General features: G+C 43.3%; 1 long non-coding RNA gene across 1 annotated transcript; it reads right to left on the reverse strand.

Moving 5' to 3' along the window:
* Positions 1–40145: 40145 nt before the first annotated feature.
* On the reverse strand, positions 40146–54438 carry LOC128694587 (uncharacterized). The gene is made up of 3 exons (XR_011391055.1): positions 54306–54438; positions 53974–54097; positions 40146–40220 (listed from the first exon to the last, which is right to left on the reverse strand). It is a non-coding gene; the product is annotated as an uncharacterized lncRNA (long non-coding RNA).
* Between the last annotated feature and the right edge of the window lie 8826 nt (positions 54439–63264).

Genomic DNA, 63264 nt, shown 5'->3' on the forward strand with positions numbered 1-63264 from the left:
GAGTACTTACGAAGGTGTTCTGGGAGTATTCAATGGTGATTTGGCTGTGTTCGAATGATGTTTTTGGAGTAATCAAAGGTAATTGATGGTGTTTTTGGTGTTGTTCAAAGTAAAGTGTTTGAGTTAGTTTTTGTGATACTGTTGTAAAAATCTGGAGACTGAGGGAGGAGTTTGGGGGATGAGTTGTAATTTAATGAAATAATATAAGTGTAGATAAATTAGAGATGTCAAATCTTATTTGGGAGTATTCAAAATGATATTTTGGAAGTGTTTTGGTGTTGTTTGGAAATGTTCAAAGGTAATTTTTTGTGAGTATTCAGTGATTTATGAGAGTGTTTTGAAGGTGTTCAAAGTAAAGTGAAGTGTGTGTGTGTGTGTGTGTGTGTGTGTGTGTACTCACCTATTTGTGGTTGCAGGGGTCGAGTCTTAGCTCCTGGCCCCGCCTCTTCACCGGTTGCTACTGGGCCCTCTCTCTCCCCGCTCCATGAGCTTTATCAAACCTCGTCTTAAAACTGTGTATGGTTCCTGCCTCCACTACGTCATGTTCTAGGCTATTCCACTGCCTTACAACTCTATGACTGAAGAAATACTTCCTAATATCTCTCTGACTCATTTGTGTCTTCAACTTCCAATTGTGGCCTCTTGTTTCTGTGTCCCCTCCCTGGAACATCCTGTCTTTGTCCACCTTGTCTATTCCACGCAGAATTTTATATGTCGTTATCATGTCTCCCCTGACCCTCCTGTCCTCCAGTGTCGTCAGGCCGATTTCCCTTGTGTGTGTGTGTGTGTGTGTGTGTGTGTGTGTGTGTGTGTGTGTGTGTTAACTTCGTAATATGTAAAATTGTGCCTAGTGAATTTATCGAAAAGTGGTTATAAGTTGTAAGTGTTGTGGTGACTTTTTCTGATGAAATAGTTAAAACAAGAAAAATTGTGGGTTATGAGTGAAAATTGTGAGATGTTGGTGGGAGAAGGGGTAAGGAGAGAGAGAAGGTTACTTCGTGGGGGAGTGACCTGAGATGTTATCTGGGATCAGTCAGATAAGACTCTCCAGACTTTTTCTGATGAAATAGTTAAAACGAGAAAAATGTCTAGACTTGAGGAGAGTGAATCTTTTGTGAAGAAATTGTGGATTGTTGTGGGTATTAACGAAAAAATGTGGAATTAATTGGATTATCCTGGGTTAAGAGTGAAAATGTGTAATGTTTTCCGTATGTTGTATATGAAATGTGTAATACTGAGATGGTGACGACGAAGAAGATCCAGAACAAAATGCACAGAATTTCTTCAAGAGAAAAAGAATTACTCTATGTTGATTTTAGTCAATGAATTGTATCTTTTTTTCAATGAATTTGTATTTTTTTTGTTGTATTACCAGAAATGTAAATGAAATGCATTGGTTGTATAATAAATAAATAAATGAAAATATTGTGTATTAGTGTTATCCTGCATTTTTAAGTTATTGTCTGCTCGACAAGATTCAGCCTGTGTGTGTGAGGTCATCACGTGACGTCACTGACATAAGGGAAGTCGACAAGATTCAGCCTGTGTGTGTGAGGTCATCACGTGACGTCACTGACATAAGGGAAGTCGACAAGATTCAGCCTGTGTGTGTGAGGTCATCACGTGACGTCACTGACATAAGGGAAGTCGACAAGATTCAGCCTGTGTGTGTGTGAGGTCATTACGTGACATTACTGACGGCCGAGTAAACACAGGTGGGTTGACGTCACACTTGTTTAGACCTGTTGTAAGAGAAAGTACCATGCCCCATGGGGGGAGTTCATTTGAATGCTTACCCCCAGAGGGGGGAATCCAAAAACTTGATCCAAGGAGATGGAGCAGGAATTTTGGGATGGGGTGAAAGTGGGAAGGAGAACCTCAAAAAGTTGATATCGAGAAAAACTTGATCCAAGGAGATGGAGCAGGAATATTTGGGGTGGAAGTAGGTGGCGGGAGGTGTGGGGGGGAGGGTGTTGATCCGAGGAGATCATAAGAATTACGAAACCCCATAGGGGGGAATCTAAAAAACTTGGTCCAAGGAAGTGGAGTCTTTGTATTATTGATATCGAGAAAACTTGATCCAAGGAAGTAGAAGTGGGTGGTGGTAGGTGTGGGGGGAGGGTGTTGATCCGAGGAGATCATAAGAATTTCGAAACCCCATAGGGGGAATACAAAAAACTTGATCCGAGGAAGTGGAGTCATTGTATTATTGTCATGCAGGGGGGTAATGATTGAATAGGATATAAGGGGAATTTGGGAGTAAGCGGAGGGAGTCAGTAGGTAGGGGACAGGCGAGGTGGTAGGAGTGAGGTATGCGGAGGTAGGTAGGTAATGTGAGGTCACTGGTGACTACAACTTCACCTCTCATTACTCTACCCACCACTCCACACTGCTCACCCTCTCACTACTTTAACTAACATAAATAAATGGAGAAAATAACGGGGACAGTGAATATTACTATTCTACTCAAACACAGTTTATTATTACTTCTTTGTACCATAATATATTTGGGAACAGAACATTATTGTGGTTTAGATAAATGGGGTGGTACACATAAGCAGTGAGACAGGGAACACAATCAACTTGACCAAAATGAATGTAACTTACAATATAGCACAGAGGACAGTTCACTACAGGAACTAAGCCACAGGTCCCAAGACCTACACAGCACGAGTACTGCGCCAAGCCAGTACTCTGCCCAATGCCTCCAACAGTCTCCTCCAGAGACTTCAGCAGCCTTCTCCCGAGCCCTGCACCCCAGCAGCAGCTCCTCTCGAAATGTCTCTGCTCAGGAGCTCTGCATCCCAGCAGCAGCTCTGCTCGAATCTCCTGATCAGGAGCTCTGCGCCCCAGCAGCAGCTCCACTCCAATCTCATGATCATGCTCTTCCTTGGGCTTTTATGGTGGTCCAAGCACCCTCCACAACCACGTGTACGACCTGACGCCTAGGTCTGAGGCGTCAAGAACAAAAGACCTCAGACGTGGGCGTGGCTACAGACGTTTGCCAAGGCAAGGTGTGACCATATAATTGGTTAAATTAGGTCTCCCCAGAGACCTCACAAGCCCAGCTGGACTACATCACATCCCCCTTTCTCCCCCAATTTAAAATATCTGAGAACTAGGACAATTTGTCCTAGTTATTAGACTATTTTAATCCTAATCCCTTAAATCTATTACAATACAAAGACAAAATTATACATAATACAATTATATTTCCCTCAACCTCCTCAACTACCACAAGGCAGCATAATCAGTACCTCTGGCAGTTGGCCAGCATAATAGTCGCTCTCTGGTGCAAAGCCTCCTTACCCGTTATTTCTCCTTAAACCTAAATATCGGGCTCCAGTGCCTTCCCTACTTCTACTAGAAATGCACTAGCCAATGCTAGTCACCCTCGCTCGTTAACCATTGGGCCAAACCTCTCTAGGCTTCTATGGCGTGGAAAACTGCTCCAACGGGTTGCATTCTTTCAAGTAACTGCAACTGGACCACTTCACGACCACCAAGGTCGCATTTTCGGCACACTTCACATGCACACTACAACATCTGAAAATCGAGACAGGGCAGGCATCGCAGCTAAGACCCTCCATTATCCTATGCCACTACTAGGATTCACTGGCCTCATAAAAAAAAGGCGGCCATAATCACTGGACCGTTTTCAAGGTCACCTTATTCCACACAGGTAACACTAACACTTCTGGCAAGTCAAAGTAGGCTGGGGACATCTCACACTCTTAATTGTCTCTCATGGCTGGCAGGGCATCCCCGCATACCTGTCGCACAGGTCGACCAGCAAGGCAGGACACACCTCCATGCCGCCCTTGAAAGCAGGCTGGTCCCAGCAGCTGGAGTCCATCTCCGCGGCTCACGTCCTTCCACATCTCCGAGGATGGCAACTCCTTCATAGTAGATTCTCCTGTCCTGGCACACCAGCCAGAATCCCTCACACACCACTGCAGCATCACCGCCATCTCTTGAGCTAGGCAGCATCGCAGCATCACAGCACGGCCACAGCATATCCATCATCACAGCACGGCCGTATCACAGCAGCACATAGCACGGCCGTATCACAGCAGCACACAGCACGGCCACAGCATCGCAGCACGGCTACAGCATCGCAGCACGGTCCCAGCATCACAGCACGGCTACAGCATCTCAGCAGCATCACAGCAGCCGACATCAGCAGTAGCAGGCTATGGTCAGTTGCTCGAGGTGAGGTGAGGTCACTTCAGGTCATCAACAGCAGGTGCGGTCACCCATCCCTGGCAACTGCGAGTAACTGGCGGTCCGTGGGTGATGGTCACAGAGGCTGGGTGATGCAGACAGACACCCACTACACTGGATGACAGACCAGGGCAGCAATACATCTACTGGGGCACATCAGCTGGGTGACTGGGCATATCAGCTGGGTGACTGGGCACATCAGGTGGACAGCAATTATAGGCAACTCTTCAATGGGTGACAGTTGTGGGTGAGTCTTCCAAGGTGGGCTGGGTGACTTCTCATTCCTCTGTAAATATTCAATTTCGGCCAGTAATTGCTTCCCCGAAAAGTCTCACCCAAATACTGATATTCTCCACCATTTATCTCAAACCAACAACCAACTCCACCAAATATATTATTACACCCAAACAATTATTCAGACCCACCGTCAAAAAAGGACAGTTAAGGTTACTAGGATTATAATATCATACAGATATTCACTTTAGATTTTACACACAAGAAAAAAAAAAAGTGGTAGCAAATGGTAGCATAACAAGTATAACCAAGCAGTCAAAAATAAGGCACATGGGACTGGTTCCTACTATAAAAATAATAAGAACCACCACCGCTTAGACACCATGTCATGTAGGGGGGTAATGATTGAATAGGATATAAGTGGAATATGGGAGTAAGGGATTATGTAGGGAGGGGAGAGGCAGGCGAGGTGGTAGGAGTGAGGTATGCGGAGGTAGGTAGGTAATGTGAGGTCACTGGTGACTACAACTTCACCTCTCATTACTCTACCCACCACTCCACACTGCTCACCCTCTCACTACTTTAACTAAACATAAATAAATGGAGAAAATAACGGGGACAGTGAATATTACTATTCTACTCAAACACAGTTTATTATTACTTCTTTGTACCATAATATATTTGGGAACAGAACATTATTGTGGTTTAGATAAATGGGGTGGTACACATAAGCAGTGAGACAGGGAACACAATCAACTTGACCAAAATGAATGTAACTTACAATATAGCACAGAGGACAGTTCACTACAGGAACTAAGCCACAGGTCCCAAGACCTACACAGCACGAGTACTGCGCCAAGCCAGTACTCTGCCCAATGCCTCCAACAGTCTCCTCCAGAGACTTCAGCAGCCTTCTCCCGAGCCCCGCACCCCAGCAGCAGCTCCTCTCGAAATGTCTCTGCTCAGGAGCTCTGCATCCCAGCAGCAGCTCTGCTCGAATCTCCTGATCAGGAGCTCTGCGCCCCAGCAGCAGCTCCGCTCCAATCTCATGATCATGCTCTTCCTTGGGCTTTTATGGTGGTCCAAGCACCCTCCACAACCACGTGTACGACCTGACGCCTAGGTCTGAGGCGTCAAGAACAAAAGACCTCAGACGTGGGCGTGGCTACAGACGTTTACCAAGGCAAGGTGTGACCATATAATTGGTTAAATTAGGTCTCCCCAGAGACCTCACAAGCCCAGCTGGACTACATCACATTATTGATATCAAGAAAAACTTGATCCGAGGAGATGGAGAGCACAAGAAAATGAAATTCAATAAAAAATTCGAAAAAATTTTGGATGGGGGTGAAAGTGGGAGGGGGAACCTCAAAAACTTGATACGAGGAGATGGAGAGCACAAGAAAATGAAATTAAAAAAAAAATCGAAAAAATCGGAAAAAATTTCAGGGGGGGGGCGGGGGCGATCCGGACGACGCTGCAGAAGGTGCGGGTGGGTGCGAGGGCGGGCACGGGTCGGCGCGGGCACGGCGCGGAAGGAGACCGTACCGTGGGAGACTGCTCTGTAGAAATCAGTACTACTTATATTCATATATATTGCTGCACACACATATATGCAAACTGTAAACAAGTAAACTCTGAGAAACATTGTAAACCAATAATCCAGATACAAACATACATAGCAGCACTGGAAACTTATTTATCAGTAAACTTATTTAATTTATTTACTGCATCATTATCGACCTGACTCTCCATCCTATAAACACTGATGTAATATTCACTGAGGTAGATGTGTTCGTGACTTGACAAAGTTCACTGTGTGGGCGAAACATTATGGATGTTTATTTTTCCATAGTGATCTACTTCAGTCATATTATTCTGTAAACATATCTGCCTATGGTATACATATTGACCTATTGTAAGCATATAGGCCAGTTATAAACATTTAGATTTATTGTATACAAAGAGATCTGGAGTAATAATGTAGGTATTATGTAAACATCTTGTTAATAAACATATACGAATATCTTATACATACTGAGTTTCTGTAAAACTGTAAGTTTACTGTAAACACACAAACCAGTTGTAGTATGTATGTATGTATGTATGTATGTATGTATGTATGTATGTATGTATGTATGTATGTATGTATGTATGTAGGTATGTATGTATGTATGTATATCAGTTTCAGTTAGGAGAGGTTTTTAAGTTTGGTCCAAAAATACTTTTTTCATCATTGCCAATAAAAAATTTATTTGTTTCAAAAAGAATTTTTTTTGGATTATTCAGCCCAGTTGCAGGGCTCGAGTCATAGCTCCTGGCCCCCTGTGTGTGAACCACGATTAATTGGTAGAGCTGAAAGCGGGTGGTTAATGATACGTCTTCGGAGGCTTCTTACTTTATTGTTAAGTTGTGGTGGGTACACAGGCTTGAGTGTTGTGCCCATGGCCCGGGAGGGCCATCCCACGAGAGAGAGCTACTAGGCCTTCTGTCTTGCTGCCTGGTCGCTGAGAGAGTGAGTGTGTGGGACCAGCTTCCCACAGACCTAGACAGGCCCAGAGGGCAGCACCTGAGTGGTGCGAAATATGGACAAAGCTGGCAGACAGCATAGGCTGTCTGTGCAGACAGTACAGGCTGTCTACATACGCTTGGCCACCTACCTCGTGTCGTCCCGACGCGACAATACTGGTGGTAAAAAGAACTCGGCCTCTCTCTCTCATAGGCACAGGGCACAGAACACAAAATAAACACATGTATATACATATGGACATGGAAAGAAAAAACTTCCTACAGGGAGGGAAGAAAAAAACATGTGGGGTGTGCTAAACATCGTGGTCATAGGCAGTAAGCGCCGAAGGGCATCACTGCACGCCTTCCTGCGTCTGTACAGATACTGCAACACAAGAGACATCGCTGCAGCTGAGCTGTGACGTAACGGGGCACGGTCTCCTCTGGAATGGTGAAACAGTCATCGTAGGAGTCACTGCAGGTTTTCACTCAACCTGGGGCACGACATGCTGGTGCCCTCGAGTGAGGTGTCGACAAAACTCGGCAACTGGGCAGGACTTCTGGCAAGTGACTCAGGAGGACACTTCTCGACTGGTACTGTCGCTGGGCTGTCACTGCCGGCGAGCGTGGAGCGAGTTGTGGAGCGAGTCGTGGCAGAGACGACTGGGCAAAACATCTGGGAGTCGTTACATCATACACCAGACTGCAGTTAGCGAGCTAGCAGTCAAAGTGACATCTTCTTTGTGCAGGCTACTCACTGAAGCTTGTGACACGAGGCTGACACAGCGCCTGCCAACAGGGCTAACTGCAGCTTGATGAGTGTCATTCTCTCGGCAGTTGGAGTTATAGCAGAGGTTAGTCTAAGTGTCCCCAGACTTGTTTCTCTACATATAACTGCACTCTGAAGGTCTGGAGGCGAAGTGAAACAAATCTCGATGGGAATCGTAGCAGGTACGATTCTGCAGAACATCACGAGCAACGAGCATAAAAGCTTTCTGTACAAGGAGGCTCGGGCTCAGGGCTGTCTGATATCAGCTGTCAAACACACTAGTCACACGTGTGACTTAGCAGAGTGGTACTACTCAGGGGTCTGACCGCAGACCTCACTGGACACACGGAAACTACACACACCCGCGGTACATGCGGTACAACATGGCTTAAACTAGCAAATTATGCTTTTCTGTGCACAAAACTGACACTAAGCTATATACTAACATGTGAGAACACTGACTGGGAAGAATTATTTAACAAAATCTTCTCAACAATACTGAAATAATTACTAGAAACACTCGATGTGACATCATGTGATGTCATGCATGACGTCACGAGGTGACGTCAGCAGCACTGTGACGTCAGCAGACATCTCAAGTTGACATCAGGCAGACATCGTGACGTCATGAAGTCGGACAGCATTGTCGGTGACGTCAATGTGATGCGGGCAGCAGACCACAGCATGCGGCCAGGGACATCTGGTAACTCATGTGGCTTGTAGATCCACGTGACATCGTCCACACCCCACGTGGCGTCGGGATCCATGTGGCATTGTGATCTATGTGGCATGCTGCTCCGTGTAGCTTCAAGTGGCCTCGGGTGCTCGGATACACAGCTCTGGCAATGAGTTCACATGGAAAACAGCAGAAAACACAGCAGAGGGAGTGAGTAGTGGTGAGTGTATGGTAGTGTGGTGGTGAGGAGCGTGGGTGAGGCAAGGAAATGGACACTTCCTCTCCTTCCTCTCCCACAAACACAGGGAAACACACTGGGCGCAGAAATCACCACAAAACTCACCTCTGGCTTGCTGAAACAGCTGTGCTGAGCTGAACAACAACACCAACATACAAGTGATGCTGAACACGTGACTTGAGAAACAGCGTGGGACGCTATAGCATGGGGTCACTGGGACGCCACTTACAATTCTCGAAGAAATTCGGTAAATTTCGGCTGGATCCTGCTTGTACCTGTGTCTGGATGCTGAAATGTGCAGACACGACATCAGGATAACTCGTTGAGAGATGGATGCTTCTTGTATAGGGTGAAGAAGTGAAGATGACTTCATCCTTCTTCCTTCCTCTCTCCAGGCAAACACAACTGCTGCGACCACTGCTTCCCACCAATGTGAACCACGATTAATTGGTAGAGCTGAAAGCGGGTGGTTAATGATACGTCTTCGGAGGCTTACTTTATTGTTAAGTTGCGGTGTGTACACAGGCTTCTGTGTTGTGCCCATGGTCCGGGAGGGCCATCCCACGACAGAGAGCTACTAGGCCTTCTGTCTTGCTGCCTGGTCGCTGAGAGAGTGAGAGTGTGTGTGGGATCAGCTTCCCACAGACCAGGACAGGCCCAGAGTGCAGCACCTGAGTGGCGCAAAATATGGACAAAGCTGTGTGTGTGTGTGTGTGTGTGTGTACTCACCTATTTGTACTCACCTATTTGTGGTTGCAGGGGTCGAGTCATAGCTTCTGGCCCCTCCTCTTCGCTGATTGCTACTAGGTCCTCTCTCTCCCTTCCCCATGAGCTTTATCATACCTCGCCTTAAAACTATGTATGGTTCCCGCCTCCACTACGTCACTTTCTAGGCTATTCCACGTTCTGACTACTCTATGAATGAAGAAATACTTCCTAACATCCCTTTGATTCATCTGAGTCTTCAACTTCCAATTGTGACCTCTTGTGTCTGTGTCCCTTCTCTGGAACATCCCGTCTTTGTCCACCTTGTCTATTCCACACAGTATTTTATATGTCATTATCATGTCTCCCCTGACCCTCCTGTCCTCCAGTGTCGTCAGGCCGGTTTCCCTCAAACTTTCTTCGTAGGACAGTCCCCGAAGCTCTGGGACTAGTCTTGTTGCAAACCTTTGCACTTTCTCTAATTTCTTGACGTGCTTGACTAGGTGTGGATTCCAAACTGGTGCTGCATACTCCAGTATGGGCCTGACATAAATGGTATACAGAGTCTTGAACGAATCCTTACTGAGGTATCGGAATGCTATCCATAGGTTTGCCAGGCGCCCATATGCTGCAGCAGTTATCTGATTGATGTGCATCTCAGGAGATATGCTTGGTGTTATACTCACCCCTAGATCTTTTTTCTTGAGTGAGGTTTGCAGTCTTTGGCCTTCTAAACTATATTGTGTCTGCGGTCTTCTTTGCCCTTCCCCAATCTTCATGACTCTGCACTTGGCAGGGTTAAACTCAAGGAGCCAGTTGCTGGACCAGGCTTGTAGCCTGTCCAGGTCACTTTGCAGTCCTGCCTGATCCTCATCCGATTTGATTCTTCTCATTAACTTCACATCATCTGCAAACAAGGACACTTCTGAATCTATCCCTTCTGTTATGTCGTTCACATAAACCAAGAACAGCACAGGTCCTAGGACTTACCCCTGTGGAACCCCGCTTGTCACAGGCGCCCACTCTGACACCTTGTCACGTACCATGACTCGTTGTTGCCACCCTGTCAGGTATTCTCTGATCCATTGCAGTGCCTTTCCTCTTATGTGTGCCTGATCCTCTAGCTTTTGCAGTAACCTCTTGTGAGGAACTGTGTCAAAGGCCTTCTTGCAGTCCTAAAAAATGCAGTCGATCCACCCCTCTCTCTCTTGTCTTACTTCTGTCACCTTGTCATAAAACTCTAGTAGGTTTGTGACACAGGATTTTCCTTCCCTGAAATCGTGCTGGTTGTCCATTATACACTTGTTTCTTTCCAGGTGCTCCACCACTCTCCTCCTGATGATCTTCTCCATGACCTTGCATACTATACACGTTAGTGATACAGGTCTGTAGTTTAGTGCCTCATGTCTGTCTCCCTTTTTAAAAATTGGGACTACATTTGCCATCTTCCATACCTCAGGGAGTTGCCGAGTTTCAAATGATGTGTTGAAGATTTTTGTTAATGGCACACACAATATCTCTGCTCCCTCTTTAAGGACCCATTGAGAGATGTTGTCTGGTCCCACCGCCTTTGAGGTGTCAAGTTCACATAGCAGCTTCTTCACCTCCTCCTTGGTTCTATGTACCTCATCCAGCACTTGTTGGTGTACCCCCCTGTTCTGATTTCCTGGAGTCCTACTGGTTTCCACTGTAAATACTTCTTTAAATCTTGTGTTGAGCTCCTGACAAACCTCTCGGTTGTTTCTTGTGAATTCCTCATCACCCTTCCTCAGTCTGATTACATGGTCCTTGACCGTTGTTTTCCTCCTGATGTGGCTGTACAACAGCTTCGGGTCAGTCTTGACTTTCGATGCTATGTCATTTTCATATTGTCGCTGAGCCTCCCTTCTTATCTGTGCATATTCGTTTCTGGCTCTCCAGCTAATCTCTTTATTTTCCTGAGTTCTCTGTCTTCTGTACCTTTTCCATTTTCTAGTACACCTAGTTTTTGCCTCCCTACACCTTTGGGTGAACCAAGGACTCGTTCTGCTATTCCCATTATTTCTGTTTCCCATGGGAACAAACCTCTCCTCTGCCTCCTTGCATTTTGTTGGCACATAGTCCATCATTTCTTGTACTGGTTTTCCTGTCAGTTCCCTCTCCCACTGAATGTCTTGAAGGAAGTTCCTCATGCCTGAGTAGTTCCCCCTTTTGTAGTTTGGTTTTTCCCACCTTATTCCTGCTACTCTCTCCACTTGGAGCTCAACTATGTAGTCGAAGCACAGAACCACATGATCACTAGCTCCCAGGGGCCTTTCATACATGATATCCTCAATGTCCGAACTACTTAAGGTGAATACAAGGTCCAGTTTTGCTGGTTCATCCTCTCCTCTCTCTCTGGTAGTGTCTCTAACATGTTGGTGCATGAGGTTTTCCAGTACCACATCCATCATCTTGGCTCTCCATGTTTCGGGACCCCCATGGGGCTCCAGGTTTTCCCAGTCAATCTCCTTGTGATTGAAATCACCCATAACTAGTAACTTTGCTCCCCCCATGTGCGCTCTCCTGGCCACCTCGGCTAGTGTGTCGACCATTGCTCTGTTGCTCTCATCGTATTCTTCTCTTAGCCTCCTGCAGTTCTGTGGTGGGTTGTACATTACTGCAATTATCATCTTATGTCCTTCAGACTGGATTGTTCCTACTAAGTAGTCCCTTTCGCCCGTGCCATCCATTCCTTCCATTTTCTCAAAACCCCACTGGTTTTTAATGAGCAGTGCAACTCCTCCTCCCCCTCTCCTCCCTCTGTCTTTCCTGAGGATTTGATATCCGGATGGAATGATTGAATCTGTTATTATTCTTGTGAGTTTTATTTCTGTGAGTGCTATTATGTCTGGGGATGTCTCCTTGATTCTTTCGTGCCTCTCCTCATACTTATTTGTTATTCCATCTGCATTTGTATACCACGCCTTCAACTTCTTCTCTAAGACTGTTGTCTGGGAGGTGTATTGGGGTTGGGGAAGTGGGAGACCTGATAAGAAACTATGGGTGGTTGCTGTGGGGGTGGAGTTTGTAATGCAGTGGGTGGGGGAATTGGATGTGGCATGGGTGTTTTGGTTTAGAGTGCTTGGTTGCACTGGGGTTGACCTGGTTGGGAGGCTTCTATAGGAAGTTGTGAGGGAGGCTGAATTTGATCTTCTTCCTGTGTCTGGGATCTCCTGTCTGTCTTGAGAGACAGGAGATGTGTGTGTGTGTGTGTGTGTGTGTGTGTGTGTGTGTGTGTGTGTGTGTGTGTGTGTGTGTGTGTGTGTGTGTGTGTGTGTATGTGCGTGTGTGTTTGTGTGTGTGTGTGTTCTCATCTAAATGTGTTTGCAGGGGTCGAGTCACAGTTCCTGGCCCCGCATCTTCACTGGTCACTACTAGGTCACTCTTCCTGCTCCATGAGCTTTATCATACCTCTTCTTAAAGCTATGAATGGATCCTGCCTCCACTGCATCACTTCCCAGACTATTCCACTTCCTGGCATCTCTGTGACTCATCTGAGTCTTCAACTTTAAATTATGACCCCTTGATGGTGTGTCCCATCTCTTAAACACCTTGTCCCTGTCCACCCTGTCGATTCCTCTTAGTATTTTTTATGTTGTTATCATGTCTGCCCCCTATCTGTTTCTCCTGTCCTCTTGTGTCGTTAGGTCGATTTCCCTTAACCTCTTCTCATAGGACATGCCCTTTAACTTCGCGACTAGTTTTGTCGCAAACCTTTGCACTTTCTCTAATTTCCTGACTTGCTTGGCCAGGTGTGGGTTCCAAACTGGTGCTGCATACTCCAATATGGGGCTGATGTACAAGGTGTACATGGTCCTGAACGACTCCTTACTGAGATGCCGGAATGCTTTCCTTAGGTTTGCTAGTCGCCCTTATGCTGCAGCAGTTATTTGGTTGTTGAGCGCCCTCAGGAGATGTGTTCGGTGTTATACCCATCCCAAGATCTTTTTCCTTGAGTGAGGTTTGTAGTCTTTGGCCCTCTAGACAGTATTCTGCCTGTGGTCTTCTTTTCCCGTCCCCGATCTTCATGACTTTGCACTAAGCGGGGTTGAATTTCAGGGAGCCATTTGACGGACCAAACCTGTAGCCTGTACAGATCCCTTTGTGGTCCTGTCTGATCTTCCTGCGATTGAATTCTCCTCCTTAACATGACATCGTCTTAAAACACAGGCATCTCTGTATTTATTCCTTGTCTTCCTCCTGATGTGGCTATAAAACAGTTTCGGGACAGACTTGACTATTGATGCTATGTTGTTTTCGTATTGTCACTGGGCCACCCTCCTCATCTGTGCTTACTCGTTTCTGGCTCTTCGACTAATCTTTTTATTTTCCTGTGTCTTTTGCCTTCTGTACTTTTTCCATTCTCTAGTGCACTTTTTACCTCCCTACACCTTCGGGTAAATCAGGGGCTCGATCTGATCTTCCATTATTTCTGTTGCCCTTGGGAACTAACCTTTCCTCTGCCTCCTTGCATTTTGTTGTTATGTAGTTCATTATTTCGTTTACTGACTTTCCTGCCAATTCTCTTTCCCAGTGAACCTCCTGCAGCAAATTCCTCATATCTGTGTAGTCCCCCCTTTTATAGTTTGGTTTCTCATTCTACTCCTGTTACCCTCTCCACTTGTAACTCTACCATATATTCAATGCTCAGAATCACGTGATCACTAGCTCCAAGGGGCCTTTCATATGTGATGTCCTCAGTGTCAGAGCCACTCAGGGTGATCACAAGGTCCAGTCTTGCTGGTTCTTCCTCCCTCTCTCTCTGGTAGTGTCCCTAACATGTTGGTGCATGAGGTGTGTGTATGTGTGTGTGTGTGTGTGTGTGTGTGTGTGTGTGTGTGTGTGTGTGTGTGTGTGTGTGTGTGAATGAGTGTGTGTGTGTGTGCGCACGTGTGGAGTCATTGTAAAAATAGTCTGATAGTTAGCATGAAGTTCTGTAAAGATATTAATCTTCTGCAAGCAATCTGATCTGTTGTAAACATATAAGCTTACTGTATATAGACCTGTAAACATATAATAATGATAACATAGCTTTCCTTTGGTGACCGATTCTTACGGGTTTGGCTCTTCATTCAGACATGATTGATGAAAATCTTTGAAGGGAGTGAAGAATGGAGGTGGTGAGAGCAGCGAGTAAGACTGACGATGTTGCAGTAGCAACATCACCATTGTTGCAGAGTGTTGTATTGCAGTAAGTAATTGTTGAGTCCGTGGCATTAACCACCGTGGCATTGATGGCTGCTGTTGAACATCCCCTCCTCGTCTTTCCCGCTGTTGACAGAAAAAACAATGTAATTTTTGTAGTGGTATAGTAATGACATCAACACACGTAAGCAAACACTATAACATATTTATTAGAAAACGTTTCGGTCCTGGGACCTTGATCACTTCTAACATACAGTGGTGTAGGCGGAGAGTTTACGTACAGAGTACATTGCTTTGGCCCTGGGTCCCTATCAGTTAGACAATGAAAAAGCCCAGATAGATGGCAGAAACGATTTGTCAGCTGCCGTGAAATTGCAGTATTTACGATCACAACTCAAAGGGAAAGCGCTAGATTTGATCCGGCACTACCAGATTACTGACACTAGTTACCAACATGCCAAAGACCAGTTAAAGGACATGTTTGCAACACTGAAGAGATAAAGGTGGCTATACTTTATCGAGTGTTGGATCTAGAGGCTTGCCGACATGACCGTCAAAGCCTAGGGAAGTTCCGCATAGAAATTATGAGCATGACAATTAGTTTCAGAGATTTACATGATGAGGATGATTCAGAATGGGTCATTAGTCAGGTGATTCAGAGGAAACTGGCTAGCACTACAGTACATGAGTTGCATTTGAAATATCGGACAAACCGGTTCACGATACAACAAATTGTTGAGGGGTTGGGAGATCTCGTTTCTCATTAGAGTATAGGTGTGAGAGAAGAGTCACCACCATCACCACAAAAAAACACAGACAGTCACTCAAAGATCTCAGGAGAGCAATCTAAACCTCATACGACTAACCTTGGAGTGTATTATGGTAAAGAAGTGTCTAAGGCAAAAAGCTCCAAGCAGAACCTCAGAGGCACTCATGCCAGAATATGCGTGTTCTGTGAAGGCGAACACACTAGCACGAGTTGCTCTGAGTACAGAACACTGAGCAGTAGGCAACAGAGACTAAAGGAGTTGAGACTCTGCTTCAAGTGTTGTGGGGAACACTTTGCCAGAGTCTGTGACATCCAGCTCAGTGAGTGTCGAGTCTGTTGCAGAGGTAAGCACCATACTGCACTATGTCCCAATAATTTAAAGGAACCCCAGGCTAGTAGGGATAGAAAGTGAGTCCGAGTCTGAAATGGTAGCCAGCATGATTAGTGGGAGTGAAGTCTCTAATCCGAGTGAAAATCACGGAGGTGCTGCCTTACCTACAGTCATGGCAGAGGTTGTAAATGGGCACAGGTCCGAAACAACCCGATTATTCTTTGACTCGGGAGCACAAGTATCCTTGATAACAAAGAAGTTGGTGGCTAAATTAAAGTTGAAGGTCACCAGGAAAGTCAATATGACATTGGGAGGGGCTATAAGTCAGGACCCACCCAAATCTTATGACATGGTGGATGTCACAGCTAAATTAGGTGGTAGAGACGTTACCCACGGCAATTATAGCGAGAGGTCTTGCTGCAACAGCCAAGCGATAGAAAGACCTTGGCGTGAAGCTGGCAGACCAGGGAATTACCACTGACACAGTCAGAAATGTAGGCAACCTGGTGGGAGCCAATCAGATAGATAACTTCCTGTCTACACGACGGACGTTTAGGGAAGAAATTGGTTTATACAGATCCCCAGTAGGATACATCATAGGTGGCAGGATTCCACCTGAATTCCCTGCCACACCAGAAAGGGAAGAAGGTGTCCCCATGATAGCTGGGAGAGTAGTGATAATGAGTACCAGTATACATGATGAACCGCCAGGGAAGCTGAAACAGGTAGGGAGTGACGAACACTCAGCCACCTTAGGAAAACACTTTTATGGGATACGTAAAGAGGGAGATAGATTGCCATTAAATCCAGGGAACCTCGTATCAGTGGGAGGGAAGGGTACCAGGGCATGTGGGCCACTGGGTGGGAAAGTACGGAGCTGCTCAGTCAAGGCGAGACATACGAAAGATCTTAAAGTTAAAGGAAAGGGTGCTAAGACCACCGGAACCAACAAGTTTACACCCTCAGAGGTCCACGCAGCAAAAACTGGATGGTTGAAGTTAGACCAGGGTCTGCTCGACGAGACTGGCTGGACGGCACTCGTGTCCAGGGTCTGCTGTGGGGGCTTGCGGAAGGTGAACTTGATGTAGACTTAGTGTCTACCTTCGCCGGCAGGTGGATGTGGAAACTTATTCTGTCCTAAAAAGTTTCACAGGGCAGATATGTCGTACGAAGATTCCAACATGTCACAGATGGAATGGCTGGGTTGGGTGGCCCTTACACCCACCCAAAACACACACATACACCCGGGTTGGCGAAGGTGGTTGGAAGGTACATCTTAATTGATAGATTTACCCTTCAAGGAAGAAGTAAGTAGTTTATACTGTTAGTGAACTAATATTAGGACTATTGAGGCAACTGTGGATAATAATAATGTTGACCTAAGACCTTAACGTAGGTAGTAATAGGCCGGTAATATAGGCAGACCCTAGGTTATGTTAGCTAGGGAGAACTGGCAGCCCAAGTTTGAACATCCAGACATGGGGTTTTGAGACCTCAGTGCCTTCTCCTTTGTCGAAACTCCGAACGAGGCACACCGCCGTAACATCAGGGCAGTGCCCCATGTGTCTACACATACTAGACACTGGGGAAATCTGGTGGAGGCACCTCGAAGTACCGTAGATGACCTCCTCCATCAGGCCCATACAGTAAGACAAGACCTCCCTTTCTTTCTCAATATTCTGGCCAGTTTCTGGGGGGAATTTGCAAGTGAGTTGAACTGTGGGTCTTTGTGCAGCTGGACGGCCAATGATCGATATGTTCTGGCGTCTCCTCGTTGTTAAGCTTAGAAGCTAGTGTCACTTCCTGCATAGTTATACTAGGGGATACTCACCCCCTTGGAAACAGGAATTTCTGATGTGCAGGCAGGTCACTAATACCGACTGAATATTGCAGGAATTAAGGCCCCCGATTGCACGTGGTTCTGAGGGTAAGTCCAGTGGGGCTAAAGCTTAGATAGGTTAAAGACCGGGGTATATTCTCCAACACCAAGTAAGTTAGCCCTTTATTCATGCATGCAGGCGAGATTTCTTGCAACATCAGTCATTTATGGAAATCTGTCCTATAAGCCACTTGTGAGGCTGAGGTAACAGCCTCAGAGCTCGGTGTCAACAGAGCTTGCTAAGGTAGACAACTCATATGGAGGCAGTCCAGACAAATTTTCACATACAGCATTTGCTTTATATATATATATATATATATATATATATATATATATATATATATATATATATATATATATATATATATATATATATATATATATATATATATGCAATAAGATCACAGTAAACAGGGGATTTTAAAATATGCAAAACAACCACTGTGAAAGAGTAGTGAAATTCCAATCGCTTTCGTGACTGCTCAGTTGCTTGACAATGTGAGTAGTCACGAAAACGCTTGGAATTTCACTACTCTTTCACAGTGATTGTTTTGCATATATATATATATATATATATATATATATATATATATATATATATATATATATATATATATATATATATATATATATATATATATATATATATATATGTATATATATATATATATATATATATATATATATATATATATATATATATATATATATATATATATATATATATATATATATATACATATATATATATACGTAGTAGGTTGGTAGACAGCAACCACCCAGGGAAGTACTACCGTCCTGCCAGATGACTGTGAAACAGAAACCTGTAACTGTTTTGCATGATGGTAGGATTGCTGGTTTCTTTTTCTGTCTCATAAACACGCTAGATAACAGGGATATCTTGCTACTCCTACTTACACTTTGGTCACACTTCACAGACACGCACATGCATATATATATACATACATCTAGGTTTTTCTCCTTTTTCTAAATAGCTCTTGTTCTTCTTTATTTCTTCTATTGTCCATGGGGAAGTGGAAAAGAATCTTTCCTCCGCAAGCCATGCGTGTCGTATGAGGCGACTAAAATGCCGGGAGCAATGGGCTAGTAACCCCTTCTCCTGTAGACATTTACTAAAAAAGAGAAGAAGAAAAACTTTATAAAACTGGGATGCTTAAATGTGCGTGGATGTAGTGCGGATGACAAGAAACAGATGATTGCTGATGTTATGAATGAAAAGAAGTTGGATGTCCTGGCCCTAAGCGAAACAAAGCTGAAGGGGGTAGAGGAGTTTCAGTGGGGGGAAATAAATGGGATTAAATCTGGAGTATCTGAGAGAGTTAGAGCAAAGGAAGGGGTAGCAGTAATGTTGAATGATCAGTTATGGAAGGAGAAAAGAGAATATGAATGTGTAAATTCAAGAATTATGTGGATTAAAGTAAAGGTTGGATGCGAGAAGTGGGTCATAATAAGCGTGTATGCACCTGGAGAAGAGAGGAATGCAGAGGAGAGAGAGAGATTTTGGGAGATGTTAAGTGAATGTATAGGAGCCTTTGAACCAAGTGAGAGAGTAATTGTGGTAGGGGACCTGAATGCTAAAGTAGGAGAAACTTTTAGAGAGGGTGTGGTAGGTAAGTTTGGGGTGCCATTTGTAAATGATAATGGGAGCCCTTTGATTGAACTTTGTATAGAAAGGGGTTTAGTTATAGGTAATACATATTTTAAGAAAAAGAGGATAAATAAGTATACAAGATATGATGTAGGGCGAAATGTCAGTAGTTTGTTGGATTATGTATTGGTAGATAAAAGACTGTTGAGTAGACTTCAGGATGTACATGTTTATAGAGGGGCCACAGATATATCAGATCACTTTCTAGTTGTAGCTACACTGAGAGTAAAAGGTAGATGGGATACAAGGAGAATAGAAGCATCAGGGAAGAGAGAGGTGAAGGTTTATAAACTAAAAGAGGAGGCAGTTAGGGTAAGATATAAACAGCTATTGGAGGATAGATGGGCTAATGAGAGCATAGGCAATGGGGTCGAAGAGGTATGGGGTAGGTTTAAAAATGTAGTGTTAGAGTGTTCAGCAGAAGTTTGTGGTTACAGGAAAGTGGGTGCAGGAGGGAAGAGGAGCGATTGGTGGAATGATGATGTAAAGAGAGTAGTAAGGGAGAAAAAGTTAGCATATGAGAAGTTTTTACAAAGTAGAAGTGATGCAAGGAGGGAAGAGTATATGGAGAAAAAGAGAGAGGTTAAGAGAGTGGTGAAGCAATGTAAAAAGAGAGCAAATGAGAGAGTGGGTGAGATGTTATCAACAAATTTTGTTGAAAATAAGAAAAAGTTTTGGAGTGAGATAAACAAGTTAAGAAAGCCTAGAGAACAAATGGATTTGTCAGTTAAAAATAGGAGAGGAGAGTTATTAAATGGAGAGTAGAGGTATTGGGAAAATGGAGGGAATATTTTGAGGAATTGTTAAATGTTGATGAAGATAGGGAAGCTGTGATTTCGTGTATAGGACAAGGAGAAATAGCATCTTGTAGGAGTGAGGAAGAGCCAGTTGTGAGTGTGGGGGAAGTTCGTGAGGCAGTAGGTAAAATGAAAGGGGGTAAGGCAGCCGGGATTGATGGGATAAAGATAGAAATGTTAAAAGCAGGTGGGGATATAGTTTTGGAGTGGTTGGTGCAATTTTTTAATAAATGTATGGAAGAGGGTAAGGTACCTAGGGATTGGCAGAGAGCATGCATAGTTCCTTTGTATAAAGGCAAAGGGGATAAAAGAGAGTGCAAAAATTATAGGGGGATAAGTCTGCTGAGTATACCTGGTAATGTGTATGGTAGAGTTATTATTGAAAGAATTAAGAGTAAGACGGAGAATAGGATAGCAGATGAACAAGGAGGCTTTAGGAAAGGTAGGGGGTGTGTGGACCAGGTGTTTACAGTGAAACATATAAGTGAACAGTATTTAGATAAGGCTAAAGAGGTCTTTGTGGCATTTATGGATTTGGAAAAGGCGTATGACAGGGTGGATAGGGGGGCAATGTGGCAGATGTTGCAAGTGTATGGTGTAGGAGGTAGGTTACTGAAAGCAGTGAAGAGTTTTTACGAGGATAGTGAGGCTCAAGTTAGAGTATGTAGGAAAGAGGGAAATTATTTCCCAGTCAAAATAGGCCTTAGACAAGGATGTGTGATGTCACCGTGGTTGTTTAATATATTTATAGATGGGGTTGTAAGAGAAGTAAATGCGAAGGTCTTGGCAAGAGGCGTGGAGTTAAAGATAAAGAATCACACACAAAGTGGGAGTTGTCACAGCTGCTCTTTGCTGATGACACTGTGCTCTTGGGAGATTCTGAAGAGAAGTTGCAGAGATTGGTGGATGAATTTGGTAGGGTGTGCAAAAGAAGAAAATTAAAGGTGAATACAGGAAAGAGTAAGGTTATGAGGATAACAAAAAGATTAGGTGATGAAAGATTGAATATCAGATTGGAGGGAGAGAGTATGGAGGAGGTGAATATTCAGATATTTGGGAGTGGACGTGTCAGCGGATGGGTCTATGAAAGATGAGGTGAATCATAGAATTGATGAGGGGAAAAGAGTGAGTGGTGCACTTAGGAGTCTGTGGAGACAAAGAACTTTGTCCTTGGAGGCAAAGAGGGGAATGTATGAGAGTATAGTTTTACCAGCACTCTTATATGGGTGTGAAGCATGGGTGATGAATGTTGCAGCGAGGAGAAGGCTGGAGGCAGTGGAGATCTCATGTCTGAGGGCAATGTGTGGTGTGAATAAAATGCAGAGAATTCGTAGTTTGGAAGTTAGGAGGACGTGCGGGATTACCAAAACTGTTGTCCAGAGGGCTGAGGAAGGGTTGTTGAGGTGGTTCGGACATGTAAAGAGAATGGAGCGAAACAGAATGACTTCAAGAGTGTATCAGTCTGTAATGGAAGGAAGGCGGTGTAGGGGTCGGCCTAGGAAAGGTTGGAGAGAGGGGGTAAAGGAGGTTTTGTGTGCGAGGGGCTTGGACTTCCAGCAGGTATGCGAGAGCGTGTTTGATAGGAGTGAATGGAGACAAATGGTTTTTAATACTTGACGTGCTGTTGGAGTGTGAGCAAAGTAACATTTATGAAGGGGTTCAGGGAAACCGGCAGGCCGGACTTGAGTCCTGGAGATGGGAATTACAGTGCCTGCACTCTGAAGGAGGGGTGTTAATGTTGCAGTTTAAAAACTGTAGTGTAAAGCACCCTTCTGGCAAGACAGTGATGGAGTGAATGATGGTGAAAGTTTTTCTTTTTCGGGCCACCCTGCCTTGGTGGGAATCGGCCAGTGTGATAAAAAGATATATATATATATATATATATATATATATATATATATATATATATATATATATATATATATATATATATATATATATATATATATATATATATATATTATTGTAACCACGAACGAGTGGTATTGATCGATAACAACACTGCACTAGCCAAGGATTCAAACCCATTTTGTACTGGCCTGCCTCATGGCAAGCGAAAACCACATGACGCTTTAAACCACAGGACCATCCAACCCTACAAGAATGGCGCAGCCAGCACACAGCTAGCTGTTGGGCCGCCACCCAAGAGCATACGGAGGTGTGGGAACTTCTAAACTAATTTCATTCTCATCCCTGTTTGGTGTACTAGCCTCACGAGCAGCATTTATATATTATTGTAACCACGAACGAGTGGTATTGATCAATAACAACACTGCACTAGCCAAGGATTCGAACCCATGTTGTACTGGCCTGCCTCATGGTAAGCGAGAACCACATGACGCTTTAAACCACAGGACCATCCAACCCTACAAGAATGGCGCAGCCAGCACACAGCTAGCTGTTGGGCTGCCATCCGAAGGTGTGGGAGCTTCTAGGATAATTTCATTCTCATCCCTGATGAAATTAAGACACATGTGCAACATCTGGGTATCTTTATTCTCATCCCTGTTTGGTGTACTAGCCTCACGAAAAAGAAAAACTTTCATCATCATTCACTCCATTTGGACAAATTAATGTCTTGGTCTGAAAAATGGCAGATGAAGTTTAATGTGGATAAGTGTAAGGTACTTGCCCTTGGTAATGAAAATAATCCTCGAAGCTATAATCTAGGTGAAGTAGAGCTTGATCATACAGAATGTGAAAAAGACTTGGGAGTTCTAGTTCTAGTTCTGATGACCAGAGCTTGGTAAGATTTTTTTTTTTTTTTTTTTTTTTTTTTTTTTTTTTTTTTTTTTCGCGATTGCACAACGGATATTTATACGACAAGAAAGGCAATAATTTTCTGGTCAGTTTATAAGCTCGTGACAATAGCTTCTTAATGGTGGTGTCCAACAATAGTGAATAGCATAATTTTACATTAGAAAGTTATTTAAGATGTCTCCCTAATTGGGGGCGATGATTTTCTCAGTATACATAGAAGGGTTCTGGTGGTATCCAATCTTCTTCGTCAGGTAAGTTGCTCAAAATCATGGGTCGAGGGTAATCATCTTTATGAATAAAACGACGAACCCTCTGTGGGAGAGTCATTCTTTGAGTCCTGTGAGGTGGAGTATTGATGGTGTAATCGGTGGTATTTATCACTTGTAGGATGTTCTCTATCTGGCATGTATAGTTCTTGCATTGTATAAAGTTGTTTCTTTTTTAGGGTGTCAAGGCGTACATTTATGGCAGTAATATCTTGTTGTGTGTGTAAATCTGCCATTTTAACTCTGTCTCTCCTCCTGGTATCGGTAATAAAGCGAAGTGCTCTATTCTGGACCCTTTGTAACCGTAGCATGTTGGTCTTTGTTGTTAATGACATTGGGACACAAGGGTATTCAAGTATTGGTTTTATTATCATTTTATACAGATGTTTTTTGACATGTTGAGGGGCTTGATTGAATCGAAAGAGTCTGCTAAGACCGGCTTTGGCTATGTTGATCTTTATAGTTACATGAGATGTTGAGTGGAGCAGCCTGTCTATTTCATATCCCAAGATCTTGTTAGGGTTTCTAATGGCTACAGGTGTACCTCTGATGGAGATACCCCCTTTATCTTCGATGGTTGATGCAAAACATCCTATCGTGCTAACAAGGACCTTGTCAGGATTAGTCGTAATTCTCCATTTCTTCTCCCAATTAGATGTTCGACGAAGTTCAATATTCATATTTTCTATGACTCTCTCATACTTGTATTTTCCTGTTACTGGAGTTGATGAGACGACATGAATAACATCATCTGCAAACTGTGTCACAATTGTGTCATTAAACTCTGGTTGAGGAAGGTCATTCACATAAATGTTAAACAGAAGTGGACTGAGACAAGAACCTTGCGGGACACCAGCCGTCGGTATAAAAGGTTCTGTCGACTTGCCATGAAAGGTGGGAATGATTTTTCTTTGAGTTAAGAAATTATAAATTACTCTGAGAAAAGTCCAGTTATGGTCTGGTAGGTCAATGAGTTTGTACATAAGGCCATCATGCCATAAGCTATCAAAAGCTTTATGAACATCTCTGGTGGCAATTAAGGCAAGATTGCCCTGATGTTTTAGACTTGCTACAGTGCCAAAAATAACATTTATTGCATGATTGGTACCTCTATGTGTTCTAAAGCCAAATTGTTTTTCAGTAAAAAAGTGATTAAACTCCATATAGTAGTTCAATCTGTTGGAAATGACTTTCTCAAGAACTTTTCCAGTGACTTCAAGTAAAGATATAGGTCTATAGTTCCCAGGTTGGGAGTCATGGTGAGCAGAAATCTAAAGCCAAGACAGCAGTGCCTTAGTGTGCGCAACAAGGCCAACAGATTACTTGGATTTATCTCAAGAAGTATAAGTAACAGAAGTCCAAAAGTTATTTTACAGCTCTATACTTCACTAGTGAGGCCTCATTTAGATTATGCTGCTCAGTTTTGATCCCCTTACTACAGGATGGATGTTAAATTAGACACATGTGCAACTCTTGGGTATCTTTATTGAGGAAACGTTTCGCCACACAGTGGCTTCATCAGTCCATACAAAGGATAAACTTGAAGAACAGGAGGAGAATGAGGTAATCAGTCTCAAGGTTGAGGGACTGATTACCTCACTCTCCTCCTGTTCTTCAAGTTTATCCTTTGTATGGACTGATGAAGCCACTGTGTGGCGAAACGTTTCCTCAATAAAGATACCCAAGAGTTGCACATGTGTCTAATTTAACAACATGTCGGTTCTCTGAACCATTCATCTACAAACCTGTCAGACACTGCAACTTCTTGGGATCTTAATACTTGGGAATTCTTCACTTGCCTAACCCTTGGGCACGACCTACTTCCACATTGGACAAATGCGACACCACCTACGTCTGCTGCACCTCTCCTGCCTACGGTTTATAAGCTGCTTCTCCGCTCATATGTCGTATTCTATTCAAGATTGATGGACTGACCACATCGACTCAAGGTTGAGGGACTGATTACCTCATTCTCCTCCTGTTCTTCAAGTTTATTCTTTGTATGGACTGATGAAGCCACTGTGTGGCGAAACGTTTCCTCAATAAAAATACCCAAGAGTTGCACATGTGTCTAATTTAACAACATGTCGGTTCTTTGAACCATTCATCTACTACAGGATGGATATAGACTCATTAGAGAACATACATAGAAGAATGACTAAAATGATTTACTGTGTAAGGAACCTCCCGTATGAAGATAGACTTAAAGCCTTAAATCTCCACTCTCTGGAGAGGCGTAGAATGAGGGGAGATATCATTGAAGTGTATAAGTGGATGACGGGCATAAACAAGGGAGATATTAATAAAGTACTGAGGGTGTCGAACCAGGTAAGTACCAGAAATAATGGATATAAGTTGGATAAATTTAGATTTAGAAAGGACATAGGTAAGTACTGGTTTTCTAACAGAGTTGTAGATGCGTGGAACAGTCTTCCCAGTGGGGTGATAGAGGCTAGGACCTTGTGTAGCTTTAAGAAGAGACTGGACAAATATATGAGTGGGAGGGGCTGGGTTTGATTGGTGTCATTGGGTATGGGAGTTATTTCTTGGGTAGCTTTAGGTAGAGGTCGTTTCGATAAGAACCTGCCTCGTATGGGCCAGTAGGCCTTCTGCAGTGTTCCTACATTCTTATGTTCTTATGTTTATCACTGTCTTGCCAGAGGTTGGCTTACTCTACAGTTATAAAACTGCCACATTAGCACCCCTCTGTCAGAATGCAGACACTGTTCTTCCCATCTCCAGGACTCAAGTCCGGTCTGCTGGCTTCCGTGAATCTCTTCATAAATGTTACCTTGCTCACACTCCAACAGCAAATCAAGTCCTAAAATGGTTTATCACCATTCATTCCTATCATGCACACTCACACATGGTTGCTGGAAGTCCAAGCCCCTCGCACACAAAACCTCCTTTACCCCTTCCCCCCAACCTTTCCTAGGCCGACCCCTACCTCGCCTTCCCACCTCTTCAGATTTATGCACTCTCGAAGTCATTCTATGTCTGAACCACCTCAACAACCCCTCCTCAGCCCTCTTGATAATAGTTTTGTTAATCCAACACCTCATCCTAATTTCCGAACTACGAATTCTCTGCCGTATATTTACACCATGCATTGCCCTCAAACATGACATCTCCACTGCCTCCAGCCTTCTCCTTGTTGCAACATTCACCACCCATGACTCACACACATGTAAGAGCATTGGTATAACTACTCTCTGATACATTCCCCTCTTTGCTTCCCTGGACAAAGTTCTTTGTCTTCACAGACTCCTAAGTGCACCACTCACCTTTTTCCTCTCATCAGTTCTATGATTCACCTCTTCCTTCATGGATCCATTTGCTGACACGTCCACTCCTAAACATCTGAACACATTCACCTCCTCCATACTCTCCCTCCAATCTGATATCCATATTTCGTCACCTAATTTTTTTGTTATTTTCATCACCTTCCTATATTCCTATATTCACTTTTGATTTACTTCTTTTACACACCCTATAAAACTTATCCACCAATCTCTGCAGCTTCTCTTCAGAATCTCCCAAAAGCACAGTGTCATCAGCAAAGAGCAACTGTGACAACTCCCACTTTGTGTTAGATTCATCTTTTAACTCCACAACTCTTGCCTTCACCCTAGCATTCACTTCTCTTACAACTCCATCTATAAATGTATTAAACAACCACGGTGACATCACACATCCTTGTCTAAGGCCTACTTTTACTGGGAAATAATATCCCTCTCTCCTACATACTCTAACCTAAGCCTCATTATCCTCACATAAACTCTTTACTGCTTTCAGTAACCTACTCCCTATTTCATGCATTTGCAACAACTGCCATATTGCCCCCTTATCCACCATGTCATACGCCTTTTCCATTAATAATGCCACAAAATCCTCTATACACTTATCTAAATACTGTTCACCTATATGTTTCACTGGAATAACGTTTGTGGAATTACCGACAATATGAAAGGTAAAAGGACACAAGTGCAACTAATATGACATTTTATTGTGGCAACATTTCGCTCTAAAGGAGCTTTATCAAGCTTGACAAAGCTCCTGGAGAGCGAAACGTTGCCACAATAAAATGTCACATTAGTTGCAATTGTGCCCTTTTTCTTTATATGTTTCAGTGTAAACACCTGGTCCACACACCCCCTACCTTTCCTAAAGCCTCCTTGTTCATCTGTTATCCTACTCTCCGTCTTACTCTTAATACTTTCAATAACAACTCTTGAGCAGTTATACTCTCTTTTGTCCCCTTTGTCTCTGTACAATGGAACTATGCATTCTCTCTGCCAATCCCTAGGTACCTTACCCTCTTCCATTTATTTATTAAATAAAATCCCCAACCACTCCAAAACTATATTCCCGCATGCTTTTAACATTTCTATCTTTATCTCGTCAATCCCAGATGACTTACTACCTTTCATTCTAACAACTGCCTCACGAATTTCCCCCACACTCACAACTGGCTCTTCCTCACTCCTACAAGATATTATTCCTACTTGTCCTATACACGAAATCACAGCTTCCCTATCTTCATCAACATTTAACAATTCCTCAGAATAATCCCTCCATCTTCCCAATACCTCTAACTCTCCATTTAATACCTTTCCTCTCCTATTTTTAACTGACAAATCCATTTGTTCTCTAGGCTTCCTTAACTTATTAATCTCTCTCCAAAACTTTTTCTTATTTTCAACAAAATTTGTTGATGACATCTCACCCACTCTCTTCTTTGCTTTCTTTTTACATTACTTCACCACTCTCTTAACCTCTCTCTTTTTCTCCATATACTCTTCCCTCCTTGCATCACTTCTACTTTGTAAAAGCCTCTCATATGCTAACTTTTTCTCCCTTACTACTCTCTTTACATTATCATTCCACCAATCGCTCTCCTTCCCTCCTGCACCCACTTTCCTGTAACCACAAACTTCTGCTGAACACTCTAACATTGCGTTCTTAAACCTACCCCATACAACTTCGACCCCATTGCCTATACTCTCTCTAGCCCATCTATCCTCCAATAGTTGTTTATATCTTTCCCTAACTGCTTCCTCCTTTAGTTTATAAACCTTCAACTCTCTCTTATTTGCTGTTTCTATTTTCCTTGTATCCCATCTACCTTTTACTCTCACTGTAGCTACAACTAGAAAGTGATCTAATATATCTGTTGCCCCTCTGTAAAGCTGTACATCCTGAAGACTATTCAACAGTCTTTTATCTACCAGTGCATAGTCCAACAAACTACTATCATTACGCTCTACATCATATCTTGTATACTTATTTATCCTCTTTTTCTTAAAATACATATTACCTATACAGGTGGATGGATAATGAGAACCTTCAAAACTAGGGATGCCAAGCCCATGATGACACTCTTCAGGTCACTTGTTCTATCTAGGCTGGAATATTGCTGCACACTAACAGCACCTTTCAAGGCAGGTGAAATTGCTGACCTAGAAAATGTACAGAGAACCTTCACGGCGCGCATAACGGAGATAAAACACCTCAATTACTGGGAGCACTTGAAGTTCCTGAACCTGTACTCCCTGAAACGCAGGCGGGAGAGATACATGATTATATACACCTGGAAAATCCTAGAGGGACTAGTACCGAACTTGCACACGAAAATCACTCACAACGAAAGCAAAAGACTTGGCAGACGATGCACCATCCCCCCAATGAAAAGCAGGGATGTCACTAGCACGTTAAGAGACCATACAATAAGTGTCAGGGGCCCGAGACTGTTCAACTGCCTCCCAGCATACATAAGGGGGATTACCAATAGACCCCTGGCAGTCTTCAAGCTGGCACTGGACAAACACCTGAACAGCCCGACTGTGGCTCGTACGTTGGTTTGTGAGCAGCCAGTAGTAACAGCCTGGTTGATCAGGCTCTGATCCACCAGGAGGCCTGGTCACAAACCGGGCCCCGGGGGCGTTGACCCCCGGAACTCTCTCCAGGTAAACTCCAGGTATAACTAAACCCCTTGCTATACAAAGCTCAATCAAAGGGTCACCATTATCATTTACACCTGGCAACCCAAACTTACCTACCACACCCTCTCTAAATGTTTCTCCTACTTTAGCATTTAGGTCCCCTACCAGAATTACTCTCTCACTTGGTTCAAAAGTTCCTACACACTCGTTTAACATCTCCCCAAATGTCTCTCCTCTACATTCTTCTCTTCTCCAGGTGCATACACGCTTATTATGACCCACTTTTCACATCTCACCCTTATTTTAATCCACATAATCCTTTAATTTATACATTTATATTCCCTCTTCTCCTTTCGTAACTGATCCTTCAGAATTATTGCTACCCCTTCCTTAGCTCTAACTCTCTCACATACTCCAGATTTAATCCCATTTATTTCCCCCCACTGAAACTCTCCTACCCCCTTCAGCTTTGTTTCGCTTAGAGCCAGGACATCCAACTTTTTTCATTCATAACATCAGCAATCATCTGTTTCTTGTCATCCGCACTACATCCACGCACATTCAAGCATCCCAGTTTTATTAAGTTTTTCTTCTTCTCTTTTTTAGTAATTGTATACAGGAGAAGGTGTTACTAGCCCATTGCTCCCGGCATTTTAGTCGCCTCATACGACACGCATGGCTTACGGAGGAAAGATTCTTTTCCACTTCTCTAGGGGAAAATATAAAAAAATAAAGAAGAACAAGAACTATTGAAAAAAGAAGAAAAACCTAGATGTGTGCGTGTATATATATGCATGTGCGTGCCTGTGTAGTGTGACCTAAGTGTGAGTAGGAGTAGCAAGTTATACCTGTTGTCCAGCGTTTTTATGACACAGAAAAAGGACACCAGCAATCATACCTTCAAGTTCAATACTTACAGGTTTGTGTTTCACGTTCACTTGGTAAGACGGGAGAACCTCCCTGGGTGGTTGCTCTCTACCAACCTACTTCCTTCAATATATAAATAAATATATATATATATATATATATATATATATATATATATATATATATAAATATATATATATATATATATATATATATATATATATATATATATATATATATATATATATATTCAACAAGACGGCCGTCTCCCACCGAAAGAAATACTTTCATCATTTAATACTTTCACCTCACTCATACATAATCACTGTCTTTGCAGAGGTGCTCAGATACGACAGTTTAGAAGTCCCTCCAAACTGTCAATATCCCAGACCCCCTCCTTTAAAGTGCAGGCATTGTACTTCCCATTTCCAGGTCACAAATCTATAATAATCGGCTTCCCTGAATCCCTTCCCTAAATATTACCCTGCTCACACTCCAACAGCTCGTCAAGTCTCAAAAATCATTCGTCTCCATTTACTACTATCTAACACGCTCACACACGCTTGGTGGAAGTCCAAGCCCCTCGCCCACAAAACCTCCTAAACCCCCTCCCTCCAAACTTTTCGAGGACGACCCCTACCCCTCCTGCCTTTCCCTACAGATTTATAGATCTCCAAGTCATTCTACTTTGATCCATTCTCTCTAAATGACCAAACCACCTCATCAACCCCTCTTCAGCCCTCTGATTAAAAATTTTAGAAGCTCCACACCTCCTCCTAATTTCCACACTCCGAATTCTCTGCATAATATTTACACCACACATTGCCCTTAGACAGGACATCTCCACTGCCTCCAGCTGCCTCCTCATTCCAGCATTTACAACCCAAGCTTCACACCTACATAAGAGTGTTGGTACCACTATACTTTCATACATTCCCTTCTTTGCCTCCATAGATAAAACTTTTTGTCTTTACAGATACCTCAATGCACCAGTCACATCTTTTCCTTCATCAATTCTATGGTTAACCTCATCCTTCATAAACCCACCCGCTGACACGTTAACTCTCTAATATCTGAAAACATTCACTTCTTCCATATTTCCTCTCTCCAATGTGATATAATTTTTTTCTTTATTTAAATCATGATACCCTCATCACGTTACTCTTTTCTATGTTCACTTTCAACTTTCTACCTTTACACACATTCCCAAACTCGTCCACTAACCTTTGTTACTGGTCTCAGACCGGGCCGCGGGGGCGTTGACCCCCGGAACTCTCTCCAGGTAAACTCCAGGTAAACACAGTATCATCAGCAAAAAGTAACTGTGTCAACTCCCATTTTGTACTTCATTCCCAATAATTGAATCCCACTCCCTTTCCCAACACCCTAGCATTTACTTTTTTCATCCCCATCTATAAATACATTAAACAACCATGGTGACATTACACATCCCTGTCTAAGACCCACCTTTACCGGGAAGTAATCTCCCTCTCTTCTACACACCCTAACCTGAGCCTCACTATCCTCATAAAAACTCTTTACAGCATTTAGTAACTTACCACCTATTCCATATACTTGCAACATCTGCCACATTGCTCCCCTATCCACTCTATCATATACCTTTTCTAAATCCATAAATGCAATGAAAACTTCCCTACCTTTATCTAAATACTGCTCACATATATGCTTCAATGTAAACACTTGATCTACACATCCCCTACCCACTCTGAAGCCTCCTTGTTCATCCGTAATCCTACATTCTGTCTTACCTCTAATTCTTTCAATTATGACCCTACCGTACACTTTACCTGGTATACTCAGGAAACTTATTCCCTTATAATCTTTTCAATCTCTTTTATCCCCCTCCCCTTTATATAAAGGAATTATACATGCTCTCTGCCAAACTCTAGGTACTTTACCCTTGTTTAAAAACAAAACAAAAATACCAACCACTCCAACACTATGCCTCCCATCCCCTGCTTTTAACATTTCTGTCATAATCCCGTCAGTTCCAGCTGCTTTACCCCCTTTCATTCTACGTAATGCCTCACGCACCTCCACCAAACTCACATCCTTCTCTTCTTCACTCCTAAAAGATGATATACTCCCTGACCTGTGCATGAAATTACCGCCTCCCTCCCCTCATCGCCATTTAAAAGTTCCTCAAAATATTCCCTCCATGTACCCAGTACCTCCAGCTCCCCTTCTACTAACTTCCCTACTCTGTTTTTAACTGACAAATTCATTCATTCCCTAGGCTTTCTTAACTTGTTTATCTCACTCCAAATTATTTTTCTTATTTTCAGCAAAATTACTTGACAGTGCCTCTCCCACTATTTCATCTGCTCTCCTTTTGCACTCTCTCACCACTCTCTTCACCTTTCTTTCACTTTCCATATACTCTGCTCTTCTCAAAACACTTCTGCTTTGTAAAAAGCTCTCATAAGCTACCTTTTTCTCTTTTATCACACTCTTTACTTCATCATTCCACCAATCACTCCTCTTTCCTCCTGCCCCCACCCTTCTATAACCACAAACTTCTGCCCCACATTCCGATACTGCATTTTTAAAACTATATCAACCCTTTTCAACCCCCCCCCCACTACTCATACTTTCATTATCCCACCTTTCTGCCAATAGTTACTTATGTCTCACCCTAACTTCCTCCTCCCTTAGTTAATACACTTTCACCTCTCTCTTACTTGCTGTTGCCATTTTCGTTTTGTCCCATCTACCTCTTGCTCTAACTGTAGCTACAACTAAATAATGATCCGATATATCAGTTTCCCCTCTATAAACATGTACATCCTGGAGCCTACCCATCAACCTTTTATCCACAATACATAATCTAACAAACTACTTTCATTAAATGCTATATCATACCTTGTATACTTATTTATCCTCTTTTTCATAAAATATGTATTACTTATTACCAAACCTTTTTCTACACGTAGCTCAATTAAAGGCTCCTCATTTTCATTTACTCCTGGCACCCCAAATTTACCTACTACTCCCTCCACAACATTTTTACTCACTTTAGTATTGAAATCCCCCACCACAATCACTCCCACACTTGGTTCAACACTCACCACGCATTCACTCAACATTTCCCAGAATCTTTCCCTCTCCTCTACACTTCTCTCTTCTCCAGGTGCATATACACTTACTATATCCCACTTTTCACATCCCTAATTTTACACCACATAGTTCCTGAATTTATAAATTTATATTCCCTTTTTTCCTGCTATAACTTATTCTTCAACATTATTGCTACTCCTTTAGCTCTAACTCTATTTGAAACCCCTGACCTAATCCCATTTATTCCTCTCCACTGAAACTCTCCCACCCACTTCAGCTTTGTTTCACTTAAAGCCAGGACATCCAGCTTCTTCTCATTCATAACATCCACAATCATCTCTTTCTTATCATTCGCAAAACATCCACGCACATTCAGACATCCAACTTTGACGGTTTTCTTCTTTTTCTTTTTAGTAAGTTATACAGAAAAAGGGATTAGTAACCCATTGTTCCCGGCATTTTAGTTGACTATTACAACACGCATGGCTTACGAAGGAAAGATTTTTATTCCACTTATCCATGGATATGAAAGGAAAAGCAATAAGAACAAGAACTATTAAGATAAAAGCAAAGAAAACTCTGGTGAGTGTGTATACATAAACGTGTACATGTATGTGTAGTGTGACCTAAGTGTAAGTAGAAATAGCAAGACGTACCTGAAAGCTTGCATGTTTATGAGACAGAAAAAGACACCAGCAATCCTACCAGCACAATAAACAGGTGATTTTAAAATATGCAAAACAACCACTGTGAAAGAGTAGTGAAATTCCAAGCACTTTCGTGACTACTCACATTGTCAAGGAACTATGAAAGTAATACATCAAAGGAAGGCAATTAAAGGGCTTAGACTACACCTCACAGTCAACTCCCACAATAAAGAAACACCTGACGCGCGACAATACCGGACTCATAAGAAAAGAGGAACGCTGCAGTAGGTCCGCTGGTCCAACTAGACAGGTCCTCACGACATCCCACCAACAAAATATTCTACCCAAGAAATAAGGTTTATTATTTGTCCAATGTATTATTAAACTAACCAAATTTTATTAATTTTAAATGAGTCTAATTTATATAAATATAAGGAAATATTCATATTATTTTCAAAACTGCTTTTTATGAATCAAGATTCAATTATATTTCTGTCAACCATGGACTTGCTTGTTACAACTTTCTCAACTTTTTGAAAATCAATTGGATGGTTAAAATCTCTCACATGAATAAATAGAGCATTGGAATCTTGTCCAGTTCTAATGCTATATTTATGTTGTTTTAATCTTAGTTCGAGATTTTTACCAGTTTGACCGTAATAAACTTTATCGCAAATTTTTTCAAGGAATCTTATAGACACATCCGTCAGCATTTTGGGGGGAATTCTTTATCAAAAGTTTTTTTACTGTATCAAGATTTTTAAATACAACTTTAATATTAAAAGTCTTAAGAAGAGAAGGCATATCAACCAAGTTTTCATGGTAAGGGAGAACCAACATATTTTTAGTTGAATAAGGCTGGTTGTCCCTTTTTGGATTGTAAAAAGTATTTCTAGCAATTTTAAATGATTTATCAATTACATTTCTCGGATACTTCAGATCAATGGCTATTTCATAAATTTTGGATATTTCTTCATCTATGAACTCAGGACTACAAATTCGTAAAGCTCTCAAAAACATTGATGACAAAACAGACAGTTTAACTCTATCTTGATGTGAAGAATAATAGTGGACATAGGAACAGTTATTTGTAGGTTTTCTGTAAATTTTAAATTTGAATTCATTATTACTCTTAATAATTAAAACATCTAGAAAAGGTAATGAGTTATTTTCTTCAAACTCAACAGTAAAGTTTATAGAATGGGCTAAGCTATTTAATTTTCCAAGGAAATGGTGTATATCTACATTTTTGGGCATAAGACACAAAATATCATCAACATATCTGAACCATTTAGCTCTATTAGGGAGGATTGTGTTAAGCAATCTTGTTTCAAAAAATTCCATGTATAGGTTACTAAGAACAGGTAAAAGAGGATTTCCCATTGCCATACCAAATTTCTGAGTGTAAAACTTATCATTAAATATAAATTTTGCATCAACAATGCAAAGTTTAATAAGTTTAATGATAGTAGGAACTGGCAATGGTAAAACATAGTTAACGAGTTCTTCAGATAAGAAAATTAATAAATCATCAACAGGAACTTTCGTAAACAAGGAAGTAACATCAAAACTAACCATGTTAAAATCATTTAAGTCAGTCAAGGAGCTTAATTTAACAACTAAATCTAAGTTGTTTTTAACATTAAAGTTAGAAATTTTACCAACAATAGGGCTCAAAATGTCAACAAGCCATTTGGACAATTTATACGAAACTGATCCTATGGAGCTAATAATTGGTCTAATTGGATTACCTGGTTTGTGTGTTTTAATTAGTCCAAACATGTAAGGTAAAGATGATGTTGTAAGTGAAGTGAACATCAGGATGTGGGGAGGAAGTGTGGCATTGAAAGATTATGTATTTCATATTAAGTGGGAGCTGTCACAATTCATTTGTGTCAATGTCAAGGTTCTTTTAGGAGATCATAAAGAGACGTTGTAAACACTGGTTAACGAGTTTGGGAGGGTGTGTTAAAAACGGAAATTAAATGTGAACTTAGGAAAGATCAAGGTGAAGGGAGTACCAAAATCTCTAGGCAATGAGAGATTAGATATCAGACTGGATGATGGGAGAATGGAGGTAGTAAAGAGTTCAGATATTTGGGAAAGTTACTGAGGCAGATGCTTCTATAAAAGGTATCTTAAACCATACGAGTGATAAAGGATTTTATCCATGGAGTCAAAACGAGGAATTTACCAGAGTATAGTGTTACAGACACTGTTGTATAGGTGTGTGGCATAGATTTTGAACATTGTAGGGAGGATGATGATGGAGGCAGTTATGTTGCCGTGTGTGAGGGCAAAGTGGGGTGTGATATGCAGAGAATTCACAGTTTTGAAATGTGACTGACAGCCTAGTTTATAATTACTCAGAGTTCTGAGGACGAAAGCATAAATTAGGGTAGGTGGGAAGCAAGGCTAAGGCTCGCCTTAGGAATGACTGGATGGAGGGTGTAAACTAGGTTTTGAGTTCTATGGACACTCTAACTGACTTGACTGATAGGAATGGAGGCAAGTCGTTTTAATGATTTGATGTGCTAAGGAACGTGAACAGTGTAATATTAGTCAGCCCTGAGTGCTGGAGGTGTGAAGTATAGTGCCTGCACTCTGAAGGAGGGGTGGAAGAGGAAAGTACAGTGCCTGCACTGTGAAGGAGGGGTGGAAGAGGGAAGTACAGTGCCTGCACTGTGAAGGAGGGGTGGAAGAGGGAAGTACAGTGCCTGCACTGTGAAGGAGGGGTGGAAGAGGGAAGTACAGTGCCTGCACTCTGAAGGAGGGGTGGAGGAAGCTGTGGTTTTTAGGGTCGTCTGGCAAGACTCTCAGAATGAATGGCAGTTTAAAGTGTTTTTCTTTTTGTCAGCTTACTCTGCTTCGGTGGGAAACAGTCGGAGAGAGAAAGAATGAGAAAGAGGTTTGCCTGACCCCCCCCCGACCCCTCCCTCTCATCTGCGACTGCTTGACAAAATAGAGAACAGAGCAAGACCCATCCTCGATAGATCTGTCATTTCAGCAGAGCCTTCAACACAGGATAGATGTGGGTGGCCTTACTGTTATGTACAAGGCCAATATTGTCAAAGTTCAACACTTGGATCCACCTTGAGGACAGCGAGAAACAAGTTTCTATACCACAAGACGGGCAGAAAGCAGCAACTTCACTCTGGCTGTACCCTTCTCCAGAACATCACTCCATCTGAGATCATTTATCCCAGAATGACTCGAGTCTGGAATACATTTGTACAGCATTATGATGTCAACGAGATAAAGTCAGATAATACTGGCTCACATATGGCTCCAGCTTCATCCTGTTCCCTATTTATATGTCTCATAACAATAAAAATGTTTTCAAATGAGCTGATGTAGGTAACAGCTCTTAGCTTGTCAATAAAGTTAGGAATCCTTATCTTGTAAATAGCTTGTCAATAAGCATAGGTATGCTTAACCTAACCTTGTCAAACCCTGTGTAAAAGAGAGAGAGAGAGAGAGAGAGAGAGAGAGAGAGAGAGAGAGAGAGAGAGAGAGAGAGAGAGAGAGAGAGAGAGAGAGAGAGAGAGAGAGAGAGAGAGAGTGAGAGAGAGAGAGAGAGTGAAAGAGAAAAAGAGAGAGACGCACACGCACACACACACACACAAACACACACACACACACACACACACACACACACACACACACACACACACACACACACACTGGCAAACAGAAAAAGTGAAAAGAGAAGAGAAAGAGAAGACCAGTGATGAGAAGAGAGAAAAAGAGAGATTAATAGAAATCGAGTGTATAACATCTTTAATTCAGAAATGGATTAATATAGTTCCTTGATAGATAGATAGATAGACAGATAGAGCAATGTGAAACAAAAATCTGATAAGTGTTTATTTCATCATCAGATTTCGATCATGTTCAGTGACCTGAGACTGCTGGGTGGAATACTTACTGGGACCTGAGACTGCTGGGTGGAATACTTACTGGGACCTGAGACTGCTGGGTGGAATACTTACTGGGACCTGAGACTGCTGGGTGGAATACTTACTGGGACCTGAGACTGCTGGGTGGAATACTTACTGTGACCTGAGACTGCTGGGTGGAATACTTACTGGGACCTGAGACTGCTGGGTGGAATACTTACTGGGACCTGAGACTGCTGGGTGGAATACTTACTGGGACCTGAGACTGCTGGGTGGAATACTTACTGGGACCTGAGACTGCTGGGTGGAATACTTACTGGGACCTGAGACTGCTGGGTGGAATACTTACTGGGACCTGAGACTGCTGGGTGGAATACTTACTGGGACCTGAGACTGCTGGGTGGGAATACTTACTGTGACCTGAGACTGCTGGGTGGAATACTTACTGGGACCTGAGACTGCTGGGTGGAATACTTACTGGGACCTGAGACTGCTGGGTGGAATACTTACTGGGACCTGAGACTGCTGGGTGGAATACTTACTGGGACCTGAGACTGCTGGGTGGAATACTTACTGGGACCTGAGACTGCTGGGTGGAATACTTACTGGGACCTGAGACTACTGGGTGGAATACTTACTGAGACCTGAGACTGCTGGGTGGAATACTTACTGTGACCTGAGACTGCTGGGTGGAATACTTACTGTGACCTGAGACTGCTGGGTGGAATACTTACTGGGACCTGAGACTGCTGGGTGGAATACTTACTGGGACCTGAGACTGCTGGGTGGAATACTTACTGGGACCTGAGACTGCTGGGTGGAAAACTTACTGGGACCTGAGACTGCTGGGTGGAATACTTACTGGGACCTGAGACTGCTGGGTGGAATACTTACTGGGACATGAGACTGCTGGGTGGAATACTTACTGGGACCTGAGACTGCTGGGAATACTTACTGGGACCTGAGACTGGAATACTTACTTACTGCTGAATACTTACTGACCTGAGACTGCTGGGTGGAATACTTACTGGGACCTGAGACTGCTGGGTGGAATACTTACTGGGACCTGAGACTGCTGGGTGGAAATACTTACTGGGAATACCTGAGACTGCTGGGTGGAATACTTACTGGGACCTGAGACTGCTGGGACCTGTGGGTGGAATACTTACTGGGACCTGAGACTGCTGGGTGGAATACTTACTGGGACCTGAGACTGAATACTTACTGGGACCTGAGACTGCTGGGTGGAATACTTACTGGGGACCTGAGACTGCTGGGTGGAATACTTACTGGGACCTGAGACTGCTGGGTGGAATACTTACTGGGACCTGAGAATGCTGGGTGGAATACTTACTGGGACCTGAGACTGCTGGGTGGAATACTGGGACCTACTGTGGAATACTATACTGGGAGACTGCTGGGTGAATACTTACTGGAGGACTGGAATACTTACTGGGACCTGAGACTGCTGGGTGGAATACTTACTGGGACCTGAGACTGCTGGGTGGAACTGCTGGGTGGAATACTTACTGGGACCTGATGGGTGAGACTGCTGGGTGGACGGCTGGGTGGAATACTTACTGGGACCTGAGACTGGGACCTGAGACTGCTGGGTGGAAATACTTACTGGGGACCTGAATACTTAGACCTGATGGGTGGAATACTTACTGGGACCTGAGACTGCTGGGTGGAATACTTACTGGGACCTGAGACTGCTGGGTGGAATACTTACTGGGACCTGAGACGGCTGGGTGGAATACTTACTGTGACCTGAGACTGCTGGGTGGAATACTTACTGGGACCTGAGACTGCTGGGTGGAATACTTACTAGGACCTGAGACGGCTGGGTGGAATACTTACTGGGACCTGAGACTGCTGGGTGGAATACTTACTGGGACCTGAGACTGCTGGGTGGAATACTTACTGGGACCTGAGACTGCTGGGTGGAATACTTACTGGGACCTGAGACTGCTGGGTGGAATACTTACTGGGACCTGAGACTGCTGGGTGGAATACTTACTGGGACCTGAGACTGCTGGGTGGAATACTTACTGGGACCTGAGACTGCTGGGTGGAATACTTACTGGGACCTGAGACTGCTGGGTGGAATACTTACTGGGACCTGAGACTGCTGGGTGGAATACTTACTGGGACCTGAGACTGCTGGGTGGAATACTTACTGGGACCTGAGACTGCTGGGTGGAATACTTACTGGGACCTGAGACTGCTGGGTGGAATACTTACTGGGACCTGAGACTGCTGGGTGGAAACTTACTGGGACCTACTGCTGGGGGAATACTTACTGGGACCTGAGACTGCTGGGTGGAATACTTACTGGGACCTGAGGACTGCTGGGTGGAATACTTACTGGGACCTGAGACTGCTGGGTGGAATACTTACTGGGACCTGAGACTGCTGGGTGGAATACTTACTGGGACCTGAGACTGCTGGGTGGAATACTTACTGGGACCTGAGACTGCTGGGTGGAATACTTACTGGGACCTGAGACTGCTGGGTGGGAATACTTACTGGGACCTGAGACTGCTGGGTGGAATACTTACTGGGACCTGAGACTGCTGGGTGGAATACTTACTGGGACCTGAGACTGCTGGGTGGAATACTTACTGGGACCTGAGACTGCTGGGTGGAATACTTACTGGGACCTGAGACTGCTGGGTGGAATACTTACTGGGACCTGAGACTGCTGGGTGGAATACTTACTGGCTTTGATGCGTTTAGTGAAGCAGTATCCTGGACAGGTTGTAGTCTTGCTGACATAACACTGAAGTCCTTCTCCTGTATCAAGTAAAAGAGTTTATGATAATGAATGAGTCTACCTGGACCTGGAGTCTACCTGGACCTGGAGTCTACCTGGACCTGGAGTCTACCTGGACCTGGAGTCTACCTGGACCTGGAGTCTACCTGGACCTGCAGTCTACCTGGACCTGCAGTCTACCTGGACCTGCAGTCTACCTGGACCTGGAGTCTACCTGGACCTGCAGTCTACCTGAACCTGCAGTCTACCTGGACCTGCAGTCTACCTGGACCTGGAGTCTACCTGGACCTGGAGTCTACCTGGACTTGGAGTCTACCTGGACCTGCAGTCTACCTGGACCTGCAGTCTACCTGGAGTCTACCTAGACCTGGAGTCTACCTGGACCTGCAGTCTACCTGAACCTGCAGTCTACCTGGACCTGGAGTCTACGTGGACCTGGAGTCTACCTGGACCTTGAGTCTACCTGGACCTGGAGTCTACATGGACCTGCAGTCTACCTGGACCTGGAGTCTACCTGGACCTGGAGTCTACCTGGACCTGCAGTCTACATGGACCTGCAGTCTACATGAACCTGCAGTCTACCTGGACCTGGAATCTACCTGGACCTGGAGTCTACATGGACCTGGAGTCTACCTGGACCTGCAGTCTACCTGGACCTGGAGTCTACCTGGACCTGGAGTCTACCTGGACCTGGAGTCTACCTGGACCTGGAGTCTACCTGAACCTGGAGTCTACCTGGACCTGGAGTCTACCTGAACCTGGAGTCTACCTGGACCTGGAGCCTACCTGAACCTGGAGTCTACCTGGACCTGGAGTCTACCTGGACCTGCAGTCTACCTGGACCTGCAGTCTACCTGGACCTGCAGTCTACCTGGACCTGGAATCTACCTGGACCTGGATTCTACATGGACCTGGAGTCTTCCTGGACCTGGAGTCTACCTGGACCTGGAGTCTAACTGGACCTGCAGTCTACCTGGACCTGGAGTCTGCCTGGACCTGCAGTCTACCTGAACCTGCAGTCTACCTGGACCTGGAGTCTACCTGGACCTGCAGTCTACCTGGACCTGGAGTCTACCTGGACCTGGAGTCTTCCTGGACCTTGAGTCTACCTGGACCTGCAGTCTACATGGACCTGCAGTCTACATGAACCTGCAGTCTACCTGGACCTGGAATCTACCTGGACCTGGAGTCTACATGGACCTGGAGTCTACCTGGACCTGCAGTCTACCTGGACCTGGAGTCTACCTGGACCTGGAGTCTACCTGGACCTGGAGTCTACCTGGACCTGGAGTCTACCTGAACCTGGAGTCTACCTGGACCTGGAGTCTACCTGAACCTGGAGTCTACCTGGACCTGGAGCCTACCTGGACCTGGAGTCTACCTGGATCTGGAGTCTACCTGGACCTGCAGTCTACCTGGACCTGCAGTCTACTGGACCTGGACCCTGACCAGTCTACCTGGACCTGGAGTCTACATGGACCTGGAGTCTACCTGGACCTGCAGTCTACATGGACCTGCAGTCATGAACCTGGACCTGGAGTCTACCTGGACCTGGAGTCTACCTGGACCTGGAGTCTACATGGACCTGGAGTCTACCTGGACCTGCAGTCTACCTGGACCTGGAGTCTACCTGGACCTGGAGTCTACCTGGACCTGGAGTCTACCTGGACCTGGAGTCTACCTGAACCTGGAGTCTACCTGGACCTGGAGTCTACCTGAACCTGGAGTCTACCTGGACCTGGAGCCTACCTGGACCTGGAGTCTACCTGGATCTGGAGTCTACCTGGACCTGGAGTCTACCTGGACCTGCAATCTACCTGGACCTGGAATCTACCTGGACCTGGAGTCTACATGGACCTGGAGTCTACCTGGACCTGGAGTCTACCTGGACCTGGAGTCTACCTGAACCTGGAGCCTACCTGGACCTGGAGTCTACCTGGACCTGGAGTCTACCTGAACCTGGAGCCTACCTGGACTTGGAGTCTACCTGAACCTGGAGTCTACCTGGACCTGGTGTCTACCTGGACCTGGAGTCTACCTGGACCTGGAGTCTACCTGGACCTGCAGTCTACCTGGACCTGGAGTCTACCTGGACCTGCAGTCTACCTGGACCTGCAGTCTACCTGGACCTGCAGTCTACCTGGACCTGGAATCTACCTGGACCTGCAGTCTATCTAGAGGATATTCCGGGAGTCAACACTCCAGTGGCCCGGTTCATGACCAGGCCTCCCGGTGGATCAGGACCAGATCAACTAGGCTGTTACTGCAGGTCCTGGAGTCTACCTGGACCTGGAGTCTACCTGGACCTGGAGTCTACCTGGACCTGCAGTCTACCTGGACCTGGGGTCTACCTGGACCTGCAGTCTACCTGGACCTGCAGTCTACCTGGACCTGCAGTCTACCTGGACCTGGAATCTACCTGGACCTGCAGTCTATCTAGAGGATATTCCGGGAGTCCACACTCCAGTGGCCCGGTTCTTGACCAGGCCTCCCGGTGGATCAGGACCAGATCAACTAGGCTGTTACTGCTGGCCGCACATAATGCAACGTACGAACCACAGCCTGACTGATCCAGCACTTACTTTAGGTATCTGACCAGCTCCCTCGCGAAAGCAGCCAGGTGTCTGTACATGAATGGTTTATAATACCGACAAGATGAAATTAAGACACAAGTGCAACATCTGGGTGTCTTTATTGTAGACGTTTCGCCATCCAGTGGCTTTATCAATACAAATTCCAGGACAACTTGAAGGCAGTAGAACTATGTACAGAAGATGAGGTAATCAGTCCCTCAACCTTGGAGATGGTGTGAAGAGCACCGTAGTCGTGGAGGTTCTGAAGCAGAAGCAAGGAGCCTGGCGCTTATATAGTAACGTCAGGTGGAAAGGGGGACGTGTAGCAGACGAGGGCATAGTCACTGGTAGGCGGGATTCCCCAGTGGAAGTAGGTCCTACCCAAAGAGATGGGTTAGTTGTAGTAGTAGTTGTCGTGGCTGTGAAGAAGGTTATGAACATTCCTCAGAATCTTCTTGTCGGTATTGTATACCATTCTTGTACATGTTGTCAGGTACTGCAACATCATGGAATCTTAATTCTGAGGACATGTACATAACCTTCACGACTACGACAACTACTACTATAACTAATCCATCTCTTTGGGTAGGACCTACTTCCACTGGGAAATCCCGCCTACCAGTGACTATGCCCTCGTCTGCTACCCGTTCCATTTCCACCTGACGTTAGTATATAAGAGTCAGGCGCCTTGCTTCTGCTTCAGAATCTCCACGACTAAGGTGCTCTTCGCACCAACTCCAAGGTTGAGGGACTGATTACCTCATCTTCTGTACACAGTTTTACTGTCTTCAAGTTATGTCCTAGAATTTATATTGATAAAGCCACTGGATGGCTAAACGTCTTCAATAAAGATACCAGAAATTGCACATGTGTCTTACTTTCAGCCAGGTGTCTATTGGTAATTCCCCTTATGCCTGATGGGAGTCTGTTGAATAGTCTTGTGCCCCGGACACTTATTGTGTTTTCTCTTAGTGTACTAATGGCGCCCCTACTTTTCATTGGGGATATGTTGCACCACCTGCCAAGTCTTTTGCTTCCTTAGGGAGTGAGTTTTATGTGCAGATTGGGGACCAGTCCCTCTAAGATTTTCCAGGGGTAGATTATAATGTATTTCTCTCGCCTGCGATTTAATGAGTACAAATCAAGGGCTTCCAAGCTTTCCCAGTAGTAGTGATGTATGTCATCTGTGCTTGTGAGATCAAAGGGAGACCTAACCAATGAGAGTAAAATGTCACAGCCCTTGCATTGGCAGGCAAGTGTTATAGAAATGTAGAAAAACACCTGGCGCCGTAAGTCTCGAGTCATATGGCGCCAGGTGTCTTGCTATATTTCTTTAGCACTTACCTGCCAAGGCAAGTGGTGGGACAGTTTACACTGGTTGGTTAGGTCTATCTTTCACCTCACAAGCACAGATGACCAACATCGCACAGTGAAGGATCTCTGCACATTCTCTAGACCTGCGATTTCACCTGCCATGAGTGATGTTAATGTACAGCAGAATTCCAGCCTCGAGAGAACAAGTGAATGAAAGAGGATCATCACTGCTCTGGCATCTCTTGTTTTAAGCATTTTCATTATCTATCATAAGATTCTTCCCGCAGATGTGATAGTGACACTGTCGTGATCTTTGAAGGTGAGATCCTCAGATATTACCACTTCCAGGTCCTTCACATTACTTTTCTATTGTATTGTACTATTAAAGTTTGTAGTATACTCACTTCTAGCTATTATTTCCTCCAGTTTTCCATAACGGAAGAAACAATAGCTAGAACTTGGTACACTACAAACTCTAATCATATAGTCTTCATTGCACACATTGTTCTCCATTGACCATTGGAAAATTTGGTTTATATCTTCTTGGAGATTTACGTTGTCCTCAGTGGATGACACTCTGATGCAGATCGTCTGCAAAAGATGATACGGTGCTATGGTTTACATCTCTGTCTGTGTCTGATATGAGGATGGGGGCGAGTACTGTGCCTTCTTGAACAAAGCTCTTCACTATGGCAGTTTCCAATTTAACTCTGTTTCAACTGGTTAGAAAGTTGAAGATCCATCTTCTTACTGCCAGTTATCTCTTTAGCACGCATTCTGTGCGCTATTACACCATGATCCCACTTGTCAAAGGCTTTCGCAAAATCTGTGTATTCTACATCTGCATTCTGTTTGTCTTCCTGTGCCTCCAAGACCATATCAGAGTGGTCCAGTAGTTGCGAGAGGCAGGAGCGACCTGCTCTGAACCCATGTTGCCCTGGATTGTGAAACTTTTGGGAATCCATGTGGTTTGCAATCCTGCATCTTAGCACTCTTTCAAAGATTTTTATGATGTGGGACGTTAGAGCTATTGGTCTATAGTATTAAGTTATTACTTTGATGCCGCCTTATGGATTGGGGCTGTATCCATTGTTTTTATTGACTGTGGAATTTCACCTGTGTCTTTGCTCCTTCTCCTTCTTAGGGCACGTAAAAGGTTTTTTTTTTTATATATTTTTTTTCAGTTCTTAATTAACAGAGAGTTCCACGAATCTAGGTCTGGGGCTGAGTGCATGGGCATGTGGTCAATGGCTTTCCCAATGTCTAGTGGAGTCAGAAATCTGGCATATATTGACCGGGTTTTGAGGCTCATTCCTGAAACAAATACTTGGCATGTCGATCAATAGGGCTCGCTGAACACAGAGAAGTATTGAGATTTCAGTATCTCAATCATTTCTTTGTTGTCATCTGTGTAAGTTCGTCCTTGTCTTAGAAAGGGCCAGATAATAGATGTGGTTTTTGCCTTGTTTTTGGCATATGAAAAGAAATATTTCGATTTTTTTTTCAATTTTTCAAATTGCTTTTAGCTCTTCCTGTGTCTCCTGGATCCTGTATGAATCCTTTAGCTTAAGCTCGATATTTTCCACTTCTCTTGATAGCGCTTCCTTTTGTATTCCATACAATCTAGCGATCTTGAGGAGCTCAGTGATTCTTCGTCTTCTCCTGTAGAGGGAGCATCTCTCTCTCTCCAGTTTTCTTCTCTTCTTTTTTCTTAGGGAAATATACCTTGAACACACTTCAGCTATCATGAAGTTGATCTTTTCAAGGCACTAATTAGCGTCCATGTAATTTAAGATATCTTCCCAACATCTTGTTGTTGATGTTCTTGTTGTTGAAGTTGGTGAAGGAACCCTCGTAGCTGTATGCATTTTGCTGGTCAAGATCCCTGTGCATGTAAGTCTGGACTTCGATTATACTGTGATGTGAATTAGTTGTTTTTGATATTGTTGTGTATCTTACTGTGTCCTCATTACTTGTGAAAATAAGGTCAAGTGTGTTCTCCAGTCTTGTTGGAGTGTTTATTGCAGAAATTCAGCAGCTCATGTGTGTGTGACTTATCATCTGAGCTGTCTCCAGAGATTATTTCTGCTATAACATTATTTGCTACATTCTACCATTTTGTATGTCTTACATTGAAATCATCAATCAGCAAGATGTTTGGGGATGGGGCTGGAAGGTTTTCCAGACAGTAGTTAAGTTTCAATAGCTGTTCCCTGAACTGTTTGGAAGTTGCATCTGGCGACTTATATACAAGTATAATGACTAAATTTTGGTTCTTGATCTTTAATGTTAGAACTTCAACTACATCATTTGTGGTGTTCAGTATCTCAGTGTAAACAAGCGACTCTTTGGAGACATAAATCACGTAGCAAACATTACACCTACTCTTACTTTGCTCTTTAACTGAAGTTTTCCTCCTCAACAGATGATGTATATATTAAACCATACCCCCGGCCGGGATTGAACCCGCGGTCATAGAGTCTCAAAACTCCAGCCCGTCGCGCTAGCCACTAGACCAGCTAGCCACATAAGATTCATCCAACTAGGTATATTTCTACACCATAGGAAAGTTAGCACAGGCACCTCTGTGACCACAAATGCAAGTTTTTACAGACGAATCTCCAGCTAGCGTGGCCGTGACGAACTCTAGCTCAAGTCCCTTCACTGCCGTCAACATGACTTAAGAAATCGTAATGACACGATTGCAAATAAACCATACCCCCGGCCGGGATTGAACCCGCGGTCATAGAGTCTCAAAACTCCAGCCCGTCGCGCTAGCCACTAGACCAGCTAGCCACATAAGATTCATCCAACTAGGTATATTTCTACACCATAGGAAAGTTAGCACAGGCACCTCTGTGTCACGGCCACGCTAGCTGGAGATTCGTCTGTAAAAACTTGCATTTGTGGTCACAGAGGTGCCTGTGCTAACTTTCCTATGGTGTAGAAATATACCTAGTTGGATGAATCTTATGTGGCTAGCTGGTCTAGTGGCTAGCGCGACGGGCTGGAGTTTTGAGACTCTATGACCGCGGGTTCAATCCCGGCCGGGGGTATGGTTTATTTGCAATCGTGTCATTACGATTTCTTAAGTCATGTATATATTAGCATGTTAATATATACCAAAATTCCTCCTATTCCCTCTCACTCCTCCCTCACCTTTACCTGGCTAGGCTGACCCAAGCTTAGTGGACGGAGAACTACTACTCTTTCTACTGCTACTACTGCTACTGCTACTACTACTACTACCACCACCACCACCACCACTATTATTATTATTATTATTATTATTATTATTATTATTATTATTATTATTATTATTATTTTTATTATTATTTATTAACACACTGGCCGATTCCCACCAAGGCAGGGTGGCCCGAAAAAGAAAAACTTTCACCATCATTCACTCCATCACTGTCTTGCCAGAAGGGTGCTTTACACTACAGTTTTTAAACTGCAACATTAACACCCCTCCTTCAGAGTGCAGGCACTGTACTTCCCATCTCCAGGACTCAAGTCCGGCCTGCCGGTTTCCCTGAATCCCTTCATAAATGTTACTTTGCTCACACTCCAACAGCACGTCAAGTATTAAAAACCATTTGTCTCCATTCACTCCTATCAAACACGCTCACGCATGCCTGCTGGAAGTCCAAGCCCCTCGCACACAAAACCTCCTTTACCCCCTCCCTCCAACCTTTTCTAGGCCGACCCCTACCCCGCCTTCCTTCCACTACAGACTGATACACTCTTGAAGTCATTCTGTTTCGCTCCATTCTCTCTACATGTCCGAACCACCTCAACAACCCTTCCTCAGCCCTCTGGACAACAGTTTTGGTAATCCCGCACCTCCTCCTAACTTCCAAACTACGAATTCTCTGCATTATATTCACACCACACATTGCCCTCAGACATGACATCTCCACTGCCTCCAGCCTTCTCCTCGCTGCAACATTCATCACCCATGCTTCACACCCATATAAGAGCGTTGGTAAAACTATACTCTCATACATTCCCCTCTTTGCCTCCAAGGACAAAGTTCTTTGTCTCCACAGACTCCTAAGTGCACCACTCACCCTTTTCCCCTCATCAATTCTATGATTCACCTCATCTTTCATAGACCCATCCGCTGACACGTCCACTCCCAAATATCTGAATACATTCACCTCCTCCATACTCTCTCCCTCCAATCTGATATCCAATCTTTCATCACCTAATTTTTTTGTTATCCTCATAACCTTACTCTTTCCTGTATTCACTTTAATTTTCTTCTTTTGCACACCCTACCAAATTCATCCACCAACCTCTGCAACTTCTCTTCAGAATCTCCCAAGAGCACAGTGTCATCAGCAAAGAGCAACTGTGACAACTCCCACTTTATGTGTGATTCTTTATCTTTTAACTCCACACCTCTTGCCAAGACCCTCGCATTTACTTCTCTTACAACCCCATCTATAAATATATTAAACAACCACGGTGACATCACACATCCTTGTCTAAGGCCTACTTTTACTGGGAAATAATTTCCCTCTTTCCTACATACTCTAACTTGGGCCTCACTATCCTCGTAAAAACTCTTCACTGCCTTCAGTAACCTACCTCCTACACCATACACCTGCAACATCTGCCACATTGCCCCTCTATCCACCCTGTCATACGCCTTTTCCAAATTCATAAATGCCACAAAAACCTCTTTAGCCTTATCTAAATACTGTTCACTTATATGTTTCACTGTAAACACCTGGTCCACACACCCTCTACCTTTCCTAAAGCCTCCTTGTTCATCTGCTATCCTATTCTCCGTCTTACTCTTAATTCTTTCAATAATAACTCTACCATACACTTTACCAGGTATACTCAACAGACTTATCCCCCTATAATTTTTGCACTTTCTTTTGTCCCCTTTGCCTTTATACAAAGGAACCATGCATGCTCTCTCCCTAGGTACCTTACCCTCTTCCATATATTTATTAAATAATAGCACCAACCACTCCAAAACTATATCCCCACCTGCTTTTAACATTTCTGTCTTTATCCCATCAATCCCAGCTGCCTTACCCCCTTTCATTTTACCTACTGCCTCAGGAACTTCCCCCACACTCACAACTGGCTCTTCCTCACTCCTACAAGATGTTATTCCTCCTTGCCCTTTACACGAAATCACAGCTTCCCTATCTTCATCAACATTTAACAATTCCTCAAAATATTCCCTCCATCTTCCCAATACCTCTAACTCTCCATTTAATAACTCTCCTCTCCTATTTTTAATTGACAAATCCATTTGTTCTTTAGGCTTCCTTAACTTGTTAATCTCACTTCAAAACTTTCCTTATTTTCAACAAAATTTGTTGATAACATCTCACCCACTCTCTCATTTGCTCTCTTTTTACATTGCTTCACCACTCTCTTAACCTCTCTCTTATTCTCCATATACTCTTCCCTCCTTGCATCACTTCTACTTTGTAAAAACTTCTCATACACTAACTTTTTCTCCCTTACTACTCTCTTTACATCATTCCACCAATCGCTCCTCTTCCCTCCTGCACCCACTTTCCTGTAACCACAAACTTCTGCTGAACACTCTAACACGACATTTTTACGCCTACCTAATACATCTTCGACCCCATTGCCTATGCTCTCATTAGCCCATCTATCCTCCAATAGTTGTTTATATCTTACCCTAACTGCCTCCTCTTTTAGTTTATAAACCTTCACCTCTCTCTTCCCTGATGCTTCTATTCTGCTTGTATCCCATCTACCTTTTACTCTCAGTGTAGCTACAACTAAAAAGTGATCTGATATATCTGTGGCCCCTCTATAAACATGAACATCCTGCAGTCTACTCAACAGTCTTTTATCTACCAATATGTAGTCCAACAAACTACTGTCATTTCGCCCTACATCATATCTTGTATACTTATTTATCCTCTTTTTCTTAAAAAATGTATTACCTATAACTAAATCCCTTTCTATACAAAGTTCAATCAAAGGGCTCCCATTATCATTTACACCTGGCACCCCAAACTTACCTACCACTCCTTCTCTAAAAGTTTCTCCTACTTTAGCATTCAGGTCCCCTACCACAATTACTCTCTCACTTGGTTCAAAGGTTCCTATACATTCACTTAACATCTCCCAAAATCTCTCTCTCCTCTACACTCCCCTCTTCTCCAGGTGCATACACGCTTATTATGACCCACTTTTCGAATCCAACCTTTCCTTTAATCCACATAATCCTTGAATTTACTCATTCATATTCTCTTTTCTCCTTCCATAACTAATCCTTCAACATTATTGCTACCCCTTCCTTTGCTCTAACTCTCTCACATACTCCAGATTTAATCCCATTTATTTCCCCCCACTGAAACTCCCCTACCCCCTTCAGCTTTGTTTCGCTTAGGGCCAGGACATCCAGCTTCTTTTCATTCATAACATCAGCAATCATCTGTTTCTTATCATCCGCACTAAATCCATTATTATTATTATTATTATTATTATTATTATTATTATTATTATTATTATTATTATTATTATTATTATTATTATTATTATTATTATTATTATTATTATGATTACTATTATTTCTATTATTATTATTAATTTTACAGTTATTATTATTATTATTATTATTATTATTATTATTATTATTATTATTATTATTATTATTATTATTATTATTATTATTATTATTATTATTACTATTATTTCTATTATTATTATTATTATTATTATTAATTTTACAATTATTATTATTATTATTATTATTATTATTATTATTATTATTATTATTTCGATTATTCTACTACTGCTACAACAACAACATCAACAACAACAACAACTACTACTACTACTACTACTACTACTACTACTACTACTACTACTACTACTACTAATAATAATAATAATAATAATAATAATAAAAGTCAGATTAACTTGGATTCAAGGCAGAGGATCCTTCAAGAGAATGATGATGGTGAAGCCTGGAGTTTACCTGGAGTTTACCTGGAGTTTACCTGGAGTTTACCTGGAGTTTACCTGGAGTTTACCTGGAGTTTACCTGGAGTTTACCTGGAGTTTACCTGGAGTTTACCTGGAGAGGGTTTCGGGAGTCAACGCCTCCGCGGCTCGGTCTGAGACCAGGTCTCATGGTGGATCAGGGTCTGATCAACCAGGCTGTTACTGCTGGCCGCACGCAGTAACACAGCCCGGTTGGTCAGGTGCTGACTTTAGGTGCCTGTCCAGTGCCTTCTTGAAGACAGTCAGGGGTCTATTGAAAATCCCTTTTATGTATACTGGGAGGCAATTGAACAGTCTTGGACCCCGGAAGCTTATTGTGTTGTCTCTCAATGTACTCGTGGCGCCCCTGCTTTTCATCGGGGGAATGTTGCATCTCCTGCCGAGTGTTTTGCTTTCATATGGAGTGATTTTCGTGTGCAGGTTTGGTACCAATCCCTCCAGGACCTTCCAAGTGTATATTATCATGTATCTCTCTCGCCTGCGTTCCAGGGAATACAAATCAAGGACCTTCAACCGTTCCCAGTTGTTTAGGTGCATTATAGCACTTGTGTGCCGTGAAAGTTCTTTGTACACTCTCCAGGTCTGCAATGTCGCCAGCCTTGAAGGTGCCGTTAGTGTACAGCAGTATTCCAGCCTAGAGAGCACAAACGATTTGAAGAGAATCATCATGAACTTTGCATCCCTAGTTTTGAAGGATCTCATTATCAATCATATCATTTTCCTAGCGATGATGTAGATACATTGTTGTGATCTCTGAAGACGAGATCCTCTGACATTATCACTCCCAGGTCCATCATATTACTTTTTCGCTCTATTGTATGTTTAGAATTTGTAGTATATCCTGATACATTTTTAATTTCCTCAAGTTTCCCATATCTGAGAAGTTGAAATTTCTCCTTGTTGAACTTCATATTGTTTTGAGTAGTCCATTCAAAGATCTGGTTGTCTTTGATGGAGGTCACTGCCATGGTAATCTGGGTGTCATCCGCAAAGGAAGACACTGAGCTATGACTTACATCTCTGTCTATGTCAGAAATGAGGATGAGGAATAGAATGGGAGCGAGTACTGTGCCTTGTGGAACAGTTTTTTACCGTGGCTGTCTGGGACTTTACTCTGTTTACTATTACTCTTTGTGTTCTATTAGTCAGGAAGTTATAGATGCATATACCAACTTTTCCTGAAAATCCTGTGTACTATTACACCATGGTCACACTTGTCAAAAGCTTTTGCATTTTGCAAAGTCTGTGTATACTACATCTGTATTTTGTTTATCCTCTACAGCATCCAGGACCTTGTCATAGTGGTCCAGTAGCTGGGACAGACAGGAGCGGCCTGCTCTAAACCCGTGTTGCCCTGGGTTGTGTAACTGATGGGTATCTAGATAGTTGGCGATCTTGCTTCTTAAAACTCTCTGAAAGATTTTTATAATATGGGATGTTAGTGCTATCTGTCTGTAGTTCTTTGCAATTGCTTTTCTGCCATCTATTCGGAGTGGGGCTATGTCTGTTGTTTTTAGTGTGTGTAAGATGACCGCTGTGTCCATGCTCCTTCTCCATAGAATGTTGAAGGCACGCGATAGGAGCTTTTGCAAATCTTGATGAACACGGAGTTCCATGAGTCTGGGTCTGGGGCATGTCATTTATTGCCTCTTCAAAATCTTGTGAAGTTAGGATAATATCCGAGATTTTTGAGATGACCAAATTTTGGGTTTCGTTCATAAAGAATTCATTTCGATTGCCTGGGCAGTGGATCGCTGAACACTGGGTCATATTGGAACTTTAGTATCTTACTCCTTTCTTGGCTGTCATCTGTGTATGTCCCATCCCGCCTAAGCAGGGACCCAATACTGGATGTTGTTTTTTCCTTAGATTTGGCATAAGAGAAGAAGTATTTTTTTTTTTTATTTTTTCAGTTTCCTTTATGGCTTTTAGTTCTTCCTGTGATAACATCTTCGATCCCAAGTTAGCCTAACACAATCTATCCTAATTAATTGTAACTAAACTTAAACTTCATATGACTAAATGTAACCTAACCTAATCAAATCTAACGTAATGTAACTGAACCTAAAAATAGTTTAACCTAACATAATTTAACCTAACTTATCCTAGCCTAACTGAATCTAACCTGTCCAAATCTAACTTAACTAAATCAGTACATTGAAAGCATTGTTTCCTTCTGCTTCTAGCAAGACTATGAAGGTGCGGAAGCTTTGGCTAAGCCTCCATGATATGCGGATTACCAGGTGCGGTCTCCGCATGAACACCGGTGAATCATTGTACTCTGGCTTTTGAATACGTCTTCAGAGTACTAAAGTACATAGTCCAGCTCTCTACCTCGACTCTCTGAGTGCCATTATAAATAGTAAACTCGTTGAAAAAGAGATAATTTACTTTTTACAGAAACATTAAATATTATCACACAATTCGTCGGAACCAATGACTATATAAGGACACAACTAGATAGTAATTATCGGAGTATTAAATGTGTGAGTTGAGGCAGAACACACCACCACTGCAACAATATAGTTGAGGCAGGTGATGCTGACACAGAACACACCACCACTGCAACAATATAGTTGAGGCAGGTGATGCTGACACAGAACACACCACCACTGCAACAATATAGTTGAGGCAGGTGATGCTGACACAGAACACACCACCACTGCAACAATATAGTTGAGGCAGGTGATGCTGACACAGAACACACCACCACTGCAACAATATAGTTGAGGCAGGTGATGCTGACACAGAACACACCACCACTGCAACAATATAGTTGAGGCAGGTGATGCTGACACAGAACACACCACCACTGGAACAATATATTCAGTTTACCGCAGTTTGTGACGGGATGGGCTAGCAGAGGACTTACCACTGTGAAGAATGATCACAATCAGGATGATTGATGCGGCTATTTTAATCATGTTGATGCTGCTGTTGCCTCTGTGTCTGTTGATGCGGGTTCTCTTGGGGCTGTTGATGCAATCTTCTCACTCCTGTTGGCATCAATATTTTTGTGGAACGGAAAATATCATTCAGGTCATCATAATCATTAATTACCTGGATCAAGAACCCCTTCAAAACAATATTCTTCATGGACCTGAGACATATTAGAATTATTAATAATTTTTTATGATCGATGATCATAAAACAACTGGGAGATAATCAAGTTTGATGCAAGGAAGGTGACTGCAGTTCCATTACCTTAAATCAAGAGACTAGTAGATGATGAGGTAGAGTGGCGGGACAGACCTTCTCCACCCGGCCGCTGGTGTCAACAAGCACTGCTCTGTTTTGGTAAGACTCACTTAACCTCCCAGGCAACGGTAGTTTCTCTGGCCCGTTTTCTGTTTTCTGTCGTACCGTTTTCTGTTGTCTTGTCAAGCTTTCCTCCACTCAGTTGCTTCTTTCTATCGTTATTTATTACTTATGCATCAGCTGCTTCTTTTTGTTCATTGTTTGAAAATTTTAGATGCATACACGTACACATGCTCAAACACACACACACACACACACACACACACACACACACACACACGCACACACACACACACACACACACACACTCTCCAGGCAGTGTCACTGACATGCATTGTATGCAAAGTCACGGAGACAGGACACGGAATTTCCCTAGAAAGGAAATCCTTTGACACAAACCTCCTGGAGTTTTATAGCAAGATGACAGCAATAAGACAAGAGAAAGAGGGGGGAAGGGTAGACTGCATTTTCTTGGACTGCAATAAGGCCTTTGGAACAGTTCTGCAAAAGAGATTAGTGCAAAAGCTAGAGGAGCAGGTAGGAATAACAGGAAAAACATTGCAATAGATCAGAGAATACCTGACAGGAAGGAAACAAAGAGTGATCGTATGTGACGAGGTGTCAGAGTGGGCGCCTGTGATGAGTGGTGTTCCAAAGGGGTCAGTCCTGTTTCTGGTATATGTGAATGATGTGACGGAAAGGATAGATTCACAGGCGTCCCTGTTTGAGGTGACGTGAAGCTAATGCGAAGATTTCAAGTGGATGAGGTTCAGGTGGGACTACAAAGGAACTTGGGCAGGCTGCAAACCTGGTTCAACAGCTGGCTCCTGTAGTTTAACCCCACCAGATGTAAAGTCATAAAAACTGGAGATGGTGAAAGAAGATCCCAGAAAAAGTACAGGCTAAGGGGCCAAATACTCCAAACCTCATTCAAGAAAAATAATCTTGAGGTGAGTATAAAACACATCAAGCAAATAACTGCTACAGAATATGGGTGCCTGGCATATCGGGGCCTGGGTGAGGAATCATTCAAGACTCTATACACCGTGTATGTCATGCCCATATTGGAGTAAGCAGCACCAGAATGGAACCTGCACCTGATCAAGCATGTTAAGAAATTAGAGAAAGTACAAAGGTTTGCAACAAGACTAGTTTTGGAGCTATGGGGTATGTCTTACTAGGAAAGGTTAAGGGCATAAGGGACAGAGAGGACATGATAATGACATATAGAATACTGAAAGGAATTAACAGGGTGGATAGGGACAGGTTGTTTCAGAGATGGGACACAGCTACAAGGGGACAAAACTGTGAGTTGAAGACTCAGATGAGTTACAATCTTTGCAATAACACAGTAGAGAAACTATCTGCAGAGAGTAAGAAGTGGGACTTACGAGCTGTAGCTGCTGAGACAAAGATACAGAGACTAGAGGAAGAACTGGATGTGCTGAAGCAGGTTCTTTAAATGAGGTTCAAAAGTAGCAAAGTGATTGAAATAAGAACATCAGCAGACAGTGAGGGGACTGAAGGAGGGGATGGAGGAAAGAAGTCCCTTGCAGAAGTAATATCAAGCCATCATTGTGTCCGGAAGATGATAAGGGAAACAGCAAAGGAAATATTTAAATCAGATCTAGAGATATTGTGGGAAAAGAAATGGGAAGAAGAGAGAAAGAGTTTAATAATTATATTATTCATGGGCTTCAGGAGGCAAAAGGGAAGACCTATGATGAAAGAATGCATTGGGAGGAAAAAGAGATTAAGAACATCATCACAATAACAGGAGAGAAGGAAATGTCTTAGGTAGAAATGTTCAAGGGAAAGAAATCGATCAATCAAACTGACATTAAAGACAGAAGTGGTACAGAATATGATACTACAAAAGAAGCCACTATTAAAGGACTAGAGAGAATATCAGCAAGTGTACCTCGACTGAGACAGAACACGAAAAGAAAGGGAATAACTAAGAGTGAGAGTAAGTAGACACCAGTCTACCTACCTGGAGTGTACCTGAAAGACATTCAGGGGATCAACTCCCCCATTTGATTGGTTAGAAAGTTGAAGATCCGTCTGCCTACATTGCCAATTATCCCTTTACCATGCATTTTGTGTGGTCTTACATTATGATTGCACTTGCCAAAGGCTTTTGCAAAAATCTGTGTATACTACATCTGCATTCTGTTTGTTTTCCACTGCAGCTAAGACCATATCATAGTGGTGCAGTAGTTGCGAGAGGCAGGAGCGACATGCGCTGAACCTATGTTGTCCTGGATTGTGTCCAAGTGGTTTGCTATCCTGCTTCTTAGAACTCTTTGAAATATTTTTATGATGTGGGACAGTAAAGCTATATGTCTATAGTTCTTGGATTTGCTGCCACCTTCTTGGAGTAGGGCTAGATCTGCTGTTTATAATGACTGTGGAATCTTGCCTATGTCTATGCTCCTCCATAGCATACTTAGGGCCCGTGAGAGGAGTTTCTTAGAGTTCTTAATGAACACAGAGTTTGTGGGTAAATTTATCTCATCAAAACTATGGTTAAATAAACTTGTAGGACAAATACTATGTATCAACAACGAGGATACTTAGCTTGGTCGCTGTCTCTGCCTTCCGCAGCTTCTGCTGGTAGGCACCTCCGACGTGAAACAGTTGTTCTACAACCACACAGCTTTGTAGATGAATGGTTCAGAGAACCGACATGTTGTTGAATTAGACACATGTGCAACTCTTGGGTATCTTTATTGAGGAAACGTTTCGCCACACAGTGGCTTCATCAGTCCATACACAGGAGAAGCTTGAAGAACAGGAGGAGAATGAGGTAATCAGTCCCTCAGCCTTGAGTCGATGTGGTCAATCCATCAATCTAGAATAGAATACGGCATATGAGCGGAGAAGCAGCTTATAAACCGTAGACAGGTGAGGTGCAGCAGTCGTAGGTGGTGTCACATTTGTCCAATGTGGAAGTAGGTCGTGCCCAAGGGTTAGGCAAGCGAAGAATTCCCAAGTATTAAGATCCCAAGAAGTTGCAGTGTCTGACAGGATTGTAGACACTGTTTATAAGCTGCTTCTCCGCTCATATGCCGTATTCTATTCTAGATTGATGGATTGACCACATCGACTCAAGGCTGAGGGACTGATTACCTCATTCTCCTCCTGTTCTTCAAGCTTCTCCTGTGTATGGACTGATGAAGCCACTGTGTGGCGAAACGTTTCCTCAATAAAGATACCCAAGAGTTGCACATGTGTCTAATTCAACAACCACACAGCTCTTGGGGTAAGTAAGTATAAAGATAATTACCCCTAGGGGTGTTATTCAGCATATCTCAGAAACTGATTGCTGCTGATAATCACCTGGTTTGGGTTCAATGGCCCGCCGGTCACCAAGTGTATGGTGGGAAATCAAGAGAAATAATGAACTAGCTATCTGCTGTGCAGCCGACCTAACTAGTATCATCACTGACTAGACTTACCTGGGTGTTTGTATCGGACCTTAATTGATACCCGGGTATCCGGTGTCTTGTTTGAAGAATAGTCTTTTGAGGAATGTCACATGTCCTTCACTCAGTCTGGAAAGTAGTAACACTCGTACTGTCACTTTAAGCTCTTCAATACTTGTCTATTTGTTTATCTCACATTAATGTCTAAGAAGCTGCAGACACTTCTTTTTAATATTTATATTGTTAAGATGGAGATTGTCAGTGGCGTTGAGGACACACTCTTAGTTCCTTTGATTAAGTCAATGCACGCATGAAACACGCTCCTCTTACTGTAGTTTGCTGCAATCTGCCCTGCAGCACCCTCCGTCTCTTTGGTGCAGTCCCCAACCGCTTCATTTCTTGATATGTCTCGATCACTGAGAGTTCACGATTGCCCCACACGTGTATAAAGTGATGCAGGAATTTTCTGTACTTTTCCTGCTACGGAAAAAGAGAGTCATTTTCCTCAATTGTCTGTCACTCACATACAGTAACACTACTCCCAAGAGGCGTTGCATACGTGACCAAGAGGTGTTGCAGAGTACAAACATGTGGTAATTATTAAACTGTTTATCAGGAAGCTAGATGCTATCAGCCTCTCTGGAGGGCTGAGTCCCTCAGGGGTAGAAAGGAGCCGATACCGCCCCTTCCTGGAGAAAATTTCTCCACAGAGTTCCATGAGTCTGGGCTTGGGGCTGAGGGCATGGGCATGTCGTCGATGGCTTTCTCAAAGTCTAGTGTAGTTAGGGTTATGTCAGAAATTTGGCTTGCATTGCCAGGGTTTTGAGGCTCATTCATGAAAAAATTGTTTGGATTGTCTATCTTTAGACTGATCAGTGACTTGCTGAGCAGTGAGTCATATTGAGATTTCAGAATCTCACTCGTTTCTTTGTTGTAATCTGTGTTGGATCCGTCTTGCAGATGGAATAACAAATAAGAGTAAGGAGTGGCAAGAATAAATCATTGATGCATTCCCTGACATCATAGCACAAACAGAGACAAAACTTACAGGGATGATAACGGATGCGATCTTTCCAACGGGATATCAAATCCTAAGGAAAGACACAGAGAACAGAGGAGTGGCACTGCTCATCAAAAAAAAAAACAGTGGAGTTTCTCGGAAATGGGAGGAATAGACAGAGAAGCAGATGACTTCACTGAAGGAACACTTCAGACTGGGGATCCAAAGGTGATGATAGCAGTGATGTACAACCCACCACTGAATAGCAGGAGGCCAAGACAAGAGTATGAAGAGTGCAACACAACAATGGTGGATGCACTAGCTGAAGTGGCCGGAAGGACTCACATGGCTAGGGCAAAATTACTTATCATGGTGGGTTTCAATCATAAGGAGACTGACTGGAAGACCTAAAGCCACATGGGAGACCAGAAACGTGGAGGGCTAAGACTATGGAGACAGTGTTACACCAATACGTTAGGGATACAACCAGAAAGAGAGAACAGGATATTGCAGAAGGCTGGATCTCATATTCACTTTGAACAGTTCAGACATAGGGGATATCACTCAAGAAAGACCACTTGGCGCTAGTGATCATGATGTCCTGCGTTTTAAATACCTTGTAGAGTTAACAATGGAGAATGCAGCAGCACGAGAACAGCGAGAGAAGCTGAACTTCAGAAAAGGGAACTACATAGGAATGAGAAGTTTCCTGCATGAAGTGCAGTGGGAAAGAGAATTAGTGGGAAAGACAGTAAATGAAATGATGGAACTAGTGACCAGTAAGTGCAGGGAGGCAGAGGAGAAGTTCATACCGAAGGGTAACACTCATGGTTTAACTGGAGGTGTTAAGAGGCTAAAGCCGAGTGTGCTAGAGCATGGGAAAGGTATAGAAGGCAAAGGACTCAAGAAAACAAGGAGTTGAGCAGAAGAAACTAAAACGAATATGCAGGGATAAGAACAGAGGCCAAGAGCCAAATCTGAATCATAGTTGTTTTACAGTCCCATTTGGAGAAAAACAACAGTCAGAGACCACGTAATCAGGCTGAGGAAAGAAGGAGGGGAGCTCACAAATAGTAACCAGGAAGTATGTGATGAACTAAACACAAGAATCAGAGAAGTATTCACCATAGAGACAGGAATGCTTCCAGCAAACCTTGGAGGTAGGGTTCACCAGCAGGTGCTGGACACAATACATATAACCAAGGTAGAGGTGAAGAAACTGCTAAGTGAGCTAGATACCTCAAAGGCAGTGGAACCAGATAACATATCTCCATGGATACTGAGAGAGGGAGCAGAGGAACTGTGTGAACCACTAGCGGCAGTCTTCAGTAAATCTATAGAAACTGGGCAGTTGCCTGAGGCGTGGAAGACAGAAATGTGGTTCCAATTTTTAGGAAAGGAGACAGACAGGCAGCAGTAAACTACAGACCAGTGTCACTGAGTTGTATAGCATGTGAAGTCATGGAAAAGATTATCAGGAGAAGAGTGGTGGAACACGTTGAAAAGATTGGCCTCATACATGACAATCAGCACGGCTTCAGAGATGGGAAATCCTGTGTCACAAATCTACTTGAGTTCTACGAAAAGGTAACAGAAGTATGACAGGGGAGAGAGGGATGGGTAGATTGCATCTTTCTGGTGTACACTAAGGCCTTTGACACAGTACCTCACAAGAGACTAGTGCGAAAATTAGAGGAGTAGGCAGGAATAATACAGACAGTACTGCAATGGACCAAGGATACCTGACAGGAAGGAAACGAGTGTTGGTATGTGATGAAGTGTCAGAGTGGGCGCACGTGTCGAGTGGAGTTCCACAAGGGTCAGTCTTAGGTCCGATGCTGTTTCTTGTATACGTGAATGACATGGTGGAAGGAATACATTCAGAAGTGTCACTGTTCGTTGATGATGTGAATACAAGCGGAGAATACATGCGGGTGAGGATCAGTTAAAATTACAGGGGGTCTAGACGACTACAAGTCTCGTTCGATAAATGGCTCCTGGAGTTTAACCCTAGTAAGTGTAAGTCCATGAAGATTGGGGAAGGACGTAGAAGACCACAGACGGAGTACAGGTTAGGAAATCAAAAGCTGCAAACGTCACTTGAAGAAAAGGATCTTGGGGTAAACATAACAAAGAACATGTCCCCTGAGGCACACATCAGTCAAATAACTGCTGCAGCATGTGAAAGATTGGCAAACCTGAGATTGGCGTTTAGACATCTGAGTAAGGAGTCATTCAGAACACTGTACACCGTATATGTCAGGCCTGTAATGAAATATGCAACGCCAGTATGGAACCCTCACCTAGTCAAACACGTCACGAATTTAGAGAAAGTGCAAAAATTTGCAGCATGATTAATCCCGGAACTGAGGGGTATGTCTTATGAGGAGAGGTTAAGGGAACTCAACCTGATGACACTAAAGGATAGGAGGGATAGGGAGGACATGATAACAAAGTATAAATTACTGAGAGGAATTGACAAGGTGGACAGGGCTCGAATGTTTCAGAGATGGGATACTGGAACAAGGGGACAAAAATAGAAGCTGAAAATCCATATGAGTCATAGGGATGTTAGGAAGTATTTCTTTAGCCTCAGAGTTGTCAGGAAGAGGAAATATCTGGAGAGTGAAGTAGTGGAAGCAAGTTCAATACATAGCTTTAAGAAGAGGTATGATGAAGCTCATGGAGCAGGGAAAGAGTGAATTAGTATCGGCCAGTGAAGTGGCGGGGCCAGGAGCTATAGTTCGACCCCTGCAACCACATATATGTGAGTACATATAGGTGAGTATACACACACAAAAACACATTCACACTGCTGGCCGCATGTAAACCGACATACAAACCACACCCCAGCTGATCAGATACTAACTTTAGGTGCCTGTCCAGTGCCTTCTTGAAGACAGCCAGGGGTCTATTGGTAATCTTTTTTTTGTATGCTGGGAGGAAGTTGAACAATCTAGGGCTCCTGACATTTACTGTGTTGTCTCTTAGTGTGCTCGTGGCACCCCTGCTTTTTACTGGGGGGAATGTTGCATCTCCTGCCGAGCCTTTTGCTTCATAGGGAGTGATTTTCGTGTGCAAGTTTGGCACTAATCCCTCTAGGATTTTCCAGGTGTATATTATCATGTATCTTTCTTGCGTGAGTTCCAGGGAATACAAATCATGATACTTCAACCGTTCCAGTAATTAAGGTGCTTTATTCTAATTATGTGTGTCTGAAAAATCTCTGTACATTCTCCAGGTCAGCAATGTCGTCAGCCTTGAAGGGGGTAGTTAGTGTACAGCAGTATTCCAGCCTAGAGAGCACAAGCGATTTGAAGAGAATCATCATGGACTTGGCGTCCCTAGTTTTGAAGGTTCTTATACTCCATCCTATCATTTTTCTAGCAGATTAGGTAAATACGTTGTTGTTGTCTTTGAAAGTAAGATCCTCAGACAATATCACTCGCAGGTCCTTCACATTAGTTTCTCCCTCTATTCAACAAATGCTGGACGAAATACACGCAACCGAAGAGGAGATGAAGACGCTACTAAGTGAACTAGATACCTCAAAGGCGGTGGTACCAGATAACATCTCTCCGTGTGTCCTTAGAGATGAAGCAGAGATGTTGTGTATCCCACTAACATCTGTCTTCAAAACATCCATTGAAATTGGGCAATTACTTGAGGTGTGGAAAACGGCAAATGCAGTCCAGATTTTTAAGAAAGGTGCTAAACATGAGGCATTAAACTAAAGACAAGCGCTACTGACGTGTATAGTATGAAAAGTCGTAAAGAAGCTTTTCAGGAGGAGAATGGTGGAGCACCTAGTGAGGAACAACTTATGCACCACAACCAGTACTGTTTCATGAAGGGAAGGGAAATTCTGTGTCAAAAACCTACATGAATCTTATGACAAAGTAATGGAACTAAGACAAGAGAGAGAGAGAGAGAGAGAGAGAGAGAGAGAGTTAGAGTGTGGTGGGTGGAATCGAATGCAAGGGGGGTTTCGACACAGTTCCACACAAAAGATTAGTGCAAAAGCTAGAGGATCTGGCACACATAACAGAAAGGCATTGTAATGGGCCAGAGAATACCTGTCAGAAAGGCAACAACTAGTCATGGTACGTGAAGTGTCAGAGTGGGCGCCTGTGACGAGCGGGGTTCCACAAGGGTCAGTCCTAGGACCGGTGCTGTTTCTGGTATATGTGAATGACATGCCGGAAGGGATAGACTCAGAAGTGTCCCTGTTTGTAGATATGAAGTTAAAAAAAATTAAATCTGATGAGGATCAGACAGGACTACAACGGCATCTGGACAGGCTGCAAGCCTGTTCCAGCAACTGGCTCCTGGTATTTAACCCCACCAAATGCAAAGTCATGAAGATCGAGGAAGGGCAAGGAAGACCGCAGACAGAGTACTAGGGTGCCAAAGACTGGTAGCCTTACTCACGGAAAAGGATATTTAGGTGAGTATAATACCAAACACATCTCTGAGG

Source organism: Cherax quadricarinatus, unplaced genomic scaffold (assembly GCF_038502225.1).
Source record: "Cherax quadricarinatus isolate ZL_2023a unplaced genomic scaffold, ASM3850222v1 Contig109, whole genome shotgun sequence".
Taxonomy (NCBI): domain Eukaryota; kingdom Metazoa; phylum Arthropoda; class Malacostraca; order Decapoda; family Parastacidae; genus Cherax; species Cherax quadricarinatus.